Source organism: Camelus dromedarius, chromosome X, assembly GCF_036321535.1.
Source record: "Camelus dromedarius isolate mCamDro1 chromosome X, mCamDro1.pat, whole genome shotgun sequence".
In the NCBI taxonomy this organism is placed as follows: domain Eukaryota; kingdom Metazoa; phylum Chordata; class Mammalia; order Artiodactyla; family Camelidae; genus Camelus; species Camelus dromedarius.
The window spans coordinates 77,841,382-77,897,552 of NC_087472.1; the positions used below are offsets into that span (position 1 = coordinate 77,841,382).

Genomic DNA, 56,171 nt, shown 5'->3' on the forward strand with positions numbered 1-56,171 from the left:
CATCATTCAAAAGTCCATGAATGATAAATGCTGGAGAGAGTGTGGAGCAAAGGGAACCCTCCTATACTGTTGCTGAGAATGTAGTTTGGTGCAGCCATACGGAAAACAGTATGGAGATTCCTCAAAAAACTAAAAATAAACTTACCATATGATCCAGCAATCCCACTTCTGGGTATGTATCTGGAGGGAACTTGAATTCAAAGAGATATATACACCCCAATGTTCACAGCAGCACTATATACAATAGGCAAGACATGGAAGCAACCTAAATGTCCATTACAAATGACTGGATAAAAAAACTGTGGTATATTTATACAATGGAATACTACTCAGTCATAAAAAATAAAATGCCATTTGCAGCAACATGGGTGGACTTAGAGATCATCATTCTAAGTGAAGTAAGCCTGAAAGAGAAAGACCACATGATATCACTCATATGTGGAATCTAAATAAAAAAGAAAGAAAAAAAAGGACACTATGAACTCACCTACAAAACTGAAACACTCGCAGACATAGTAAACAATCTTACAGTTACTGGGGAAAGGGGGTGGGAAGGGATAAATTTGGGAGTTTGAGATTTACAAATGTTAGCCACTATATACAAAAATAGACTTAAAAAGTTTCTTCTGTATAGCACAGGGAACTATGTTCAACATCTTGTAATAATCTTTAATGAAAAAGAATATGAAAATATATGTATGTATATGCATGACTAGGATATTGTGCTGTACACCAGACTGACACATTGCAACTGACTGTACTTAAATTATTAAAAAGTTCCCATCACAAGAAAAAAAATTGTAACTATGGGAGGTGACAGATGTTAACTAAACTTGGGGTAATCATTTTGCAATATGCACACACATTAAATCATTACTGTTGTACACTTTCAACTGACACAATGTTTGATATCAATTATACCTCAAAAATTGCAAAAATCTTACCATATTAAAATGAAATGATACTGGGGTACTGTATTATATATGAACTTTTTTATTAGTACATCAAATTATAACATCTTATTCAAAGTAGTGACCCATGTGAACAATACTTTAAGCTGCCCGCAACAACTGTAATGTAACATAAAAAAGTAACTGTGATCTGCATTGCTGGGAAAGTTGCAGTCACTGCTTTCAGTATTGTAATTTGCTGCCAGCATTCAGATTTGGGAGTAACACAAAATTTGTTATATTAGTGAAAGTAAAGATATCATATTTCCCTGCATCAAAGTCACAGGTAACCCTGACTTCTATCCAGATTAAAACCCCCTGCTTTTGGGGTAAATTCTGGACATAAATCAGGACACTGCTGGAAAGACTTAGAGAAGAAGCAAGACCTCATTCAAGAATCCCTCTGCATGACTGGATAAAGAAGATGTGGTACATATATACGATGGAACACTACTCAGCCATAAAAAAGAATAAAATAATGCCATTTGCAGCAATATGGATGGACCTGAAGATTGTCATTCTAAGTGAAGTGGGCTGGAAAGAGAAAGAAAAATGCCATATTGACATAATTTATATGAGGAATCTAAAAAACAACAACAATAAGGACACAAATGAACTAATTATTTTGCTTTCTTGAATATGTGTAAGCACATTTGACTGTCCTTTATGATTGGATTACCGTATTTTGTTGATTCTTATCTTGTAGTTGGCTTTATTCCTTTGATAACTATGTAAGTTTAAAAAGCTAAAGATCTAATCTGTTCTTAGAAACCATGATCAGTACATATATGAAAACTAAAAAAAAGGTGCAGTATATTGTATATATGTATTTACATGCAGTATAATGTGTATGTGCAGTCAAACTGTAATAAAAAAAAATCCCTCTGCAGTGCAGATGGACATGCCGTGAAGTTTCTCTCCTCCCTGTGTTCGTGGTGATTGTTCCAGGTTCCCACTCGGGGCTTGTATGTTCAGGATCCGATGATGAGATATTTCAAAACAAGTTCATCAACTCAAGTTCTGGTTTTCCTGACAGCAAACAGCTTCCGAGTCCTTATCAGATTGCCAGCTAACTGAAGGTCAAAGTAAAAGGAAGTTTTAAACCAAAAGGTATTTTCCCACTGTCTTCTACTAGAATCTTTGCTCAGCTACTAACATTTTTGTGAAGCTTTGTTTCCCCTTCTATTGTCAACCATAATCCACAGAAAAATGCACAGAACATGTAATAATGTTCATTCTCTTTGATGTGTAGTTTCTCCATTGTGAATATACCAGGATTTAATGATCCATTCTGCAGCTGATGGGTGTCTGGGCTGCATCTAATCTGGGGGTACTACAAATAGTGCTGGCTAGGAGCATTCCAGTACTCATTTCTTAGGAGTGGAATTGGCACACATGCAGCTTAAGCAAATACTGCCTAACAATCTTTCCACAGTGGCCGCACCACTTTATGCCGCCATTGGCGTATATGAGGGTCCCAACTGTTGCATGTCTTTCCAGACACTGGGTCTTGTTAATCTTTTTAGCCGTAGCTTGCATTTCCCCAAGGAGCAGCTTTTCATGTACTTATTGACCATTCTCATATTTTCTTTTCCTTCTTGATTTTTAGGAGCTTTTTAATATCAAGGATAACTATCTATAGGGATTATAAATATCTTTTCCCATTGTGATTTGCCATTTCATTTTTTTTAAAGGGGTCTTTTTTACTTCTTATTTTAATGTAACACTTGGTCTGAATAACCTGCTAAGCCATTGTCAGAAAGGGACATCCTTGGGGGGAGGGCATTGCTCAAGTGGTAGAGCGCATGCTTAGCATGAACGAGGTCCTGGGTTCAATCCCCAGTACCTCCCCTAAAAATAAATAAGTAACCTAATTACCTCCCTCCCCCCGGCCAAAAAAAGAAAAAGAAAGGGATGTCCTCTAATGTGGTGTCCTGAGGATGAGAAGCCCTCCAGCACTGACAGCCCAGGCTGTTCCAGGCAAACTGGTCCCTCGCTGCTCCCTCACACACCAGGCACAGTTCTACCTCAGGGCCTTTGCACCTGCTATTTCCTCTTCCTGGAATGCCCTTCCCCTAGATAAATACAAGGATCCCCTCCCTCAACTTATTCAGGTCTCTGCTCAACATGACCTCAGTGAGACCATCCCTGATAACCCTCTTAAAACCTGCAAACTGCCACTCCCTAGAATTTTTGATCTCTTTATCCTGCTTTAAAAATTTTTCATATCCCATATTATTACTTTTACATATTACATATTACACATGTATATAGAGATAGTGTGTGTGGGTGGGTGGAAACTCCTGCATTCAGACTATGTTATCGTTTATGACCTTTCCCCCAAACTAGGAGCTCTGAGGGCTGGGATATTTGCCTGTTTTGTTCCTGCTCTATCTCCAAACCTAGAACAATGCCCGCACATAGCACATGCTCAATAAATGTTTACCAAATGCCTCAGTGTGTAAGATGTAAAATGCTTAAAGCAGTTCCTGGCATATAACATCAGGTGTTTTAGTAAAGGTTTGCTGAAAGAAACCTTACCTGTTGACATAAAAATTGCAAAAGTGAAATTTTACTCAGTTTTTTCTTCAAGGTGCCCTTTACTCAAACCCTTAGATAAAAAAGCAAATTTACCTGAACGTGTTAAGGTGAACAATTCATTTCACTGTCTTCCACCTACCCAAGAAAAAGAAAAGGGGCTCAGACACTTGGCTAAATTTTTCCATTCATTATACTTGGTTTTACCCATTGATTTTTATAGGTATTGGGAGGCAAGGAAGAGACTTGCCCCAGAAACCATGAGATCTGGGGCAGAAAGAGGCACACGGGGAGGGGGTCACTATGGGCAGAGAGGAAGGGCACCCAGGGCCCTGGGCCCAATTTCCAGACCTCAGAGGCCAGCATGGTGTGGCGCTGTGGGGCGGTGAGGGGCTGGGGCAACGTGTCCACTGTGCCAATGGGACAGTCCTGGGGGCGGATCTCCTTGGCCAGCCGCCCCTTCTTCTTCAGCGTGCAGGCCTCCTGGTATGGCGGTGAGATGGGGGGCTGCGTGGGTGGAGTGTACTTGTACTCTGAGCCGTCCTCTAGCTGCAGGGACACGTTGTGGGGGATGGTGAGGACCTGGGAACCTAGGACAGCACTCCTCCACCCACCCACTGTTGGCTGGGCACTTACGTCCAGTGGGTAACTGCGGTCTGAATCGTAGGCACTCAGGTCCCCACAGGTCACAAATGGCACAATGATCCGGGTGGGACCATCTAATTGGTTGAAATCTGGATCTGACAAGCAGGGAGCAATGAGAGAGGACAGGGCTGGGGTGTCTGGGACCAGTCATGACTCAGGCCACATGCAGCATGGGTACTGAGGCCTCCCCATGTATCTACCAGCTACTCTTATACTCCACTGGAAATCCTTCATTTGGCTCAGATCACCTCCTCAGGGAAGCCCTTCATGATCACCCATCCTAAAGCATATCCTCCCTGCCCCCACTTTTCTCTCATTGCACTTTATGTCCACTTGCCAACCTAACATATGCCACCTGGACTCTGTCTCACTTAAGTGTGTTCGCCACAGGAGCAGCTCCATGCCTTTTCCCTCTAAGGGCCAGGTTGAAGAGCCTTACGGGACAAAATTTCCAAACAGGGGTGGGGCTTCCACCTGGGGGCGTGACTGAGTCTCCCCAGGCTAGAAACTCCTTAGGCTGTAGTCTCCACTGGGGCAGGACTCAGGATCCTCCCAGGACAGAATCTTTTTTTTAATCAGTTCTAAGAGTTACCACCAGGGGACTGGGCTGAAGATCCTCTTGGGACAAAATATCCATACAGGGGTGGAATTTCCACCAGAGGGTGGGGCTGAGGATCCTCCAGGGACAGAATTCCCCTAAGGGGCAGAGCTTCCACCGGGGGTGGGGCTAAGGGCCCTCCCGAGATGTAAATTCCACAAGCCGACAGCATCTCCCCAGGGATGGGGCCCAGGGCTCTGGCTCTCACCGTAAGAGTGGTCCAGCAGGGGTTTGGTCAGGTCCGGTAGGAAGCCCTCAGGGGGGTCATAACCCTGACAGACAGCGAAGGCCTCTGTGGGTAGAAGGTAGAGTGAGGGGCGCCTGCTACTTCCACCCTGTGTGGGAAGCGTCCCTGAGATTCGCACCCACCTGCCCGGCCCCCCAACCCACTGACCGATGCTGGAGTTCCGGCTGCTCCGGGGCTTGGCGCAGAGTACGCTGGAGAAGAAGACCCGCAGCTGGCTATAGATCAGTGTCACATCCCGGCCCCGGAAGATCTGCAAAGTGGGGAGGTAGACAGGGAAGCGTGAGGCTGGCCCCTTCGGGAGCCCTCTCTACTCCCTACCAAGTTCCCCAAGGCTTACCTTGGCCACAAAGCAGCCCCCTGGCTTCAAGACGTGGGTAGCGATGTTCAGAGCCTGTGGGCAGGACAGATGGCTAAGGCTGCCATGGAGACAGCCAGGAGGGGGCCAAACCGAGGCAGGGGCGGCCAGGGTTACTCACGGCTAGGAGGAGCTGGGCCTGCATATACTCATCAACATCATGGAGACCGGTTACTGCGGCAAGAGGAATAGCATTAGGGGGCCATCCAGTTCTAGCTACCTTCCTGTCCCAGACAGATCAGAATGCTAAGAACATATCCCAGGCTCTCTTACTGCCAAGGTTCTGCGTGCAAATTAGTATCTGCCAACTAGATGCACATTCTGAGCTCCTAACCCTTAGGTGCTCAGTTTAATTCTCAAGACAAACTTTACACGCAAGGATCATTATCACCATTTCGACTTCCACTCCCAGGCCATTCCTCTTACCTCCAGACTCAGATCAGAATCAGCATCTCAGACTCAACACGTCCAAAAACAAACTCCCGACCTTCCTGCCCAAACCTGCTCCTCCCGCCATCTTCCCCATCTCATCTGATCTTTCCAGTTGTTCAAGCCAAAAACTTTCGAGCTACCTTTGACCCACATTCTCCACTGTCCTCACACCCACGTTCCAGCCATTAGCAAATCCTCTCAACTCTACTTTCGAAACGTCTCTCTACTCATTCCTGCCACCACTCATACCTCCTCCCCTCAGAGGAGGCCTGATTCTATGCTCACGCCTCACACTGCTCACGGCCCAAGTGGGGTACAGCCCTCCTCTGCTCACAACCCTCTCATGGTTGTTCTCCATGCTTTCATCTCAGTGAAGAAGCCAAGGTCCTCAGTGTGGCCCACAAAGATCCACATGAGGATCTGGTCCCCATCACCTCACTGACCTCACCGCCTACCACTCTCCCCCTCACTCACTCTGATCCAACCACACTGATTTCAGTGTTCCTCGTACAGACCAAGCACCCTCCTACTGCAGGGCCTTTGCCTGGGCTGGTCCCTTTGCCTGGACTGCTCTTCCTCTAGGTGTCCTCCTGGCCCACTCCGCACCTCCTTGAGGTCTTTATGCTAAAGCCAGCGAGGCCTTCCCTGGCCACTTTATTTACAATTCCTACAGGTGATCCCCATCCCCCTCTCCTTTTCATTGATTCCCCCAGTACCTGTCACCTTCTGACATGCTACCAAGCTCAATCATTTGCCTCTTTTCTGTCTGCTCCCACTAAAACACCAACTCTATGAGGTCAGAGATTAGCAGAATTTTATTCACAAATGTTTTCCCAACATGCAGAACAGTGACACACAAGAAGGGCTCAGTCCATGTGCTGAATGGCTGGCTGGCTGACTGAGAGAAAAGAAGAGTGAACAGTAAGATGGAATTGGACAGTTGCAGAGAGACAAGCAGTAAGAAGACGAAAGGGGACAAAACTGAAATGGTAGAGTGTGGGGAGGGAGAAGACAGAGGCCCAGACCGAGGAACAGAGGGAGGGAAATGCCAGGCAGGGGCACGGCTGACAGCGGAGGGGAGAGGCAGGGAGTAGTAGAAGCGGTGAAAGAAGCCAACAGAGGGGGGAGATACAGAGAAGGACACACACAGGCCCCCCGCCTGGCCTCCCAATCCCTGCTGGTTACCATCGGGCGCCCCGTCGCACACCACGAGGTCTGCGGGGCAGCCCTCAAAGTGCTGGATGATCTCCTTGGCAGTGGACAGCTGTGGAAGAGAGGGAGGATGAGTGGCGCCAAGCCCTCCTCCACAGCCCTCGAACCCCGCCTGCCCTTGGCCCTGGCCCAGCCAAATTCCCAGGCTCCGCCTAAGACCCAGTCCCATCTCCAGGGACCCAGTCTTAGCACTTTTTGTCATCTCCCCATGATGGTGACCTGCTGGCTCTATTATTCTGCTATTACTCTCTCGGGTTCTCTCAGTTACTCTATCTCTGTCTGTCTTTCTCGGTCTATTTCTCTGTCTCTCTCTTCCACCTTCCGTAGCTCCCAGGTTGGGGGACCTTTGCCCAGATATACCCCGACACCCCTGGCCATGCTCTCACCTGGGTGATATCCCCCTGGATCTGTAACACACCTGGTAGTGGAGCCATAGCCTGAAGGTCCACGGCCACCACGTGGCCAGACCCCTGGCCCCTGTGGACAACACAGTCCATGTCAGCCCAGTTTTCACTCCTGGCCCACCCTCCACCTAACCTGCCCTCCTGATCCCACTTCTGGGACTCCAGACTCACCCAATCTTCTGGCTCAGCACCTGGCTCCAGCTGCCCGGGGCTGCACACAGGTCAACTGCCCGAGTCACGCCTAAGCACACGCAAGAAGGTATAGTGGTCAGTCGCACCCATCTCTCCAACCTGGTACCCTGAAAAGTTCCTTCATTTCCCCTGGGGAGCACCCATATTTATCTGCTGCCCAGATATTCAGCTTCTTCCGAGTACCTGCCCATCTTCCTGCCTGGGCCCTGCCCCAGAGACCCTCCAAGTCAGCCCCTCTACCATAGGGAGCTCTGCAGACCTAGCCCAATTATCTACTCCCTTCACCCACCCCATCCCCCAGTGACTCGCCCACCAAGTGGGGACCTTGGAAGAGCTGGAATTCCTCGTCAAGTTGTAGCAGCTTGAAGGCACTGCGGGCACGCCAGCCATTCTCCTTGGCTAGGCGGTAGTAGACATCCCGCTTGTCCTTTGACGTCCGTCCCATCTCACACACTGTTTGCCCAGGGACCTGCCAACAGTAAGCTGATACCGCTCTGTATCAGTAACTGGGTGAGTGGGCCATCACCTACCTCTGCAGGGCAGCGAGAACCACACAAACTGAACTGGACTTCTCTAACCCGTGTGACAGCTCACTCAGCAGATGGGAAGGCTGGAGCCTGGTCACTGACCCTAAGGACCTCACAGAGTCTGAAAGACCCCAGCACTGAGCTCTCAGGCTCCATCACGCACCCCACAGAACCCCCCACTGCTCACTCCGTCACTAATCCCACAGATCCCACAAACCCAACACTTATCTCATAAATGACCTACTACTGACCTGGTCAAGCTCCCACTGCTGTCACCCACACTCTACGTATTAAATCTTGTGGCTCTCGCTACCAACGTTTCTCTGCCCACCTTATCCCGCTGTCTCTCCAGCCGTCCTCATTGCCCCTAGAGTCATGTAGCCTGACCAGTCCCCCATGAATTCCTTGCTTTCATCCCCATTATCCTCATCCCAACTCACTGCACTCACCACCTCCTTAATCTCTCTCCTCTGAAATGATTAGGCCCCCGATAATTCCTTTATTAATACATCCCTGTCAACCCCCACTAATGCCTGGAGAATTATGACCTATTAGTTCCCCATCAAGCTCTCAATTACTATGATTTATCAGCCCCCATTAACTCAGCCCTCCAATTGATCCCTCATAGATCACACCATCAGTCCCCAGTAACCCTTCATTATCACACACTTGTGTTAATCCCTGAAGATCAGACATCAGTTCCCCATTCTCCCCTCACTGCCCACCTTCTCTCCCCAATGATCACACCCAACAGCTTACTATTACCCTGTCTTTGCTCACTTTGTTCCCATTAATTCCTCAGTGATCATGCCATGATCACCCACTAAAATCCTTTGATTACAACACCCCTTCAGCCTCTCATTCTCTCTTCTTTGATCACTGCCCCCATTAGTTCCTTGATCATGACCCTCCTTCCAATTACTATGCCCCACCACTCTTCATTAACCTGTTGAGTATCATGCCTCCATCAGTCCCTCAGGGATCACACTCCTACCTGCCCACTCTACCATCACCTCATTAACTAATGAACACATCCCCGCTGGCCCCCATGAACACTTCGACTAAAACAAGCCTATTAGCCCCAACTGATTCCCCAATAACACTCTCACCAGACCTCTATTACACCCACGCGGCCACCAAACCCCCACAGCCCTCTGGCTACACCCCCTGTCCCTCCTCCTCATTACTTCAAAGCCCAAATCCCCACTGGGACCACCAGATTCCTCTCAAGGCGGCTCTGCCGGTATCTGGACCCCTGCGCTCCCCGACCCCAGTCCACCCCACGAGTGATCCCCTTCTCCGAACAAACCTTGGGTCTGGCGCCTAACCGGTGTCAGCTGCCCAGACCACGCAGCTGCTGCGCTGAGGACGAACTTCCCTCCTTCCCTCGCTGGCGGGACAGCGCAGGCGTGCCTCAACAGTCTCGGCCCGGACCCAAGTCCTCCGTGCCCCAGGGCCTACCTTAAACTTTCGGAGTGGGGAGAAACCGGACGAAGGAGGCCAGTTCGCGAGCAGCCCGAGCCTCGGCGAGGGTGCAGACCGGTGAGAAATCGTAGGGTTTCAGTTTGTGTTCTTAGTTGATCCGAGTGTCTGTTGCGCATGCCTAAGGGCGACCGCAGCGTGGCCAGCCTGTCATCGTGGGACGCAGAAGCTCGCGCGGAGCCGGGACCCGGCCGGAACACACCACATGAGTTCCGTCATTTCGCGCCGACGTAGCGGGTCTGGCGAACTGCCGTTCCCAGCATGCAACGGGCGCGAGCGAAGTCGCGCATGGAGCGGCCGAAATGTCGCGAGGCACGAGAACTGACTTTGTTCTTTTGTTCCAAGGCGAAAATCGAAGTACTCTCCGCCCCTCCCTTCTGAGACAATGGCATTCTTTGAGCCTGCGGACTACATTTCCCAAGATACAACGAGCACGCCGACAGCTATTCATTTTTCGAGCGCAGCAAAGGGCGATTATACCGCTGGGGTCGCGAACGAGTGAGGAAGGAAAGTGCATTAAGTGCGCGAGCGCGCTGAAGCTGCTCAGCAGCAATTTCAAATCTCATTTCCGCTAGTTGATAGTGCCTTCTGGCTGTTACCATCTCAGAACTTTGGTTTCTCCATCTGTAAAATGGGAATAATAAATAGTACAGACTCTGCAGAGTTATTAGGATTAAATAGGAGTAGTTAAGCACACTGTAATTATGTGTTCTTCAAACATTTTTAACTCGGACCTAGAAAAAAAAGACTGCATCGCGACCCAGTGCACAAGCAAATACAGTAATGGAAACATTTAGTATAGCGTTTACCATGTGCCAGGCACTCTTTTGAGTGCTCTCAGGGATGTGCTGGTAAATGGTTAACAATTAGCTCTTTAGGTGGAGAGGGAGAGGAAGCCCTGATTTCTAACATTTATCAGTTTCCATGGTTTGCATACTATCATCTTGTCACATTTCAACTTACCAACGTGTAGTCACGGAACACAGAGTTTGAAAGAGATGCAGTAGTGCACCATTGTGTGTTATTTCTACCATACAGTTAAAATTAGGGGTAAATGACCTCAGGAGCACAGAAATAATGAAATGTAGTAAAATAATAACTAGAAAGTGATAAGTTTTGAGTATCACCTTTTAAAATCGAATTTATTTAATTGTAAGTCTATGCCATTTTATTTTTAATAATAGCTGTGTTTAACAACCAGTTTGCAAAATTTCTGAAAATTGACCCAGCAGCTCTGCAAACGTATACATACATTTAGGCTACAGCTCATAACTGAACCCTTTCCTTTAACTCATTTTAATGCTTGCAACCATCATATGAGGTGATTACTGTAATTATCACAGTTTATATGAGGAAAAGGAGACAAAGGAGGACACATATATATATATACATAATTATATTAGATATATAAACATGATATAGAAATATATAGTGATGTATATTATTGACTAGTATATAAATTATATATTAGTAAGCAAATATAAGTATAAATATGCCATTATATGTAAATGTAAGAAAAAATATATATTTAAGCATTTTGTATAGTGTATATATAAAGTATACAAATCATGTAAATGTATGTGCTGATATATATGTAAATCTGCTAGTATCTATATACATCTACTTACTAAAGTAATTGTACTAAATGTAAATATACTATTAAGAGTATAAATATAGAATGTTGTGTCAGGTGGTGATAAAAGCTGTGAAGAATAATAAAGTAGGGTGAAAGGAATGGAGAGTAAGCCAGGTCGAATTGCTGTTGTAGACAGCGCGGTCAGGGAAGGCTTTCTGAGGAGCTGAAGGGGAGCACACCCTAGGAGTATTTGGAGGAAGAGCATTCCAGGCAGAGGGAACACCAAGTGCAAAGACCCTGAAGCGGGAACAAGCTTGGCGAGTAGTCAAAGAACTGAACAATCGATTCATCACTCCTTAGAAATGTGAGCTTCGCTAGGCAGGGGTTTCTGTTGTTTTGTTCACTGCTGCCTCCCAGGCGCCTAGAATAGGGGCCCGGCCCACGGTTGGTGTTCCGGGGATGTTTGCTGAATTCACCCTTTTGTTGCTTTTTTCCTTCACTCTCTCCTTAGCGGTGTGCTTTGCGTTTCTGCTGGACCCTGGGAGGAGGCGTGGACCGACGAGCAGAGACGCGGAAAGCACCTCCTGGAGAGCCAGGGAGGAAGCCAGAGCTTGTCAGCGGAGTTCAAGGGCGTTGCGGGGGGCGGTGGGAACATGGCTCCCCTGCGGAGGTGAGCAAGTGTGAGAAAGCAAGGATTCAAGCCACCAGGCCGCTGCCCTACGGAGAGGAGGGGGTGCCAGGGTATGGGGGCCCGTGTTCATCCTGTGGGACGCTTCCCACGTCCTGTTTTCTTGCCTCTCCCAAAGAGGATGTTTAATTTTTCGCAAAGAAACTTGCTTCCTCCAGCAGGGCCAGGGGATTGGGGGACAGCCGCCAGGCTCTGAACTCCCCAGGCTCTTCCCGAAGTAGAGTGTCGACCTGCAGCTCCCACCCGGCACCCCACTGAGTGTAAAGGTGTCCTCCCTTCAGCCTCCTGAAGAGGTCAAGGATAGGGGAGCTGCCAGGCCCGCTCTGTGCCGAAGGGCATCTTACCACGTGAAGGAAAGGGAGAGCCGGAGGTGGTCCAGGCGCGGGGGATCAGACACTGACTCAGAAGGCCTTGCAATCTGGGGCTACTTTGAGGGACGGAAGAGTGATCCGTGGGGAGCCTGCATGAAAGGAGAGATTAGAATCCTAAATGCAGCCCAGTGGGGGGCTGCTTTCACTGGCAGGGAAGATTTCATTAATTCCTTCCACAAATACGGTTCTTTAAAAAAGTTTTTTTAAAATTTTTATTTATTTTTTGGGGGGTAATTAGATTATTTATTTATTTAACTTTATTTATTTATGTATTTATTTTACAATAACGTATTTTTTAAACTGAAGTATAGTTGATGTACAATAGTATATGTTACAGATATACAATATAGTGATTTACAGTTTTTAAAGGTTAGGGTATAGTTATTAAAAAATAGTGGCTCTATTCCCCATGTTGTACAGTACATCCTTGTAGCTTACTTTATACCTGCTAGTTTGTACCGCTTAATCCTCCACCTCCATCTTGCCCCTCCCCCTTCCTTTTCCCCACTGGTAACCACTAGTTCCTTCTCTACATCTGTGAGTCTGTTTCTTCTCTGTTATATTCACTAGTTTGTTGTATTTTTTTAGATTCCACATGTAAGTGATATCTTACAGTTTTTGTCTTTCTCTGTCTGACTCATTTAACTTAGCATAATGCCCTCCAAGTCCATCCATGCTGTACACCAGAAACTAATAAAACATTTAAAATCAGCTGTACTTCAGTTAAAAAGCAAGCAAGCAAACAAACAACCCATTTAAAATATGGGCAGAGGAACTGAAAAAACATTTTTCCAAAAGAGGAAATGCAGATGTCCAACAGGAGCATCAAAAGCTGCTCAGCATCACCAACATCAGGGAAATGCAAATCCAAATCACAATTAGATATCACCTCACACCTGTCAGAATGGCCATCATCAAGCAGAACACAAATAACAAATGTTGGCAAGGATGTGGAGAAAAGGGAACCCCCTGTACACTGTTGGTGGGAATGTAAACGGGTGCAGCCACCATGGAAAACAATATGGAGATTCCTCAAAAACCCAAAAACCGAACCACCACATGGCCCAGAAATTCCACTCCCGGGCATACACCCAAGAAAAACAAAAACATTAATTCAAAAAGATACACACACCCCGCTATTAACAGCAGCATTGTTGACAATCACCAAGACATGGAAGCATCCCAAGTGCACATCAATAGATGCATGGATAAAGATGTAGCATATATATGAAATGGAATACAACTCACCCACAAAAAAGGATATGTTGCCATTTGTGGCGCTTCATTCACTGTTTTTTTTCCACTTCAAAAACCAGAATTTTATAAGTGGCATAAACATTTCCATTACATCAAAAACAACCAAATACCTAGAAATAAACCTAACCAAGAAGGTTACTTATACTCTGAAAACTATAAAACACAGATGAAGGAAATTGAAGGTGATACAAAGAAATGGAAAGATACCTTATGTTCTTGGATTGAAAGAATTAACATTGTCAAAATGGCTATACTACCCAAAGTAATCTACAGATCCAAAGCAACCCCTGTCAAAATGCCCATGACATTTTTCACAGAACTAGAACAAACAATTCCAAAATGTATATGGAACCACAAAAGACCCCGAACTGCCAAAGCAATCCTTTGTAGGTCTTTTATTCTCTTCTTTTTGTCCTCTTTTCTTGTGATTTGATGACAAGAGAAGTTCCTTTAACATTTGTTGTAAAGCTGGTTTGGTGGTGCTGAAATCTTTTAGCTTTTGTTTATTTGTGAAGCTTTTGATTTCTCCACCAAATCTGAACGAGAGCCTTGCTTGATAGAGTATTCTTGGCTGTAAGTTTCCCCCTTGCATCACTTTAAATATATTATGCCATTCCCTTCTGGCCTCTGGAGTTTCTGCTGAAAAGTCAGCTGATAACCTTATGGGAGTTCCCTGATATGTTATTTGTTGCTTTTCTCTTGCTGATTTTAGTATTTTCTCCGTATCCTTAATTGTTGTCAATTTGATTACTGTGTGCCTTGGTGTGTTCCTCTTTGGGTCGATCCTGTGCAGAACTGTTTCCACTTCCTGGACCTGGGTGACTGTTTACTTTCTCAAGTTGGGGAAGTTTTCAGTTATCTCTTCAAAAATTTTCTCAGATCCTTTCTCTCTCTTTTCTCTTTCTGGGACCCCATGTTGTCCCAGAGTTCTCTTAAACTATCCTTATCTCTTTTTTTTTTTTTTTTAAAGACGTTTATATTTTATTTTAAGGGCATTTCTAAAAAGTATTCTGTTCCATCTAGAAAATTAGCACCCCAAATCCTTTTTATTTTAAAATTGTATATTGTTATTTCAAAAGTAATTGTTAACTTCAAACAAGTCCAGACTTCTATAACGTAAAACACGAGAGACGGCCCCTCATGCCTCCTGAATTTCTTCTTCGCAAGGATGTTTACATATTCTGTCAGGGCTTTCTGTACATCCCTGCAACGTGTACATCACATACACAGTTCACCTTTAAGTAAAAGATAAACTATTCCCATTTCTGTTCATTCTTTTTTTCTTTTCTCTGTTCTGCAGTAGTGATTTCCACTAATCTGTCTTCTAGCTGACTGATCCGTTCTTCTGCCTCATTTAGTCTATTCTTGGTTCCATCTAGTGTGTTAGTCATTTCAGTAATTTTATTCTTCAACTCTGTTTGGGTATTCTTTATATTTTCCAACTCTTTGCTAAAAACTCTGCTCTGTGCACCTATACTCCTCTTGAGTTCTCTGAACATCTTTACCATCATTACTTTAAACTCTTTCTCAGATGAATTGCCTGTCTCCTCATCATTTATTTCTTCTTCTGGGACTTTATCTTGTGCCTTGGCCTGGGAGATATTCCTCTGCTGCCTCATGTTGTCTGTCTTTCTATTTGTATTTTTAGGTAGTTTAGTTACGTTTCTCGACCTTGGAGAAGTGGCCCTCAGTGGGAGATGTCCTATGCGTTCCAGCAGTGCACTCCTCTCTTGTCACCCAAGGGCCAGGGTCCAGCCGGTCCCAGTGTAGAGTCTGGCCTGTTTGTGGCTTCCTTCCACAGGCTTTGGGATTGTTGTTTTCTTATTTCTGGTATCTGCCCCCTGGTGGCTTATGCAGGTCTCCTGGTGGCTGCCCACTGCGGAGTGAAGCTTGGTCCTGGTCCTCTGGTGGGTAGGTCCGTGTCTGGAGGAGTTTGTGGCTCAGGAAGTCTGCTGATGGGTGGGGCTATGTTCCCACCCAGTATGTTGTTTGGCCTCAGGCTTCCCAGCGCTTAAGCCTACAGGCTGTTGGGTGGGGCTAGGTCTTGGTGCTAATGATCCAGTCAAGATGCCAGCCTTCAGGAAAGCTCATGTGGATGAACACCCTCAGATTGTCTGCCACCAGCTTTTATGTCCCCTGGGTGAGCCGCAGCCTTCCCCTACCACCCCAGGAGACCTTCCAAAACCAGCAGGCAGGCCTGGCCCAGGTTCCTATGAAATCACTGCCTCTGCCCTTGGACCCGGGGCACGCCAGATTCTGTGTTCGTTTCCCTAAAGAATGAAGTCTCTGTCCCATGGGGCTCCTGGAGTCAGTTAAGCCCCGCTGGCCTTCAAAACCAGATGTCCTGGGGTCTCCTCCTCCTCCCATTGCCAGAACCCCAAGCTGGGGAGCCTGACGTGGGGCTCAGAACTCTCACTCCTGTGGGAGGGCCTCCACGATTTAATTATTCTTCAGCTTGTGGGTGGCCTACCCAGCAGGTAATGTGACCCGATTATATCGCGAGCATGCCCCTCCTACCGTCCTGCTGTGGTTCCCTCTTTATGTTTCCAGCTGAAGAAGATCTTTTTTGCTAGGTTTCAGTCTTTTTTTTTTTCTTGATGGCTGTTTAGCAGTCAGTTGTAGTTTTGTTGTAGTCATGAGAATAGGCGAGCTCGTGGTCCTACCACTCTGCCATCTTGATTGGAAATCCTCTATTTATTTATTTTTAGTGGAGGTACTGGAGATTGAGCCTAGGCCCTCATGCGTGCTAAGCATGTGCTCTACCACTGAGCTACACCCTCCCCACCCCAAATACATTCTTGAGCTATTACTGAATGCCAAGCGTTGTTCTTAGCGCTTTACCTGTATTAATTCATTCATTCTTCCCAAGGGCCCTGAGTTAGGCAGTAGTCCGCCCGCCCGAGGGAAGCTGAGACAGTGAGGGATTTCCAAACTCGCTCCTGGCCGCAGGGCTCCTAAGTGGCAGGGCTGGGAAAGCTCGCGCTGTGAACGGCTCTGCTCTGAGGCTCCCTCCCCTGAAGGCTGCTGAGCACTGACCTGTTTTAATGAAAAGCAGGAGTCTGCTTAGAAGAACTGACAACCTAAGCTGACTTTTAACAGACTCGATAGTAATCCCAAAGGTCACACGAGGGATTGCTTTACTGAACCAACAAAAGCTTTAAATGACCCGGAGAAAGGGCCCTACTTTGATGAACTAACAAAGCAGTCTTATTCCTGGCACAGCCTCAAGGCCTCTGTCAAGCTTAAAGACATCTGTTCCTTCTAAGCAGGCTGCCTCTGCAGCCAGATTTCACTTTCCCTTTGTTTTTCCTTCTACCAGCATATGTTGAACACCTGCTATTTGCAATGCCCTGAAACTTAGCTGAGTTCTGGGGAGCGGAGCTGGATGAAGGTTCGTCCCACCTCTAGAAGAGTTCATTTGGCAGAAATAAAAATAATAATAATGAGCATATGACACCTGATGAGTGGCATTTATTGAGCACCCGCTGTGTGCCAGGTGGCCCTGGGCTTGGTCAGAGTTGGAGGGTCTTGGGTGGCCCTGGGAGGGGAGGAAAATGATCAAAGCAGGCAGCTGCTGCTGGGAGGTGGGTGCATTTGTTTTTGGGGGGTGCACTAGTTCTTTGGATGGGACACTTCAAACTTTTCTTGAAATCTAGACACCTGCCTAGATCCCCCCTCCTTCTTCCTTAGCCATTTGGATCAAGGTCTCTGCTGGCAGGTGTCTCTTTCCCTGGCCGGCCTGGAGCACAGATGTGTAATGTTCATGTGTGAACACCCTAAGTGTATCTCATCTGCCTGTACCTGTTCTCAGCCACAACGACATGTATGTGAGCCCTACGTGTGTCTGACTATGTAACATGCCTGGCTGTGTCTTGTGTCTACGGCTTTCTTTCCAACTCGTGTGTTTCCTCTTGGGTGGCTGTGTGTTGGTCCCGTCTGCTTGTGTTTATCTGTCTCCCCGCTGTGTGTGTGTCTCCAGTGTCTGTGTGTCTTTCTTTGCCACCACGTTTGAGTCTCTCCTTGGTGAGCGGCTGGAATTACGTGTGCCCTAGGGGTATTTCTTTTGGTGCCATTGTATGTGTACTATCTGGTTCCTGTATTTCCTCTTCATGCAGCTTTAGGGTTATTTTCTGGATTTCCTCTTTGTCATGGTAGTAAGTATACTCTCCGCATCCCTGCTTTTCCAGTTCATGCACCTGCGCATGCGTTCCGTGGGCACTTCTCCTCTGACTTGACTTGTGAATAGCTGTGCCTGTCCCCGGCTGTGTGCACCTGTCTGCGTGAAAGCATTTGTGCTTGTGTCTGTGACCGTGGCTTCTCCGTCTGTACAGTCGTCTCTGTCTGTGACCAGCACTGTCTGTGGTCACCAGTCCACACACAAGTTCACATGCACAGAGGTGTCATTCTAGAGGCTGAGTCCGGACATTGACCTCCAGGGCTGCCTGAACTGTGTGTGTGTGTGCAGGAGACACTGGGCCTGTGTATGATGTTGTTAGCTGTGTGGAATCATATTTGTCTGTGTGGGTGTGAGTCTGTGTGTGATTTGCCTGTTGCGGTTCTCCTTCGTGTGGCTGTGAGTCCACGGGCAATGAGTCTGTGGTGGCTGTGAAACGGTGTGAGTGCATCCCTGTATCTGTCAGTGATCGCTGGGTGCGTCTGGGTGATGATACCCGTGAGACTAAGTCACTCTTTGTGGCTGTCTGTGGCTGTCCCATGACCTGGGTTCTCCGCGTGCGGTCTGAGTGTGTTCACACCCGTCAGCCTGTATTCTCTGTGCATGGCTGTGAGTCTGAATGAGAGTTGGTACCTCTGTGGGTAATGTTGAGTTCACCTCCGTCTCTAAGCTCCTGGATGGGGCTGTGATCCCTGAGTGTGTGGGAGTTCTCCTGCTGTGGGGAAGTAACCGCCCCATCCCTTGCCCTCCTCCAGCTGCAGGGGGGCGGGTGGTGGTGGGAGCCTCTGGGCTAGCTTTGAAGCCCCAGCCAGCCCCTGGCCTTTCCGGGAATTCTGTGCTCCCGGTCGGGGGTGGGCAGGTGGGTGGAGAGGCCCAGACAGAGGCCTCTTGTCCACCTGGCCCTCAAGCAGCCCAGACCCCATGTCCACCCGGCCTGACTTCCTGCAAGAGACACATGCCTTGCCTGAGATAGACATGCCTGTCACATGTCTGAATGGAGTCGACAGACCCCTATATAAGAGAGACAGCCAGCCAGCCAGCCAGTGGGGCTCCTCAGTGAGGGTGTGGATGGGCTCCACCCAACGCCTGGGCTGGGGTCCAGGACTTCAGGGTGTGCCTAATTTGCAGGCAATGTGTATGCACACTCTCCACCCAACTACAAATGCCCTCCCTGCCTCCCTCTGGGGACCTCCAAGGTCTAGGGTCCTGTCTCAGCTGGGCCTGGCCGTGTCTATCCCTGTACCTGTCCCACTGCTGTCCCCAGGTCTGTCTGCTCCTCCTCTGCCTGGATCTGACTTTCTTTGCCTGTTACCATCGGCCCCTCCATGGGTCTCTCTGCCTCAACCACTCCCTCTATCCCCTTGGCTCTCTGGGCCTGTGTGTCTGTTCCTAACCTCTGTTTGGGGATGTGTCTGGCTGTGTCCACCTGTCCATCTGCCAGTGTGTCTCCTGTCTATTACTGGGCCTGACCGCCTGCTGCATTCATCCAGGTGCTCATGGGAGCCCCTCCGTGCCCACTGTTTCTGAGTCTGTACATCTCTTTCTCCCCCGACTGCCCCTCTGCCTGTCTACCGCTCCCCGTCTTTGTCTCCTCTTCGTCTGCCTGCCTGTTTCTATTCGTGGTGGGGTCTCTCACTATCTGTCTCTCTTTTCTGCCGCTTCCCGCCATCCACCCCATCTCGCTGTGTGTCTGACCCTGAGTCAGTTCCGTATGTCTGTCCGTTCCTCTCTCTAGGTGTGGATCTACACCCTCGATATTTCAGTCCATCTCCCCCAGTGGGTCCAAATGAGGGGAGGCACCCTCCTCCCACCCTCCCCTTCCCCTGCCCAGAACCAGAAGAGGGAAAGTGAATTAAAGTTAAAACTTTACAGGAAAAAAAAAATCCTCGGGCCAAATGGGGCTCGGGCAGTGCTGATTAGCCACAGAGCAAGTCGGCACTGCTGATTGGTCACAGGGCGGGCGAAGGCAGGGGCTGGCTGAGCGCGAGCCGCGCCGGCGGTGGGGTCCCAGATCCCTAGTCTGAGTTGCTGCCGCTTCAGGAGCTGAGAGGAACAGGGAGGTGAGGAGAGGGCGCTGGTCATCGAGGGGGGCTCCTGAGACCCCTGAGGCACGAATGGGGATCCTGGGAGGGGACTCGGGGATTCCCCGGAGACATTTTTAGTACTAGTGCGAAATTGAATGGGAGGGGGAGTCCTTTTGGTACCCTGATCCCAGGAAGTGAATTCAGGAGTGGGTGGGAGTCTCCAGAGGGTGCTCCTGGCTGACGATGGGGCTCCTTGAGAGCCTTCCCTGACCCAGGAAGGGGATTCGTGTCTTGGGTAGGGGGGTTTCTGGAGGCAGTTTTAGCTATGATGGGGACCTCAAATGGGGGTTTCTGAGATAAGGCATTGCCTGGAAGTGAGTTCAGGGCCGGGGGTGGGGGGAGATTTCAGAGATACTCCATTCCAGAAGACAAGGGCTCCAGGCTGGCATGGGGATTGCAGGGACACCTCATCCCAAGAAACATCAGGCCCTGGGAAGGGGCTTTCGATGATTATCTCAGAGATGGCCCATCCTTACCAGGGGAAATGAGGGCTCTAGCCAGGTCTCTGAGACATTCCAAGTCCAGAAAGGATCTCAAGTCTCGCAGTGTCTCCAAAGTGACTTCTACTAAAATAGGAGTGTGGAAGGCTTTACAAGGGTCCTAGAAAATACCTCTCTCTAAGAGAGAAGGAGGATTAAATTCGGGCCCTTGGGTCACTTCTGTCCCTGGCAGACGGCTCAGTTTAGGGAATTGCCTTTGGCCTCCAGTGAGAATATTCAGAGCTGTGGCAGACAGCAGCCTGCCACGTCCCGGGGCTGGGGTCTCCAATCCCTCCCCCCAGCCCCAACCTCTTCAACAGGTTGCATCAGCTCTGGGCTCAGGCTCCCGGCCCAGGCGGGGAGGAGGGGGGGTAGGGGGCGTTAGGAGGGGTGGGGCGGCCAGGCCGACACGTGTCCCTGTAAGGAGTGAGAGGCCCGACCACGCGGTGAGGGTGGAGGGAAGGAGGGGGTGCGCGGGGGAGCGGGGACGGAAAGAGACGGACAGCAAGAGAGAGTGAGTCTGGGGTCTGGGAGGAGAGGTGATCCCAGCTCCAAATGGCCATCCCTTCTGCTGCGGGGTCAGTCTCTCTCTCTCTGTCTCTCTCTCACTGCCTTCTTTTTCTCTGTGTCTCTCTGAGTAACTGTTGGCGTCTCTCCCCCTCTGATTCCCTTCTCCCTCCCATCTCTGTTGACCTCTCCCACTTGTCGTCTCCCTTCTCTCCCTTTATCTCCCATCGCTGTCATCCCTCTGTTCCGGTTCCCCTCTCCTCATCTCTGTGTCTCTGTTTCTGTATCTGTCTGTCTCTCTTTGACCCCCGACCCCCTGCATCTCGCTCTCTCCACTTTCTAGGTCCCCTGCTCCATCTCTGACCGCTCTCCCCCCCACTTCTCTGCCCACAGGATGGAACTGCAGGATCCCAAGATGAATGGAGCCCTCCCTGGGGGTGCTGTGGAGTGAGTCGGGGACCCAAGGGGTTGAGGTCAGGGGTCAGGATTACCTTCTCATCAGCCTCAATTTCGCTGCCTTATCTAGCTACAGGCAGGAACGCGAGGGCTTCCTCCCCAGCCAGAGTCCTGCTCCTGGGAGGAAGCCGACCCAGTTCATGGATGTGAGTGACCCCACAGCTGCACCTTGCCCAGCTCAGCTCTTCCCCAGACTGCTCTCTCTTCCCGGTTTCTCCCTTTAGCTGTTTTGCCTTTGGTCGCTGCCCCACCCTCCCCATTCTTCTCCACTTCCAGCTGCTTCCCTCTTAAACCTCTTCTAGTTTTTCCCTTCCCAGCTCTCCCATTCCCAGCTTCTTCCCATCTTCAAGTCCTTTTCCTTCTTCTGATGGTCCCTCCTGGACTTCTCCCTGCCCCAGTCACTTCTTCCTAGTCTTTCCAAGACCCTGGCCCTGGTCTCCTTCCTTGGTCTCCTTACCTGGTTCCCCTCCCCCTGTGTGCCCGGGGCCTCGCTCCTTACCCGCAGTTCGAGGGGAAGACATCGTTCGGAATGTCAGTGTTCAACCTCAGCAACGCCATCATGGGCAGCGGCATCCTGGGGCTGGCCTATGCCATGGCCCACACGGGGGTCCTCTTCTTCTTGTGAGTCCTAGGCAGTCTGGGGTGGGGGAGGGGTGTCGTGGTGCAGGCGGGAGGCCAGGGGGCCAAGTGTGAGCTGTGCCATCTGCCACAGGGCCCTGCTGCTCTGCATCGCTCTTCTGTCTTCGTACTCCATCCATCTCCTGCTGACCTGTGCTGGTGTTGTAGGTGAGACCCAGAGCTCTACCCAGACCCCACACCACACTCAACTCTCTGGACTCCAGACCTTCAGACCTTATCTGGGCTCCCAGATTCCCACCCTTCAGCCCTCAGTCTGGTCATCAGACCCCATTGCTCAGAACCTCCCTACCCCCAGACCACTACACTCCATCTCTAAGCCCCACCCCTCATTCTCCTGGACACCTAACCACGGAAGCCAGCCCCACGACCCCAAGACCCCCTGCTCCTCAGCCCCCAGCTCCCCAGCTCCCACTGCCTCAGATCTCAGACTTTACTCCCACATGGCCTCAGTCCATCTCCTGCCTCCAAAACCCCTGCTACCCATATCCGGTCCCTGACCTTCTCCTTGGCCATAGATTCCACCTCCGAGATTCCAACCCCAAGCCCAACCCTAACTGCTTAACCCGCACCTCCACCTCCCAGCAATCAGACCCAAGTACCCTAAGCCCAAGCTCCCCAGCTCCCCAGCTCCCAGGCCCTCTGACCCACAATTCACCCTTGGCCTGGCCTCCTGGACCCACAACCCATTCTTTCCTGTTCTCCTCCCCACCAGGCATCCGAGCCTATGAACAGCTGGGCCAGAGGGCGCTGGGACCTGCGGGGAAGGTAGTGGTGGCCGCAGTCATCTGCCTGCACAATGTTGGGGGTGAGGACTCTATGAGATGGGGGTCAGCTTGGGGAAAGAGGGTGGGATGAGGTGGGCCTCCCCAGGCGGGGATGGGTGGGAGATGAGGGGAACCCTTCTGCTTACACCTGCCCCCACCTGCACCAGCCATGTCCAGTTACCTGTTCATCATCAAATCCGAACTCCCCCTGGTTATCGGCACTTTCCTGGACATGGACCCTGAGGGGTGAGTGTGCAACACCCCTTGGCTCTGGCCCACAGACCCCTGATTCTGCCTGTGAGGTCCAGCTGCTACCTTCAACTCTCCCAGGTCTTCTATTTGGAGACCTGTTGGGCAGGCCAGTTTGGTCAGACTGTGGTTCCTGTTCATTGTGATGCCAGCAGGATGTGTGACTGTTGCTTTGACTGTAGGAGTCCAGTCCACATGTTGCTTTTTGTGACTGTTCTGGCTGATTCCATCTGGTGGGCCGATTCCATGTGTCCCAGTGTCCTCTGATTTTGACCAGGGGGCTGTGCATAATCCAGGAGACCTAAACACTGGGGTTTGCTTCTGTGGCTGTTGTACTGGTAGATTCTCTGGGCCTCTGTATGACAGCTGACTACAGCTTTGTCCTGTATAGTGTGATTCCAACCATGTGTGTTTGACATTTGCTTACTCTGACTTTCTCTGTCCAGTGGATTTCTGTTTGATTCTGAGTCCATTAGGCCGGCTGCATCTGTCTAGCGAGAAGTGTTTGGTCACTGACTCCAACAGTGTCTGTGCACGTGTGTGTGCAGTGTACCATGGTGCCAGCTGTGTCTGTGATTCGTTCCAACTCTGTGTGCCTGTAGACTTGAACTCTGTGTTTAATTTGCTGACCATTGTTCTGGCAAATTCTTTCTGGCTGTTTGTGTGTGATCCTCCAACTGTGACTGTGTACGTCCTCTGTATTATGGTTCTAACCATGTGCGTTTGACTGTTGTTTTGAGTTTGCATCCAGCTGACTGTGTGTTTGATTCTGGATCCATCTGTTAGCTGAATCTGGTTAGTGGGTTGTACATGATAGCTGAGTCTGTGTATCCTGTTAGATTTTTGGTTTGAACCTGAAACCATCCAGGTAGCTGACAGTCTACATGACTAGGTGTGTCTGATTGTTATAGTTAGTTCCCACTGTGCTCTGTTGGTTTATGTCTGTGTAACTGTGGAGAAGGTAGAAAGAGAATATGTGGATGCTTGGAACATAGGAAGCACTCTTCACAATTCTTTTGAATAAATAAGCAGTTATTTGGCCAATTCTGTCTCAACAGACTCTCCTGCCTGGGCACCTCCCCCCAATATCTGTCCAGATCCAGCTTTTTCTATGAGCTGGGTTCCAAGAGTGTGGTCAGCTGGCTGATTCTGTCTCTATTTCCATCTTTGACTCTGGCCAAATCAGCCCAGCAACTTTCAAGGCATCAACAAACCTTGAGCTGTTCATACAACCACACGTGTGTGTTTCTGACTTTTTGTCCGACTCTGCATCGTTGCCTGCTGACCAGATCATCCGACTGCCGTTCTACCTGTCAGACAAACCAGGGTCATGACTCACTCTGTCTGGCACCTTGTGTTGGACTATGTGAGTCTGGCTGATTTGGGGTTTTGTTTGCCCATCTGGCTGTATGTCTTCTTGAGAGACTGACTGATGGCACGGTTTTGTCCAGCTGTGCATGCATCCTCAGCTCTATCCCTCTGACAGTGTGTGACTGGCAGTCTGATAATTTGTCTGGCTGTTTCTGTCAATCCTTTTGTGCTGTTTGTCACTGTAACCCCCTGGATGACCCCTCACAGCTGAGGTGTCAGCTCATCTCTCCTGACTGCGTGCAGAGAAATCTCTCTGTCCGGCTGTCTTCTCTGCATGCCTGCCTGAGTTCTTTTTGGTAAGCAGCTAGTCACTATGTCTGCCTGTCTCCTTAGGGACTGGTACTTGAAGGGAAACCTCCTCATCATCATTGTCAGTGTGCTCATCATCCTGCCACTGGCCCTCATGAGACACTTGGGTAAGGGGCTTCCTGTGTTGATCATTAGATGGTAGAATCAGGGAAGGGGAACAAGATCCAAAGAATAGGAGCCATTTTTCAAGGATAGTGGAATACCAGGGGAGAGATGGTTTGATGTGGATTTTAACCGATGAATAGGAGTTTGCTATAGAGGGGGTGGGCTGGTCCAGGCAGAAGTTAAGTTTGTGCAAAGTGTGGCAAAATTAGGGAGAGGGGGCTTTGAAGGCCAGACTTGGGGGTTGATATTTGCTGTAGGAGGAGTCCCTTGATTTCTGAGGCTCCATATATTACCCCTTGTAGGCTACCTGGGGTATACCAGTGGTCTCTCTCTGACTTGTATGCTGTTTTTCCTCATTTCGGTGAGTCTGAGGGAGAAGGACATGAAAAAGTGGGGAGAGAGTTTGGGACATTGGGACATACACAGCATTCCTCGTGACCTCACTTCCCCACCCTCCCTCCCCCAAGGTCATCTATAAGAAGTTCCAGCTTGGCTGTGCTATGGGCCGCAATGAGACAGCAGCGGAGAACAAGAGTGCCCCAAGCCTTCTCACCCAGGGGCTCAACACGAGCTGCGAGGCCCAGATGTTCACAGCTGACTCACAGGTGGGTGTGCAGGCAGATGTCGATGCCTTGCGCTGCACTCCAGTCCTCTGGTTCTGTCACACGCTGCACTCTGCTCAGAGTGGAGCCAGGGATCGGACATCGGGGGCTTCCAGGTGTCTGATAGGGAGGGCAATGATGGGGCCAGGGGAATGAGGAGGAGAGGATGAAACCCTGTAGGCTCTGATCTCTTGTACTTGGGCCATTCCCCCAGATGTTCTACACAGTGCCCATTATGGCTTTTGCCTTCGTCTGCCACCCAGAGGTGCTGCCCATCTACACAGAACTCTACCGGTGAGTGGGAGTGCATGACAGGGCAGCAGGTGGGGTGATAGTCATAATGTCTGAGAATCCTTACAGCAGTCCTGGTACTGCAGCTTTTTTTTTTTTTTTAATTGAAGTACAGTCAGTTACAATGTGTCAATTTCTGGTGTACAGCACAATGTCCCAGTCATGCATATACATACTTATATTCGTTTTCACATTCTTTTTCATTAAAGGTTACTACAAGATATTGCATATAACTCCTTGTGCTATACAGAAGAAATTTGTTCCTTATCTATTTTTATATATGCTGGTACTGTAGCTTGATTGTGTCTAGATTGTGCCAAGGGAAGGGCTTAAGGTGGCCAGGAAACCTTGAGGGATGTAGGGCAGTGACTGTTTACTACTTGGGGCTTGAGTATTCTACTCTTTTATCATCCAGTACAAGTGCGAATGGGCAGAGTGGGGAGGCAGAGATGATCAAGTGGAGGGGTGGCATGCGTGGATGGGGATGGGGAGACGGGGATGGTCAGATGGAGTAAGGTATGGATGGACAAAGAGGGGGCTGGGATGATATGATAGAGGGATGTGTAGATGATCAGTCAAGGGGATGGTGTGGATGATCGGATGGAAGGGAGAGGCAGTGGCAGTCAAATGGAAGGGAGAGGAAGAGATGGTCAGACAGAGAGGCAAAGATGGTCATATGGGATGAAATATAGTTGGACAGAGAGGGGAGGCTTGGCTATTCACACAGGGGAGGCAGAGATGGGTCTCTCAGTGTGTACTAGCTGAGCGTCAGCTCTGGGAGGAGGGGACTCTGGATGGTGGGGGCTGGTTTTGAGGGGCCTGGACCAAGTCCAGGGGTCAGGGCATGACAGATCCATGACCTCTATACCTCAGGCCCTCCAAGCGCAGAATGCAGGCTGTGGCCAACGTGTCCATTGGGGCCATGTTCTGCATGTATGGGCTGACAGCGACCTTTGGATACCTCACCTTCTACAGTAAGTGGGGCGGGGGCCAGGGTTGGGTGGCAGCTGGGGTGGGGACTGGGCAGGAGCCTGAGAGCTTTCCTGCCATGCCCTCAGACCCATCAGTTTCCAAAGGGAGGGTACACATCACACATGTAGATTTTGTCACCATTTGTGTTATGTGCATGTGCACATGTGTGTTTCTGGGACACTGGTCCCAGTGCTCCGACTACATCCTGTATCCCACGTCCCATGTCTCGTGGCCCAGGCAGCGTGGAGGCGGAGATGCTGCACATGTACAGCCAGCAGGACCTGCTCATCCTCTGTGTGCGCCTAGCCGTGCTGCTCGCGGTGACTCTCACTGTGCCAGTTGTGCTGTTCCCTGTGCGTTGGCGGCGAGGGTGGGCCCATGGAAAGGAGGGACATGGATGGACGGGTAGAGGGCATAGGCATGGATGTTTGGATGGAGGGTGGAGATGGGAATGGATGGATGGCTGAATGAATTGAGGAGGCTGGGATGCACAGACAGGGAAGGCAGAGTTGTCAGATGGACAGAGAAGTCAAAAATAGATGGTCAAAATGGGGAGGTTATAGTTCAGTGGTAGAGTGCATGCCTAGCATGCACAAGGTCCTGGGTTCAATCCCTAGTACTTGCATTAAAAAAATAAGTAAATAAACCTAATTACCTCCCTCCACACAAAAAAAAGGTCAGACAGAAGGGGGATATAGATGGCAGAACAGTCAAGGGGAGAGGGTAGTCGGAGAGAAGAGGCCCAGATGTCTGGCTAGACAGAAGAGGGAGGGAGGGATGGTCAGGCAGATAGTAGAGGCATAGATAGATGGACATAGAGGATGAAGAAACAGGGATGGACAGAAAAAGGGTGAGGTGTAGGAGGGACATGGCTCTCAGGTGGAGAGGTGAGATGACAAGACAGAGGAAGGAGATGGAGATAGTCAGATGGAAAGAGAGGCAGCGATCTCAGGGTGGAAGGACAAGTGGGTGGTCAGATGGAAGAGGCAGAGATAGTTGGATGGAGGAGGAGGAAGAGATTTCAGACAGTGGGCAGAGGCATAGATGGATGATCAGACAGAGGGAAGAGTCATGGATTGTCAAAAGGGAGGCAGGATGCTCATTCAGAAGGTGGAGGCATAGATGGGTCGTCAGACAGCGTGGAGGTAAAGTCAGATGGAGGGGAAATCAGGGATCTCAGACAGAGGGTGGAGTCAGACAGATGACTACATGGAAGGGGAGGCAGCCCTTGAGCCCTGACCGTGTCCTACCCTACCCTGGTGACAGATCCGCCGGGCCCTGCAGCAGCTGCTCTTCCCAAGCAAGGCTTTCAGCTGGCCACGCCACGTGGCCATAGCCCTGATCCTGCTTGTCTTGGTCAATGTCCTTGTCATCTGCGTGCCGACCATCCGGGATATCTTTGGGGTTATCGGTCAGTACCCCCAGCTCCAGTCCTGGATCCCACCTAGTATGGACCTGGTACCCCAGACTTACATAGACTCTGTCCCTCCTGCTTGTCCTCCAGGCTCCACCTCAGCCCCCAGCCTCATTTTCATCCTTCCCAGCATCTTCTACCTCCGCATCATACCCTCTGATGTGGAGCCTCTCTACTCCTGGCCCAAGATCCAGGTGAGCATTCTAGGGGAAGACTGAGCCTCCTGAGGAGGGGACACTCCAGGATGGCTAGGGATTGAAGGAACATTTTCAAGAGAGGGCTGGGGGAAGAGGGAACATCTATCCAGGGAGGGGGCAGATGGTGTGAAAGAATGAAGCTGACTGTCTTAGCAAGGGGCTGAGCAGACAGAGCATCAGGAGGGTCTGAGGAGGCAGGACTATTCAAAAAGGGGCTGGCTTCAAGGAAGCCTTCAATAGACGGACAGAAGGAGCACTGTTAGAAGAGTGTTGGAACGTTTCCAAGGAGGATGGAGGAGAGTACTCCCTGAAGGCTTCTAGGAAGATGGAGGGAGGATTCACAGGAAGGGGCTGGTTTTAAGGAAGGAGAGGGAACAGAAAAGGAGGGTCAGGGTTGAATGGGGCTTGAGGTATATTTCTCTGGAGGAGCTCAGGTGTAGAGACCCAGTCAGCCCCATCTTTTCTCTCTCTCATCCACAGGCTCTGTGTTTTGGTGTCCTGGGTGTCCTCTTCATGGCGATCAGTCTAGGTTTCATGTTTGCCAACTGGGCCACGGGCCAGAGCCATGTATCGGGACATTGACCAAGCCCTGCTCCACCTGGGCCCCCATGCGCATGCACCTTTGCATGTGGAGGAAGATGGGGCCGCTCTCCTGGGTCCCTCCTGCCTGAGGTGTGGAGGTGGCTGGTTCCCATCAACATGGCTGTCGGAGGTAGGGGGCTGCAGAGGCTGCAGAGTGGTCCGCTTCCCTCCTCCCCAGGGATGCCGAGCTTGGATCATGGCCCAAACCCCAACCCCAACCCCATGGGAGGAGGGGGAGTCCAGGTCCTCGGGGAGCCCCTGCCCAGACCAGTCTTTTCTGCCTCTATTGGGCAGAAGCTGTTTGTCAGGATCACCCTAAAGGGGGAGAATAAAGATGCTGAATTGCAACTTTGGCCTCAGCCTTCTGATCTCTTTCTAGGACTTCTTAGGGGAGCCTCCCTACCTTCAGACAGGGGTGAACTGAAGCCCTAAGAGTAGGACTGTGCTGAACTCATCTGTTCACTCATTTCTCCACACTTCACTAACTTGCTACACAATTCAGATCGGTTCACTTGCTCACTCAGGAAACATCTATTGAGAGCCCACTGGCTGCCGGGCACTGTTCTACATGCTAGAGATACAGTAGTGGGTCAAGCAGACAACAGTCCCTGGAATTGGTAATGTTCTAGCATAAGAAAGGGCAAACTGGCCTTCAGACTGTATTTAGCCCCACTGCCTATTTTTGTAGATCCACCGAGCTAAGAATGGCTTGCACATTTCTCAATAACTGGAAAAAAAATCAAAAGAAGAATCATTTGTAGGGGAGGGTGTGGCTCAGTGGTAAAGCCCATGCTTAGCCTGCATGAGGTCCTGGGTTCAATCTCCAGTACTTCCATTTAAAAGAAATTAAAATAAACAAACAAATAAATAGACCCAATTACCTCCCCCCCAAAATTAAAAAAAGAATCATTTGTGACACTTGAACAACCATATGAAATTCCAATTTCAGTGTCTGCCAATAACATTTTATTAAAACACAGTCACACTCGTTCACTGACACCTTGTTGATGGTTCCTTAGTGCTACAACCGCAGAGCTGAGGAGTTGCGACACAGACCATCTGGCTCCCAAAGCCTAAGCTATTTATTATCTGGCCCTTTTCAGGAAAAAAAAAAAAAAATCGCTGATCCCTGATCTAGCAGAAGAGAGGAAAAGAGATAATCATTTCTGATAAAGATGAGCACTAGGAGGAAAATGAGTGATGTGAGTGTGACGCCGGAGGCAGTAAGGGGCCATTCAGGGAGACCTTACCAGGAGCTGGGTCCTTGATTGGCTGGAAAGAGCAAGTCTCGTGGTTATTTAGGCACAGTTCCAGGCAGAGGCAGCAGCAGCAGCAAGTGCAGAGGCCTGAGGTAGGAAGAAGCACGGCAGGTCCAAAGGAAGAGCAAGGAGGAGCCAGGGTGGCCATTTTGCTCTCCCACCAGCCAATTGCACCACAGCCTTGCCAACAGCCTAAGTTATGAAACATGGACTTTTGCCTCCCTAATAAAATAAAATAGTAAAAGTGGTATTGCAAAGTTTTCAGATGTTTCAGACACATTCATTGGTCTTTTTTGGATCATTTTTATGCCTAGACAAGCCACTAGAGTTATATAACCTTTTTTCCTCTGCTCCATATTTAGAAATAGGGGCAGTTGACTAAAGTCGATCTGTTCTGTATGCTCCTTATTTCACTGTTGCTCCCTTAACTCGTTCCTTACTAACACCAAATTTAAACTCAACAGGCTTGTTTTTGATTTTTTTATTTTTTTGTGGGGGGAGGTAATTAAGTTTATTTATTTACTTATGTATTTATTTATTTAATGGAGGTACTGGGGATTGAACCCAGAACCCCGTGCATGCTAGACATGCACTCTACCACTGAGCTATACCCTCCCACTACGTTTGCTTTTTGATAATAATGCTAACTTGAAATTCCAGAGCCTGACCTTAAAAATGCAAATCTTCATCTTGAACACCACCCAAAGATATCATCCCCTCAATAGGGTCTCCTGCAGAGCAAAACTTAAATTTTCATGAAGTCTAATTTATCTTTTTTTTTTTTAATGGATTGTGCTTTTGGGATCCTGTTTAAGAACTCTTCACAGTACCCAAGTTTTAAATGTTTGTTTTCCATTTAAAATCTATGACACATTTGAGTTAAATTTTGCATTAGGTATGAGGTTTAGGTCAATGTTCTTTTGGGGGAGCCTATGGATAGGCAATTGCTCCAGCAGCATTTCTTAAGAAGACAATCCTTGTTCCACTAAATTACTTTTGTAATTTTGGAAAAAAAATAATCAATTTGGGACTCTTTTGGAGTTTTCTATTTTGTTCCATGGATCTATGTGTTTATTTTCTCCCCAATATCACAGTTGTTTTTTGATTGAAGTATAATCAGTTTCCAATGTTGTGTCACTTTCCAGTGTCCAGCATAATGTTTCAGTCATACATATACATACATATATTCCTTCTCATATTCTTTTTCATTATAGGTTACTACAAGATACTGAATATAGTTCCCTGTGCTATACAGAAGAAACTTGTTTATCTGCTTTTTATATATAGTATTTAGTGTCTGCAAATCTCGAACTCCCAATTTGTCCCTTCCCACCCCCTTTACACCCTGGTAGTCATAAGTTTGTTTGTTGTCTGTGAGTCTGGTTCTGTTTTGTAAATAAGTTCATTTTGTCATTTTCTTTAGATTCCACATATGAGTGATATCATATGGCATTTTTCTTTCTCTTTCTGGCTTACTTCACTTAGAATGATGATCTCCAGGTCCATCCATGTTGCTGCAAATGGCATTATTTTATTTTTTATGGCTGAGTAGTATTCCATTGTGTACACATACCACAACTTCTTTATCCAGTCATCTGTCGATGGACATTTACAGTTTTGATTCCTATAGCTATATAATAATTATTAAAATTTGACAGAGTCAGTCCTCTCACTTGCTTCTTCTTTTTCAAAATTGTTTCCGGTATTCTAGTTCCTTTGATTTTCCATATAAATTTTAGAATAATTTTATCTGTACAATATTGCTGGGATTTTGATAAGAATTGCATTAAATCTGTATATCAAAGTGTGGAAAACTGACACCTTTACTATGTTGAGTCTTCTCTGTTTCTTTTCCTCAGTGTTTTGAAGTTTTCAGCATACAAGTTCTATACATGTTTTACTAGATTTATACCTAGGTATTTCATTTTCTTTGCAGCAAGTATAAATAGCATTGTTTTTCTAACCTCAGTTCCCATGTTTTCATTGCCCACTATTCCCACTATTAATCAATATTGATATCGACATGATGCCCAATGCAGTAGAAGGGATAAGTATTTTTAAATGATGGTAAACATTATATTTTTTCAGACTATGGGATTATCTACTTAGGAGGTTCAAGAAAATCAACAAAAAGTATCAGAATTAGAAAGAGAATTCAGTAGTTGGCATGGACACAAAATAAATATCCAAAAAGCAATTTTAACTCCTACATCTTGGCAATAATTAGATAGAAATTATAATGAGGGAAAATATCCCATTTATGACAACAATAAAATTGTAAAAAAAACACACGCTAAGAATAAACTGAACCAGAAATATACATGACTACAGTATCAACACTTATAAAACTGAACTCTAGAAAGAAAAATGGGAGTAAATTTGCAGAAGCATTTTATTCCTAGATGAGAAGACTTAATATTTTTACAGATGTCATTTCTGCAAATCTTTTTTATACAATTTCTATGTACTGCAATTTCCTACTTAATGCAATTTCTAAACAAAATCCAGGTGAGATTTTTCTTTGGATTATGACACATTGATTCTAAAGTTTGCCAGTGGAAAACTAAGTGGCAGCAAAATAAATATATGAAAATAGCCAAATTATTTTTAGTTTCATGCATCATTTGAAGTTTAGACAATTATCAAACATTTTATTCTTTTGAGAGAATACTCAGATGTACAAGCCTGAATCCTTTTTAAATTATAATTGACATAGAACATTAGTTTCAGGTGTACAACATAATGATTCAATGTTTGTTTATATTGTGAGATGATCACTACAGTCACCACACATATTTACACATCTTTTTCTTATGATGAGAACTTTTAAGATCAATTCTCCTAACAATGTTCAAATATGCAATACAGTATTGTTACCTAGAGTCACTATAGCATACATTACATCACTGGGATATTTATTTATTTATTTATTTATTTATTTATTTATAATGGAGGCACTGGGGATTGAACCCAGGATCTTGTGCATGCTAAACACGTACTCTACCACTAAGCTATTCCCCACCCCAGAGGATTTATTTATTTTATAACTAAGATTTTTTTGAAAACTAAAGAATAGGGTGGCTTTGCTCTAACAAATGCTGATATGTACTCAGTAAAGGGGCTGGAATAGTGTGTCCATATCCCTGTCCCCTGAACCTGTGACTATGTTGTTATATATGTTATAGGGGAATTAAAATTGCAGATGGAATTAAGGTTGCTAAGCTTTAGAATAGATTATTCTGGATTATCTGAGTGGGTCCAAAGTAATTACAAGGGCCTTTATAAGTAAAAGAAGGAAGCAGAAGGAGTCAAAGAGATGTGACAACAGAAGCAGGGTCAGAAAGTTGTTGAGTGTTAGCTTTGAGGAGTGAGGAAAAGGGGCCATGAGCCCAGGAATGTGGGCGCCTCTAGAAGCTGGGAAATGGTTTCTCCTCTGGAGACTCCAAGAAGGAAAATAGCCCTGGGAACATCTTGATTTTTAGTCTAGTGAAACTCGTTTTGGATTTCCGACCCACAGAGCTATAAGATAATAAATTTGTGTTGTTTTAAGCCACTAAGTATATGGTAATTTGTTATAACAGCAATAGAAAACTAATACACACAGAAATAGTCAATTAGTGAAACAAAACAGAAAGATGAGAAACAAGCTGACTTATACACAAAACTTTAGCATCCATTTCCAAACAGTGGGCAAAAGATGGATTGTAGAGTAAATGATAGTTTGACAAGTGTCCATCCATTTGGAAAACATAAGGATTAAAATTCTTACCTTTACCACATAAAATAATACATTCAAGAAAAATGAGAGGTTGAAATGTGAGATTTGAAGTCATAAAGAACTAGAAGAGTAGAAAACAAACTGGTTACCAGGGAGGAAAGGAGGGGAGGGATAGTAGGAATTTGAAATTAATAAATACACACTACTGTATATAAAATAGATAAACAGCAATGGCCTACTGTATAGCATGGAGAATTATATTCAATTTCTTGTAATAAGCTGTAATGGAAAAGAATCTGAAAAAATATGTATATATATGTATAACTGATTCACTTTGCTGCACACATGAAACTAACACTGTAAATCGACTACACTTCAATACAAAATAAGAATAAACAAAGGAACTAGAAGAAAATTTAGGAAAATAGTAGATGGTGTGGCATTTCTTGGCATTACACCAAGGTTAAGAGCAATAAATCTGATCTATTTAAGACATAAAAATTAAAATGTTATCCAAGTCAAAAGACATCACTGACAACCATTTGAAAGGGCAAATTTGAGGGAAAATGTTGAAATATGCTGTAGGGAAGGAAAAAAATATTTTCTTTCTACCATTCTAGGTTCTTGGCTGGGGTTCTGTAACAAAAGACAGATTAATAAGAGAAGAACAAACAGAAGTTTATTAATATGTGTATCTCATATACAGATGGGAGAGACTTAGGGGTGATAAGTCAAAGGGATGGCCAGAGCACAAATTTATATAGCAATTTGGGCTAAAACAAAGGAAAAAGGAGTTTTGGGCTTCTGATTGGGAGGCAAGGTACGGGAAGGTGACCAGGGCAAGTTTGGTAAACAAGGATAAGGTTTGTTATGCAGATTTAAGTCTGGGCTTTCTCCATTGATCAGAGTTTCTTGTGATTTAGAGTCATCCTTCTCTTCCGAGTACAGAGAGAGTGATAGTCTGACACTCTTACAAATGGAGATTTCCTTTATAAATGTAAATTTCCCTTACAAAACAGTAGCTTTTACTCTTTTTCCAGAGCTTCTCCTGTGTCTGCTGTTTCTCAGAATAATCAGCTTCAAGTAATCTTTATGCCAAAGAAGCATATTTGGTGGTTGCATATTCTGGTCTCCTACCACATGCAACAAATTAAAAGTAACTATCCTTTAATATATAACAAAGCTTTTGCAAATCAGTAAGAGAAGCTGGAGCGACTCAATAAAAAAAAAATGTGTTCAGGCAATGGCATTACTTCACAGTATAGCACAAAGGGATCAAGAAGTAGAAAGTCTGAAAGGAAAACAAAAATAAAGGAAATGGAGAATAGATCCCAGAATTTTCAGCGCTCATCTAATAGGAGTTCCAGGCAGAGAATAGAAAGATTGGAAAGAAGGCAATATGTGAAGAAATAATGTTCTAGAATTTTCTGAGCTAAAGAGAGACATGAATCTTCAAACTGAAATAAGACACTAAGTTCTGGACATGATTCAAACACACACACATATCCTAGAAATAAAATTTTTATGTTAAAGATAAAATCTTAAAGGATAAAGAGAAAATCTTGAGTAGTTCCAGAGTGAAAAGAGAGCAGAAAGAATACAATGGAGAAGATCTTCGAAGAGCTGATGAGAAATTACTTTGAACCTAGATTCCTAGATTTCTGTATATTTCAGAAAGTTCATCATACATGTACACTTTCTGAAAGGATGATAAGGGAGTGTGATCCAGCAAGAAGGGGAAAAATGGATTTAGGAGGAAGGATGGAGTTCCAACAAAGCAGTGGTGAGTGGAAGAACAGTAAAATTTAAAATCTAAATAAGTTTGATCATAAATTTTAAAAATTACAATCTTGATCTAAAATTTCAGGTAATATCAACAGGGAAGATGAGGGAAGGGACAGAAAAGAGAAGAGAAGTTTTTGTGATGTTTAAGGGATGGATATAGATGCTAATTAATGGTAGATTATAGAGTAATTAAGAGCACTCGATTTTAGAGTGCAAATTCTGGAGTCAGAAGGCATGGGTTCAAATTCCGGCTTCTCAATTTATTGGCTGTGTGGCCTTATATAAGTCACATAACCTTTCTGTGCCTGTCTACCCAACAGTAAACTGGGGATAACTAGGGTATCTAACTCATTGGATTGCTATGATGATTAAATGGGTTAGTATATTAGAAACAGTTGGAACAGCACCTGTCATGTGGTAAGTGCTGTATTTATTTTAGTTATTATTGCTGTTGTTAGTCATGATTTAAAATGTCTGCTAAAGTGCAAAGGCATATCTGCTTCTAGATGAAGACGGTGAACCAGCACTAGCTGTTGGCTTCCTTCCCCCAACCTAACCCTGCAGACTCCACAGAAGAGGTGAGAAGGGGACTGGACCTCAGAATAATTCCCAGCAATAAAACTCTTCATCTTTCTAATTGCATCTCTTTCTCTCCTCTGATTTTCTAGAAGGCTCATTACCTGTCCTGTAGACACCACAGAGCAGAAAAGTGGCAGGGCTGACCCAGTACCAGTCTGAAGTGGCCTGGTCACATCAAGGCATAGTGAGGTTGGAAAGCTCATCTAAAAAGTGCAATCAGAGATGAATGGATAAAGAAGCTGTGGTATATTTATGTAATGGAATCCTACTCAGCCATAAAAAAGAATGAAATAATGCCACTTGCAGCAACATGGATGGAACTGGAGATCATAATTCTAAATGAAGTAAGCCAGAAAGAGAAAGAAAAATGCCATATGATATCACTTATATGTAGAATCTAAAAAAAAAAAAAGACACAAATGAACTTATTTACAAAACAGAGACAGACTCAAGCATAGAACATAGACATAGACTCAGACATAGACAGACACAGAAAACAAATTTATGGTTGCCAGGGGCATGGTGGGTGGGAAGATATAAACTGGGAGTTTGAGATTTGCAGATACTAACTATTATATATAAAATAAACAACAAGGTCCTACTGTATGGCACAGGGAACTATATTCAATATCTTATAGTAAACTATAATGAAAAAGAATATGAGTGTATGTATGTTCATGTATGACTGAAACATTATATTGTATACCAGAAATTGACACAACATTGTAAACTGACTACACTTCAATAAAAAAATATATATATACCAAAAAAAGGAAGAAGAAATAAACAACAACAACAACAACAACAACAACAACAAAAAACCCATGAAATAAAAAACCAAAAACAACAAAAAAAGAAAAAGTGCGGTCAGGCTGGCTAGTAACTATCCATTCCTCCTAGCCCTCCCCTCCACCTGCTGGGCTAGGCAATTACAACAAATTGCATCTCCGATCCCTCTACCCTCCTCTACACAACCTCTAGACACAGTGAAATATAAGATTATGAAAGATAAGCAAAAATCATGTTGAAGATGTCCAGAGAGAAATAGCAGTTTACCTACAAAGGAAGAATAATTAAACTGACATCAGATCTCTCAAACACCACCATAGAGGCAAGGGGACAGTGGTGTCACATCTCCAAAGCGTTGAAAGAAAGGGCCTTTTCTAGGGTGGAATAAAGATAGTCTCAGGCAAGCAGGGTCTCAGAAGGTTTAAGACAGAAAAAAACACAAACATTAAAAGACGGGACAGCAGCACAATTAATAAATGATGAAGGAGAATTTGGGGGCACTTGCTCAATGAATCAAGACTAAGTTTTAACCATTCACTATTGGTATGACATTTAAGGTTTTTTTTTTCTCCCCAGGTGAGTATTATATTAAATTTTAAAATTCATTTTATTCTAATTCTGGTGATTGCTTTACTATGGACTTACCTGGATGTTTAGACAGCTACAAACTACCCAGAGAAAGGCAGAAATGGCAGTGGAGATAATTAAAGAATGGGAATATAACTATAAAAGAGTAACCAAAGGGGAAAATTGTCAGGGCAAATAGACACAAAATTGCATTTTCCCTGTTGTCAAAAGGGAAAGAGACTTCCGCTCCTTCACTTCTTTTCCCAAGCATTTCCTTGAGAAACCTAGGCTTTCTTCGTCCTCTTTGATATGTATGTACATATTTTAAAAAGCTAAATAAGCCTCTTGCCAGCCCTTAAACCCAGGAATGTCTTTCTTTAAGAGCCTTGGAGCCATCTCTTTGAAATGTGGATGGCAAGGAAGATAAGCACCTTGTCTCCCTGTTACCTGGGAGCTTAGCCTAGGCGCCTGGCTCCAGGCTGTAAGCACCTGCTAGTCATAGAGATAGTCGCTTAAGCTTTCCTCCGGATAAAGGCAATTAGCTCACACAGGTGGCTACTCCAACTAGCAGGTGAATTTAGGACTTGCCCGGGGGTGCTTAGCTCTCACCCTTGGATGCCACTGTAAAGCCAGGCCAATGAACTGCACACCTGGACTTTCTGGCCCCTCCCACCATTTCTGGATCGTATGAAACACTACACCTCAAAGTGTGGAATCTGGCTTCCCAACAGCTGCCCAAGGGGCCAGATGATGCAGTGTAGAAGCTGTGGGGGTGTTAATGCCTGTGGGGGTACATTTTGATCTATAAGAAGAGAAACAGAGTAAGCCAGGCAGTCACATTCTTCCTTCTTCCCTCTCATGCACTGTTCCAAGGATGGTTTCCCTGTGTAGTCTGTCTGGAGATATCCTATATGGTCCAAAGGCTGTTTCCTTGGGAACCTGAGCTAAAACAAGGGCAGTTAAACCCTTTAAGATGATGTTAAGTGTTGACTGTGGAGGACCTAGGTCTGGGCAGAGGAAAATTGTCCCAATAAGAAAATGGAAAATTTGAGGACTGGGGATAGAGGGAAGCAATATACACGCCCTTCACTTAAAACCAGTCTCCCCTAGGAGGTGAAGGAAGCATATATTTTTCAGAGCTAAGCAGTTCACTGCAAAAATCACCCAAACTGCCTTTTTATCCTCCAAAAATATCACCCTTAATCTATTCTACTTCTGGTTCTTCTATTGCTTCCCTCTATCCCCAAGCCTCAAATATAATGAGGGAGAGAAACACATTTGTAGAGAGGGGACCACTTCCAGCATGCCTGCTCCATGGGCAAAGCAAACAGGATACTCAGATGTCCTACCCACTTATGGAGAGTCTGAACCAGTGATACCTTGATTCATGCATTTTGTGAGTACAATATTCAGATAAAACCATAAACCACACAAAATGTTGTTTGAAGCATCATTGGTCTATTTCACAGACTCAAAAGCTGTGTTCCCATAGCACACGTGTCTCCCTAAGGGAGAATAAATCTTAATAGAGCCAACAGAGGAAAGTGAGCTGGACTAAATCCAAGCAATACTGGGGAGCCAGTGTAGTTTTCTCACTGTCACCCAGTCTTCTTTTTGCCTTGGTCCTCTACCAGCGCCTTCCTGATTTCTAAAGTCTAAAGTTCCCATCAAAAGTAGAAATGTTATGATGACTGTGGCTCCCATATAATTTCTTCTACAGTGTGGTTGATTGGCTGACTTTCAGTGCAAATAGCATTTGCCCCCAGCATTGCACCTCAAACTCTCTGTCTCTAATGGATGAGTAAATTTGCCCCCTTTTCCAGTTGCCTTAGGTGTGAACTGAAAAGTGGGTCTGGCCACCTCTCTGAGCCTCAAGCCCCCACCACACTCACAGGTTCTTGTGAGAAATAGAGGCAATAACAGACACATAAAATAAACCTAACAAAAGGGTGCGAACTGTGGATTCAATAAATTATAAAGCTTGATAGAAGACATAAAAAAGATCTTAAGGGAGGAGGGTAGAGCTCAAGTGGTAGAGCACATGCTTAGCATACATGAGGTCCTGGGTTCAATCCCCAGTGCCTCCTCTAAGAATAAATATAAATAAACCTAATTACCTCCCCTTACCAAAAATTTTTTTTTAAAAAATCTTAAAAATGGAGACATAGCCCAAGTTCTTAGATAGGAAGACTCCACAGCATAAAGATGTCATTACCGGCTCCCCCCTCAACTGATCTATGAATTCAATGAAATTCCAATCAGAATCCCAACAGAGACCTTTTTTTTTTTTTTTAAATCATGGAACTTGACAAGCAGATTCTAAAATGTATCTGGATGTGCAAAGGATGTAAAGAAAGACACAGAGGGAGGACTTGCCTTCTGGAAAGCCAGTCATATTGTGGAGCTATGGCACAGGGATCTGCAGATTAACCATGGGATGAGGAGAAAACCAGGACATTAAGTTGAGGTGGTCCTCAGAGCTGTGGGGACAAGTGGGCACATTCACGGTCTACTTCCTCCCTTATGATGAAGACAGGAACCCAGTCTCTCACCCTGTCAACTTTTCCCATGGAGTGCTGTACACAGTCAAGGCTTAATAAGTGCCTTGTGATAAACTGACTGACTTAGAAACTGTACCACCCTTCTACTTGCCTGTCCTTGCTGAGAGATCGCCTCTGTCTGATGCTTGACATCTCTCTGTTTAAATACCATTCCTTTAGCCAGGGATTTCAACCTTGGCACCACTGACATCTGGGGCTGGATAATTTTTTGTTGGCGTGGGCACTGTCCTTTGCATTAGAAGGTGTTTAGCAGCATTCTTGACCTCTACCCCACTAGATGCCAGTAACCTTCCCCCCATCAAGTCATGACAACCAAAAATGTTTTCGGACATTGTCCGTTGTCCCCTGGGGGACAAAATCCACACCCTCCTCTCCTATTGAGAATCACGGGGTTGAGCAGTTCCCCCACACCATGTTCTCTTTTATGATGCCACACTCTCCTTGTGGCTGACTTTGGAATGTTCACAAATATCCTAACTCTCTCTGCTCCCAGAGGACCGCACTCTCTCACCCCTTCGAAGGTCAGACTTGGCCATTTGATGAGGCATCTCGTGCTTAGCCACACTCTTTTCTCTCTGCCAGGTCACCCGTGTGGCTGCTCTGTTGTCCCTGGGTCCTGGCAGGAGGGTGTTGATAATGGGGACAAGCAGCATGAGTTAGAAATAAGCTCTGGTTGTCTGTCATTTCTGTATAACCCAATCTACTCTGAGCTGATATCCCTCCCCACCAAAAGGATGAAGTAACAGAAAAAAAAATGTATTGGTCTTTGCTCCTGATTCCTGACACAGAGCTCCTAAAACCTGTGTAATTTCCTATGCGATGAGAGCACCAGCAGCATCTTTTGTTCTAACGAGGTGACTCTGGGTGGTTCTTGAAATGGGGATTGGTCACTAAGAAGACCAAGCCATGGTTAGAAGCTTGGAATTTTCAGCCCCACCCCCATCCTCCAGAGAAAGGAGAGGGCTGGAAATGGAGTTAATCATTGATCGTGCTTATGTGAGGAAGCCTCCATAAAATCCTGATAGCATGGGGTTCTTGGAGCTTCCGGGTGGGTGCACACATCCATGCTGGCAGAGTGGGCACCCCAATGCCACTGGAACAGATGCTTTCGTGCCCCCCACCCTTCTGGACCTCAACCCAGGCATCTCTTCATCTGGCTGTTCATCTGTATCCTTTATCATATCCTTTATTATATGATCAACCAGTAAATGTAAGTAAGTGTTTCCCTAAGCTCTGTGAGCTATTCTAACAAATGACTGAATTTGAGAAGAGGGTCATGGGAACCTCTGGTTTCCAGCCGGTTGGTCAGAGGTACAGGTGACAACTTGGGACTATCAACTGGCAGCTGAGGTGGAAGAGGCAGTCTTATGAGACTGAACCCTTAACCTGTGGGGGTCTGTGCTAACTCCCATTAGTGTCAAGCTTGAACTGAATTGTACAACGCCCAGCTGGTGATGCAGAGAATTGCTTTGGTGTGGGGGGAAAAAACTCACACATCCTAGAATTCTTGTGAGTGTGGTAGGCGTGCGAGAGTAAAGGAGAGACAAAGGAGTGCTTTTCCCAGGCATCTGGGATGGCCCAGCTGTCCATACACCCCTCCTCTGGTCAGGCCTGGGCCAGACGAGCAGAAAGCTTCCAGGTCACCATCTTCCAGAGGACCCTGGCTCAGAGAGGACATCGCAAGGCTTCCCTGAATCTTCCCTGCAGGACTCGGAACAGCAAGTCACCTGGTGGACGCACACTGGGACCCTGGAGAAGGGCTTTCCAAACTGCAGGTTGTGACTCATGGTCAATAGACTATTTTATGGATCCCGAACAGGATTGTATGTTTTTAATGAATTAGAATGAAATAACAGCACATCCCAGAACAGAATAGAAGATATCAGAGGAATATCACGTGTGTAAGGGTCAGTATTATTTTGTGAAGCATTTGTTTTATTTACTTATTTATTAACTTTTTAAGAATCTTCTTTCTTTCTTTTTTTCCCTATAAAAAAAAAAATGGAGGTACTGGGGATAGAATCCAGGACCTCCTGCATGCTAAGCATATGCTCTACCACTGAGCTATTACCCTTCCCCTAGCATTTGTTTTAGAGTCACTTGCAAAATGTGTTCTTTACCATGGATCTTGGTGAATAAAGCTCAGAACTGTTTTCTTGTGATGGATGTACTGTTCTCTCTCACATGTCCTTGCATTTTCTCTGATTCTCTGCGAGGAATAGGGATTTGCTTTATAATTGTTTTTTTAAAATATTGAAAGAGAAACAAAACAGGGACTGGAAGGTTAAAAAAATCATTTTGGATCCTCATCAGAAGAGCACGTGCATCCACGTTGAGTCCCAGGCTTGGTGGGGGGAGGACCACATACAGGCTGACTTCTAGGGTCAGGCAAAACCATACTCACCCTAAAGCTCAAAATTTGGATCTGTCACATGGAGAAGGAGGAGGAGGAAGAGAAGAAGGAGGAGGAAGAGAAGGAAGGAAGGAAGGAAGGAAGGAAGGAAGGAAGGAAGGAAGGAAGGAAGGGAGGGAGGGAGGGAAGGAAGAAAGGAGCTCTAGCTACCCAAGGAACCTAAGGGAAAATGCTGCTTGTCATGACTCCAGAGTGTTTTCAAGCCACACTTTCCTACATCTGTCTCCTGTCCTGGGGAATCCAGCCAGTGGAGCCCATCTTCCTCAGGAGAAAGAAAAATCAAATTTTGGGTGTCCTCTTCTGTATTTGCATGGAGAATAAAGGTACACAATGTCTATGAGCAGAATATTAAATTTGAGTGATGGAGTACAGTATTGGGGTAAAATAGAATTTGTTTCCTCTGAAGCACAGGTGGAGCCTCACTGACCTGGGCAGCACCCACCTCTCCCTGAAGCACCAGGCAGGGTGTGCTCACAGTTCTTGGGAATCTCTGACCCCAGACCAGCTGACCCCTCATACCCTCCTTCCTGGCACCCTGTCCCTCCGATAGCTGGGATAGCCCAAACATGGCCCAGGTCTCCCTTGCTTCCCTGCCAGTGTCTCTTCTCCCTAACCTGTCTCTCTGTCTTCTTCTTTCCCCACTACCACCAGACCCTGCTTCTCCCTCCCTGCACGCTCCTTCTCTGGGGTTCCCTGTCTTGGAAAAATGACTTCACATTGTCTACCCTGAGATTTGGGGCAGAACTCAGAGCTTATTCAAATCTCTCCTCATCCCTCCCAAATACATGCCTACCGTCCTTGGTGTCTCTGAAGACACAGTGAGTTCCAAGCCCAGCCCTTCCTGCACATGCCAGGTGCAAGAACTCTGGCGAGAAGCTTGACATCTGTCTGTGTCTCCGCCTCTCATCTATAAGACCTCTCCATAGCTATATGTAACATCTATAATAGCATAATGATGGTAGTGTCTACACTCAAAGGTTGGTTGTGAAGATAAAAGGGAGAATCCATACGAGATGCTTAGCATCAGCCCAGGCACTTGGCAAACACAAGATGAATATTAATTACACTTTCTATGGTTATTATGGAAGGTGGGCTGAGAGGGCGAGACCCCAGTGGATCAGACCTCCCTCATCCTGGTCCTGCAGACGTTCTTGGCCTGGGATGCAGACTCCTGGGCCCGGGACCTGTCTCCCACAAAGGTATGAGCTCAAGTGATAAGATGTTATTTGTCCCAGAGGATCAGGTGAGGGCTCAGGTAAATTGGGGATGCCTTTGCTCCACAGTCCCTTAGGAACTGGCTGTGGAGGGAGGGTCACCCCTATGAGGAAGGCTCTGCTTCAGGGAACATACCAGTGAGAGAGGGTTTAGGTGGGTGTGCACATCTGTCCGTACGCCCGGCCATGCCGCCTTCCCCACCTGTCTGTCATTGCCCGCGTCAATTCCCAGGTCTAGAGTTCCACAGAGCGGTGATTCTCTCAGGCATTACTCATCATCCTCCCATAGCAAAGTCCTCTTTAAAAAATTTTTTTTTATTGAAGTAGAGTTGATACACAAGGGTGTGTTAGTCTCTGGTGTACAGTATAGTGATTCAGTTTTTTATATATATATATGTGTGTATTATTTTTCATAATAGATTATTATGAGCTATTAAATATAGTCCCCTATGCTATACAGTAGACTTTGTTGTTTATTTTATATATAGTAGTTAGTATTTGCAAATCCCCAACTCTCAATTTATCCCTCCCCCTCCTTTCCCACCCTGGTAACCATAAGTTTGTTTTCTATGTTTGCGGGTCTGTCTCTATTTTGTAAATAAGTTCATTTGTGTCTTTTTTTTTTTTTTAAAGATTTCACATATAAGTGATATCATATGGTACCATAGCAAGGTCCTCTTTGGTGGGGTCTCCTGCCCCCGAGGGCTTTAGGGGACCCGAGCCCAGGCCAGGCCCCAGGGCTGCCGTGTGGACAGTGATCCTACGACCCTGCAGCTGTCATTGGGTGTCCGTGGGAGGGGGTAGACCCAATTCTGGCCCAGGAACCGCAGCTCCAGGCTGGAGCCACAGTGACTGGTCAGAGTCTAAGGAAAGACTTGATTCTCGCCCTTCACCAGGAACCAATCATCTGCTGGTTTATGGTTCCTCCTGCCTTTGATTCAAATCTACTGGAGTGAGGGGACAGGTCCAGAGGTGGGATGAAGACAGAGGTAGGGGAGTTGGAGGCTTTGGCAGGAGAGTGGAGCCCTTCCAAGGCTGGAGGAGAGAGCCTGGAGGTGAAAGAAATGGGCTGTGGATGGTCAAAACAGTGCAATACTGCCTCCATCTGGGGCTGGTGTTTGACGTCCCATGCAAGTCACCTTGAATCTCCATGGGCGGCCTTAACGTTCCCCAACACACACGGTGGTTTGTTCTAGAAGAGATTCCTCTCTTCCCTTCCCCAGAGCTGACTGTTCCATCCTGTGGCCCGCAATGGGATGTCTGGGAGAGGACTGTCCCATTCTTAACACCTCATCCCCACCCAGCCCCCAAGCCCTTGGTTGTGAGACCCTTGATGGGAAATTTCATGCCTCTGTCCAGGAGACTTTTCCATCTGTTGCTCCCTTGCATCATGGCTAAGTGGACTCTTCCATTCCTGTCCACCATGTGCCCCACAGCAGACCTCTCCTTCCCTAGTCCTCCACGTTCTCCGATTGACAGTTTCATCTCTGTCTTCTCCTGCAGACTCCCAAATGGACTGTCCCAGCCCCTGACCCTGGAAGCTTATGGAGAACAAAGGCCAAGGCATCCATCCACCTGCAGAATCCTGCCCCGGGATCGGGGTGTACAGTATCCATCAAAATAAAAACTAGAAACAACCCCCACCTAGAATGTCAGCTCCACGTGTGTGGAGAGTTTTTTATCTTGTTCCGTGATGTCTCTCTAGCACCTAGAACGGGACTCAGCACACAGTACAAACCCATCAGGTGTTGGATGAATGAACCCTTTGACACAGCAATTCTCCATCGAAAAATGTGTGCATTAAAGAAACACTCACACACGTGCACAGGGTTGCGTGCACAAGAACGAGAGGAACAAACAGCCAGGGAAATTTTGTAAATGTTTATTCTTTGTCAATGACTGATGCAGGGTAAATGAACAGCAAAAGTTTGTAGCCTGGAGCATCCACTGAACAGTGAGAGAGACTTGTTCAGGACACACTGCTAATGGGGAAAAGCAGGTAGGAGATGCTCACTGTGGTACCGTGTGTGTGTGTGAATGTAGAGAAAAACATTTGGAATCAAACACCCAGAACTGTCCTCAGTAACTGTCGCAGCTGGAGAGTGAGAGGTTAATGCTGTTCTGTGCAAAGACTACTTAACAATACTTGCTTTTTTTTTTAAAGGTATAGATGCATGAATACACAGAAATAGGCATTAGGTATTAGGTATTTATCTTGCTTATCAACGAAATTTTAACATCTAACAGAATGCTTAACATAGTAATAAAAAATCAGGTTTAACTTGTCATTGTTGTGAACTCCTTCTTTCACTTTCTAGACCTGATGGCCAGGAGTTCACAGCCATGCCCATGTTCATGAAAGGCCACCAGGTTCTGCTTCTTATCATGGGCACTTGTCACATCCCTGGGGCTGAGGCAAGGAAAGAAAAGGAAAGTAAGTGGCGGTGAGCTCCAATTGACTGAGAAATTACTACTCATCTTCTCCTTGGGAACTACATGGCCCTGCGCACTCTGATGCTACCCTCCCTCATGATCCACATGCATCCCCCACTGCTCCTGGGGGCAAACCTTCTGTTCAGTGACTCCCTTACCTGTTCTCCGAGTTTCTAGGCTAGAGGAAGGCATGGCTTACACATCAGGAGCTGACCTGGGCTTTGGGAGCCCACAGCCTCCTGGGCAGGGAAGATCTCTGGCAATTCAGAGCAAGGGGGTAGAAAAAGCCTGGGAAACCTCCTCATTTAGCCTCAGAGCTACAACACAAGGGACCAGGAGAGAGGAATGATGTGTGGAGCCAGCGACAAGATGGGCTATCGGTACAGGACATTTTGCAGGGATACGAGGATGGACTGGAGGGTAACTTACAGAATTAGTCATCTTCCTCGGGGTCGCTGATCTCCTCATAGATCACGCGGTGCTTTCTTTCACGCAGTCTGTTGGCCCAGACTTTAACTCTCTCTATCTTGGGTCCTATGGTGAAGAAGAACTGGTAAACGAGGGTCGGGTGAGTGGGGGAGGGTTGGGCCCTGTTCTGTCAGATAAGGAGATGCCTCCTCCCGCCCAAGTGGCCACAGGCTTTCTCCATAGTCTGTTTTCTATACCTTCTGGCTCAGGGAGGCTGAGATGTTAGACCCGCACCAACACACACCCGATACACACCGTTCGCCAGTCAGGGTTTTCGCTTCCAGCTCCTCCCATTGTCAGGTTTAGGTTCTCAACCGCTTTATTTACCAGAACATTCACTCAGACCTTCTTTTATTCTGCATTTATTTGTTAAGGGCATATTGAGTGTCAGGCATTGAGCTGAGGGTAGGCATAAAATTCTGAGTAAGATATGTTCCCAGGGTATCCCAGACGGAATGACCTGAGCACCGAGCCTTCTAGATGTAATTGGACACCTCTGAACAATCTGTGAACTATGATGCTTTACTTTCGTTTTATGGACTGGGAATTTGGAGCTCAGAGAATTTGGAAGACTTCCCCCTCGGTTACCTGATTTCATGTTGATGACAACTCAAGTCTCTGACTCTGGAAGTCATGTTCTAATGTCTCAGCGGGAGCTGGGCGAGCTTGCCAGTCCAGCCTGGACCCAAGCCTGTCCAGGATCCATCTCCCACACCTACACCACACACTTGAACATGGCCAGGGAAGCCAGGGGAGGTGTTTCCAAACAGTTTCCTCTTACCTGGTATCTCCTTAATCTGCTGATCAGAGCTAACTTCTTTTTGCAGGGGGCACAGCTGTTTCGGAGCCTGTTCTGAGCCAGATGTTTCCTTTTCACGCTTCTCAGGTATCACCTTATTAATGCGAAGGTCACATATAAACAGTATCAATGGCATTTCTCTAGCGCTTTAGAGCTTACAAAATGTCTTCACATTCAGTGCTTTAATTAAAATTCTCAGCAACTCTGGAAGATCGTTCTATTATCTGTACCTACATTATGAGGAACTGGGAAGTTAGAAGGAAAGGGAAAGGTCTAAATGAAGGGGGTTTCTAGGACTAGAAATCTTGTCTTCCAGCTCTTTCCAGACTGACTCTCTCGCAAACAGCAGAAGTCTCCACATAAGCAAGAGTGTGGTATACGGAAGATTTGGGGAAGTAGACCATTTTAAGAACCCACGAGGTCTGCGAAAGCAAGACGAGGCTTCTATAAAATATAAGGGATCGAATATAAGCTAGTGAACAGTTGAGAGTAAATGAAAAATGTACAGAGGGGACAAAAGACTGCTGGAAAATGGTGTGGGGGAGATGAATATAGGGAAAGGAGAAGAAAGGAATGGTTTACAGGAATCAGTGCAGACAGCAGGGAAAGTAGTGCCAGATGTGACCTAGCGTCCTACCCCGGCAAGCACACTTAATGTGGAATTAGGCGAGGTGGGGGAGGGTATAGCTCAGTGGTAGAGCGAATGCTTAACATGCATGAGGTCCTGGATTCAATCCCTAGTACCGCCATTAAAAGTAAATATATAAATACATAAACCTAGTTATCCCCCCCAAACCCCCCAAAAACAAAGAAAAAAAAGGGAGAGAGAATTAGGAGAGGTGGTTCCTGTATCAACTCTACTTGTGTCAGGGTTTGTCATCGACCAACAGTCTTAAGCCATCTTTCATTCAGCGCCTTCGTTTTCATGAAACAGTAAACACAAAATGTAAAACGAGCTACAGGAAAGCACTTTCTGAGCTTGTAAAGACTTTAAATGTGGTAATAAGAACAATGAATGCCTCCTTTTACGATCCTTTGAATTCTCTCGACTGTGTCCATCCTGGAAATCCCACCCCAGATCCCTTCATTAAGCTAGAGTTTAATCTGCAATCATGAAATAACTTATTCAATAAACCTCTGAGAGTCCCCCTGGGCTGGGACTGAGGCTTCAGAGATGCCTTAGGTACAGATAAGGCCCCAAAGGAGTTGACGGCAGGGAAGGGCCGGCAGTCCCAGCGATCCAAAAGGGGCCCTTTGACTGAGCAGAGGGGAGCTGGTACCTCCTGTAGTGACAGTGGGAGTCTTAACAGAAGTGACGGTAGCAACTGCGGAGTAAAACCCTAAGCCAAACGCCTGAGTTTCATAAACATAAGGAAAAGCTCATGAAATTGGAAATGGCTTGGAGGATTAGACTACTACCACTGCCACTGTGGTCTCAAGCAAATTATTTAACGTCTCTGTACCACAATATCTGCATCTTTATTATTATTAAATTTATAATTATAACCATAAATTATAAATTATATATGGTAATAATAAAAATTAAATTAACTCAATAATAATAAATTAAATAATACATACTTATTTAATATTATTTAATAACAATAATAATTATCATAAAAGAAAGTAAGTAAATATTAAATACAATTATAATAACATCCTCATTATTTGGGGACAATAATAGTAGCAACATCCTAGAGGTTTTTCCTTAAGGACAAAATTAATCCATGTGAATTGCCTAAAATAATATCTGGCATCACTATGAAAACAAAAGAATTATCAGCTATCATAATTGTTGTTGATTACTACTAAGCTATTGCTACTACATCAGGCATTGTGATAAAGTGATCAGGACAGGGAGGCAGTGAGGACCAGGTCATTTTCAGTGTTTTCCCACTTTTACTAATATTCACATCCACGGAGAGAGAAATGGTCTCCGGTCCTTTCTACTCGGGAGGTACTCACCTTCAGTTGTTTTCTCTCTTGCATGTTGAAAACCTCCTGAGGAAACTCTTCTGAAAGGAGGCGACAAATTAGAATTTTTCTTTGTTGGTAAATATTCCCAAACTGCAGAGAGACTCTTGTAGTATCAAGGTATTCTGCAGCAGAGGGCTTTGAATCCACTCGCTGTCAAGGAGTTATTTGGAGACTGGCCTCTGGATTATCTTTAATAACAGTTTATGCATTTATGTGTGGCATCAATTCACAGTTTTCCTTCTAAAAAAGGATGGTTTATAAAATGCGAACTAAACACCATCATTGTCTCGTCCTATTTCATTACATATTTCTTATTTTTGTCCCCAAAGAATTAAATTGATTGGTTGGGTATCTGAACTGTGTAAAGATGTGTGGCATCCGTAACTAAAAATCACTGTATAATTAAAATGGTGAATTTTACAGTATGTCAATTACACCTCAATGAAGCTATTAAGTGTATGATGAACTATGGATGATTTAGTCCAGCGGTTCTGGAATGTTTCCAGCATAAAGACTGCCCTTTCATATCAAAAGCTTTGTAGATAATCAAGCACTGGATTTTCAGCCCTCTTGCAGTAATTTTGGGAGCTTGTGGAATCTGGCCTGTTTAGCTGGAGAGTCATATAGGTCTATTGGAGACAGTTTGAACATTCTGACCCTGTCTTCTTACAACTGTGCTGTCGGAGCTGAAGACCAAGTGAACGCATCCCACCCCCCTTTTTAAGTGAGTGTACATACACTGCTGAAATGAACAAAGATTTCTAGAATCTGTCACGTATTTTTACCCTGCATTGCCTCTGCTCACTGACAAGTAGGGAAACTCAACGTGTGGAGGACTGCTTTCTCAAACACTCTCCTAAGCTCAACAAAGAGAGTCAGGTTCAATTAGGAGTGACACAGCTATTTGGTTTTGGTAAAACAAAGGGAAATAACCATACATACCATTACAATGCATTGATCACTTTCTCTCAAGATATTTATCCAATACCTATGCACTATGAAATTCACTCTGGGAGTTTTGGGTGGATTTACACTTTACATTTTTCTTAATCATCCTATGATTCATTAATGGTGTTTAATAAGAACAATAATTCCTTTTAAAAAGAGAAATGTTTCAAACATACAGAAAATCATGGAGAAAAATATTGGAAACGTATGCATCTACCACTGAGTCTAGTTGGATTTCAACATTACCTCGTAGCTACTTCGGATCACTCTGAGTTCTTTATCCAAAATATAACAAAACACTATGAACAAGTCACAGCTAAAGCCATCTGTGTAGCCCTCACTGATCCCTGCCCTCCCTCCTTTTTTACTTCTTCATTCAAGAATTTGATGGGTTTTATTCTAACTCAGGCTTTTTAAAAAAATACATTTACTATGTACTTACTATCCATAAAATTCTTGTTTTCAATGTTTTAAGATTTTATATGAATGGCCTCTGATTGTACTTAACCTTCTGCATCCAACTTTTCCCATTCAACCATGATGCTTATGAGGAAACAAACTCCTAAGAATATTTCCCCAGCTGCACCCCAAAGTAGGTGGGCTTCAGGAGACCCTTGTCACTTACTCTGATTCCCAGGGTTCTTATCCTCAGAATCATGCTCACGGAATTTTATGGTTGGCCTTCTAGGACACATGAAATTTGGCATGCTGGCCTTGAGACCTAGAAAGATACAAAATATTTGTTCCTTAAGAGACAGCCTGAAAGGAGGGTGGAATGCTGGGATACACCCCTAACAGTAAAGCTCAGCAGTTGGGAAGGGGATCTGAACCAGGGCCAGCGGGAGAGAAAATGCGTGGGATCCAGGTCTGAGCATCTCTGTGGTCACTCCCAGTCCTTAGCCCTGCACTATAAGAGCATAACTCCTGAAAGCTGCCTTGGGATTTCTTCCCTCACAAAAGGGAAGTGTAGGCCACTTGCTGCAGTTTGAGAAGAAGCCACGGCGTGTAAAGAGGGATGGTCATTTGTTTCCAGCCTTGTCTGGACCCAGAACTTTGTTACCTAGACCAGTCATGGTTTCATAGTTTCTCTTCATATACACGTAGGTGATTTTCTGTGAGTATGCCAGATTTGCCCACTCTTCCTTAGAGAAGTACTTGGAAATATCCTTGAAAGCCTAGAAAAAAAAAAGAAAAAGAAAAAGAAAAAGAAATCCCGGCAGCAAATCAGCTACACATGTCTGACGTTCAGCCAGGTACTCCTCCTTGGCTGCAGGACCTCCACATTGGATCTGTAAACTGGAGATAATAACCCTCCTGGTTGATGTCATGGCTAACTGAGAGAACATGAGTAACATTCCCCGGCCTCTCCCCTGGTGTGCAGTAGGTGCTTAATGTGCTGTGCTCACCTTCCAGAATGGACTGAGAGCCACCCAGAGCGGTGCAAGGACACAGATCTCGTATCCAGAGATGCTAGGCAAGGACAGAGTGACAGTGGGAAGCTATGGATCTCCCTCTGACACCCTGCTCCTTTTTTCCCAGTGCCTCTTACCCCACCTTTTCAGACATCTAGTCACCCTACACTGTCCCCTGGGCCACTCCTCTGCCCCCTCCAGATCACCTCACCTTGGATTTCTTCTCTAATTTCTGGGTATCATCACAGGAGTTCTTTACAAAGGAGCTGCCTCTATTCATGGTGCTGGGATTGGTCTGATCTCGAAGGAACACAACCTGAATCTCTCTGTCCACAAGGTCAAAGGTTCTGTGGGGGGAGAAAGAGCTGAGGGGAGGCCACAGTCAGTTAGTCACCCGAAATTAAAGTTCTACTTTTCTCCGTCCTTGTCTTGTCTGTCCCTGAGGAAGGACACAGAGGGAAGTCAGATGAGAATAGGGGGCTGGAGGTCTCTGGGAGAAGTATTGGTTAGGGATGACAGGTTTTCTGTGAGCATGATCAAAGCAACATTGAGTCTCTGAGGGAGGTTGGTTACTGTTGTTAGTAGTTTCCCTAGGGTTTGGCTAGAGTTAAATAAATAAATAAACAAACAAACAAATAAATAAATAACAGAATACTACTCAGTCATGAAAAAGAATGAAATTTTGTCATTTGCTGCATGGATGGGCCTGGACTGTTTAATGCTTAGTGAAAAAAATCAGAGGAAGATAAGTATCGTATGTTATCACTTACATGTAGAATCTAAAAAATGAAACAAAGAGATGAATATAACAAAAAAGAAACAGATGTACATATATAGAGAAAAACTAATGGTTACCAGTGGGGCGAAAAAAGGGGGGAGGGGAAAGTTAGGGGTAGGCGATTAAGTAGCACAAACTAGTATGCATAAAATAAATAAGCAATAAGGATATATTGCACAGCATAGAGAAATATAGCCATTACTTTGTAATAACTTTAAATAGAGTATAATAATAAAAATATTAAATCATGATGTGGTACACCTGAAATTAATACAATATTGTAAATCAACTATACCTCAATTTTTAAAAAGGCTATTTCTAGGTTATTTGAAAATTATTAGAGGGAGGAGAGCTGGAATCTCTGATACTATCGGATTAGCCATCACTCAGGCTGAGAATGTGGGAAGTTTCAGTGAACAATCTGGTGCTCCCCAAACTGACGGCATTGGGAATCTCTGAGGGAGACGAGGGTCTGATGCAAAGAACGCCGCTTCTTTATCTCACAGGAAGAAATAAAAAAGTCCCTTAGGCAGAGGCTATATTACATCCGGTTAAGGAGATATAGGGGTATTGGGTTGATTTGGGGGTTTCTCGGGCTGAGGGGAGTTTTCCTTCCCTCAGGAAGAGCTATTAGGGAGACTCACAGACCGAAGATATTTTTGGTTTTACGACTGCCTGACGGAGATTGCCGAAAGGCTTTATAAAGTCGTCCCTCAGTCCTAACGATCTTGAGGATGTTGGGAAATACAGAAAATACCCAACCACTTAAGTTATTGACAGAAGCTCCCATTTTCTGCTTTCCTCCCTTAACCTATCCAGAGTGTCCCTGAGAGAGAACCTACCTCAGCGGTGAGCGGTGGCGAATGGCCGCTTCACGATGAGATGAAATCCCACAGTTCCGTGGCCCAAGGACAGTAAACCAATCAGAACAGGCAGTGAACTTCATCTGGCCAATCAGAGATCAGGAAAATAGGCACGCGTGGGGAGGGGGGACGCAAGTGAGTGGGTCTCTCAGTCCAGGCTCCACAGGCAGGAGGGCCTCTTCAAAGTGGGTGGAGACTTCGATTTTTCCGTTTGACGCAAGTTTGCCTTCCACCAGAATTGGCCACTCCAGGTTCCGTAGGCCCGTCTGCACGCATGCTCAGATGTTCCCTTTCCATTCAGCCTACATCTTCTTACTGTCTGGCTGTGTGTTTTTTGCTTTAGTTTTAATAAATGGTATAGCTGAGGCGAGCAGCCATCTCAAATTCTCCCCATCAGTCTCCAACTTACTCAGATATGATGTCTTTCCTAGGGCCCTGTGGGACCTCTCTAATAACTTAAGAATTACTAACTTAAAAAACCCCACAGTTTTGGATATGTGCTTTTTTGATACGTGCTTTTTCTATAAGATCCAATAACCAGAAACATGTTTTACCCCTTCATACTAATAGTTACAACGATAGTATTAAAAAGAATGGCCATGTAATTAGGGCTTGCGGTGTTCCTCAGCGGAGTCAGAAGTCACTTTTTCTAGGAAGTCTTTCCTACTCCCCCCAACCTCTTCTCCAATAGGTCCCCAGTACACAATCAGTGGGTAGCAGAGCTGGAATTTACCCTCAAGTTGAATTGAGTCCAAGGTCTGTGCTTCTAATTACTCTTCGATTTTGCCCCAAATATTTCTTGGCAGGTTGAATGAATGAATGAATGAATGAATCTTAAAGCTACAAAGGATATTTAACATATATTTACATAATCTTCTATAATCACTCATAACTTTATGTGGCTGCTGTAACAAATTATCAAAAACTTTGTGGCAGAAAACAACAGAAATTTATGTACATATGTATGTTTTTAAATGTTTAAGTGAAATATCCTGATCTTTATTTATCACAGTTCTGGAGGCCAGAAATCTGAATTAGTTTCTCTGAGCTGAAATCAAGGTGTCGGAGGGGCTGCACTCCTTCCAGAGGCTTTAGGAGAGAATCTTTTCCTTGCCTCTTCCAGTTTCTGGTGGCCGCCAGCATTCCCTGGCTTGTGGCTGCATCATTCTAATCTCTGCCTCTGTGGTCATATTGCCTTATTCTCTTCTGTCTGTCAAATCCTCCTCTGCTTCCCTCTGATAAGGACACTTGTGATACATTTAGGGCCCACCCAGATAATCCAGGATGATCTCCCTATCTCAAGATTTTTAATGTAATCACACCTGCAGAGTCTCTTTTGTTGTTGTTAAAAGGTAATACTTATAGGTTCCAGGAACTGGGAAGTGGTTATCTTTTGGAAGGCTGTTATTCCGTCTGCTCTCTGGTCCTCAAAAATTCACGTCCATCCTGCATGTAAAATACACGCACTCCATCGCCAAATCCCCAAATTTCTCAATCCACTGCAGTATCAATCAACTCAAGCCCCAAACCTCATTTAAATATCATTAGCTTAAGAGTACCAAATCTCATCAACTAAGTATCTTAGGTATGGGTGGAACTCTGGGTGTGATCTCTCTTGCGGCAAAATTTGGACTTGGACACTAGAAAACAATTTATCTGTTCCCAAAATACAGTTGTGGGACAGGCATAGGATAGTAACTATAGATAGGAGAAAATGGAAGAAAGGAAGGAGTCGCTGGTCCTAAGCAATTTTGAAATCTAGCAGGGCAAATTCCACTGGTTTTCAAGTCCTGGGAATAATCCTCTGTGGCTTGAGGCTCTGCCCTTTGGCCTACACCTCTGCCCTCAGAGTCATTCTTCCTTTCTCTCTTCTTTTTTTAAATTGAAGTATAGTTGATCTACAATGTTGTGTTAGTTTCAGGTTCCTTTCTCTTGAAGTGCGGCATATGTTTGCAATTGAGGAGTTTTATCAGGAGTTTACCTTTTTCATGCCTATAGTATTTTGGGAGTCTGGCAACCTTCTCCAATTTTGTCTTGCCTCTGTATTGTTCAGTTCAATCTGGCAATGTTTCTGATGATATAACATTCTCAAAAGCTGTGTGGGCCTCCCAAGTGTGTCTAGAGATTCATGCCATTAGACCAGAGGGTCCTCCACGTATCTTTCCTATATTATCTCATCTCTATTTCCGGGCATGGCTGAGATGGTTGAAGGGATTCATGAGTCACATATCTAATCTCTTCAGTACCAGCAAACAGAGCCATACTCTTGACTTTCTCTCCAGAGCACATCTTCCTGAGAGTGAATCTCTTTACTTAATCTCTTTTGCAACCTAATAGACTGAGAATTCCCCAAATTAAGTCCTGGATCCCTTTGCTTAATAGCCTTTTCCTCAATTTATATTATTCCTTTGACATTTTACTATATGCAGCAAGAATAAATCAGACCATACCTTCAACAGTTTGCTTGGAAAGCTGATTAGCTAAATATATAAGTTCATTGCTTGTGAGCTCTGCTGTCCACATTACTGTAGGAAACAATTCAGCTAAGTTTTCTGCCAGTATATAACAAGGATTGTCTTTCCTCTAGTTTCCAATAACATGTTCCTTATTTCCTTCAGAGCCCATATCAACAGCACCTTTAATATTCATATTTCTACCAACATTTTGCTTGTGACAACGTGTATATCCTCTAAGATGATACAGGTTTTCTCTTCCGTGCTTCTTACTTCCTTCTGAGGTCTCATCAGAATCACCGTTAATGTTTTAATTTCTACTGACAGTCTTTTCAATTCAGTCTAGGGCTTTTCCATCAAGCTTCTCAACATTCTTTCAGCTTCTGTCCATTATCCATTTCCAAAGTCACTTTCATATTTTTAGATATTTGTGAAAGCAGAATTCAACTTCTAGGTACAAAAATCTGTATTAGTTTCTTGTGGCTG

The 56,171-nt window shown here is 45.7% G+C and overlaps 3 protein-coding genes across 12 annotated transcripts; 1 reads left to right on the forward strand and 2 right to left on the reverse strand.

Annotated features, from left to right (window-relative positions):
* Positions 1-973: 973 nt before the first annotated feature.
* FTSJ1 (FtsJ RNA 2'-O-methyltransferase 1) lies at positions 974-9,812 on the reverse strand. 7 transcript variants are annotated; one of them, XM_031445309.2, is made up of 13 exons: positions 9,562-9,812; positions 7,898-8,042; positions 7,553-7,622; positions 7,364-7,454; positions 6,951-7,029; positions 5,455-5,507; positions 5,316-5,369; positions 5,126-5,228; positions 4,940-5,023; positions 4,125-4,228; positions 3,840-4,037; positions 3,585-3,626; positions 974-2,023 (listed from the first exon to the last, which is right to left on the reverse strand). In XM_031445309.2, exons 2-12 carry the CDS (start codon positions 8,016-8,018, stop codon positions 3,594-3,596), a joined length of 990 nt encoding a protein of 329 aa, XP_031301169.1. In that variant the 5' UTR covers positions 8,019-8,042; positions 9,562-9,812; the 3' UTR covers positions 974-2,023; positions 3,585-3,593. The 7 variants fall into 7 exon arrangements, with proteins under 7 accessions (XP_031301169.1, XP_031301170.1, XP_031301167.1 ...); XM_031445310.2 differs by having other exon boundaries at positions 4,125-4,222; positions 7,898-8,056; XM_031445307.2 differs by having other exon boundaries at positions 7,898-8,056.
* Positions 9,813-19,602: 9,790 nt separating this feature from the next.
* Positions 19,603-29,017, forward strand: SLC38A5 (solute carrier family 38 member 5). Of its 4 annotated transcripts, none has more exons than XM_010999290.3 (16): positions 19,603-19,708; positions 21,112-21,165; positions 21,245-21,320; positions 21,680-21,795; positions 21,887-21,960; positions 22,526-22,618; positions 22,745-22,823; positions 24,531-24,613; positions 24,914-24,972; positions 25,079-25,216; positions 25,428-25,507; positions 26,378-26,478; positions 26,714-26,829; positions 27,743-27,887; positions 27,981-28,084; positions 28,568-29,017. In XM_010999290.3, exons 2-16 carry the CDS (start codon positions 21,113-21,115, stop codon positions 28,667-28,669), a joined length of 1,419 nt encoding a protein of 472 aa, XP_010997592.2. In that variant the 5' UTR covers positions 19,603-19,708; position 21,112; the 3' UTR covers positions 28,670-29,017. The 4 variants fall into 4 exon arrangements, with proteins under 4 accessions (XP_010997592.2, XP_010997593.2, XP_010997591.2 ...); XM_010999291.3 differs by lacking the exon at positions 19,603-19,708 and adding an exon at positions 20,705-20,725; XM_010999289.3 differs by lacking the exon at positions 19,603-19,708 and adding an exon at positions 20,726-20,789.
* A 16,813-nt stretch (positions 29,018-45,830) lies between these two features.
* LOC105105502 (putative protein SSX6) lies at positions 45,831-53,315 on the reverse strand. The gene is made up of 8 exons (XM_010999294.3): positions 53,212-53,315; positions 51,803-51,938; positions 51,240-51,354; positions 50,805-50,900; positions 49,220-49,269; positions 47,237-47,348; positions 46,417-46,521; positions 45,831-45,964 (listed from the first exon to the last, which is right to left on the reverse strand). The coding sequence occupies exons 1-7, from the start codon at positions 53,313-53,315 to the stop codon at positions 46,421-46,423; spliced, it is 714 nt and encodes a 237-aa protein (XP_010997596.1). The 3' UTR covers positions 45,831-45,964; positions 46,417-46,420.
* Positions 53,316-56,171: the final 2,856 nt, after the last annotated feature.

What these genes read in the sequence shown, in the direction of transcription:
- FTSJ1 (XM_031445309.2), bottom strand. Translation starts at nt 8,018, where the DNA reads ATGGGACGGACGTCAAAGGACAAGCGGGATGTCTACTACCGCCTAGCC. An exon ending in GGAATTCCAGCTCTTCCAAG is followed by an intron (nt 7,623 to 7,897) that starts GTCCCCACTTGG and finishes GCGTGTGCTTAG; the next exon opens with GCGTGACTCGGGCAGTTGAC. An exon ending in ACCGCAGTTACCCACTGGAC is followed by an intron (nt 4,038 to 4,124) that starts GTAAGTGCCCAG and finishes GTGTCCCTGCAG; the next exon opens with CTAGAGGACGGCTCAGAGTA.
- LOC105105502 (XM_010999294.3), bottom strand. Translation starts at nt 53,315, where the DNA reads ATGAAGTTCACTGCCTGTTCTGATTGGTTTACTGTCCTTGGGCCACGG. An exon ending in CGCCACCGCTCACCGCTGAG is followed by an intron (nt 51,939 to 53,211) that starts GTAGGTTCTCTC and finishes CTCCCCCCACAG; the next exon opens with AACCTTTGACCTTGTGGACA. An exon ending in AAGAGAGAAAACAACTGAAG is followed by an intron (nt 47,349 to 49,219) that starts GTGAGTACCTCC and finishes CGCATTAATAAG; the next exon opens with GTGATACCTGAGAAGCGTGA.
- SLC38A5 (XM_010999289.3), top strand. Translation starts at nt 20,767, where the DNA reads ATGGCCATCCCTTCTGCTGCGGG. An exon ending in AGCCGACCCAGTTCATGGAT is followed by an intron (nt 21,321 to 21,679) that starts GTGAGTGACCCC and finishes CCTTACCCGCAG; the next exon opens with TTCGAGGGGAAGACATCGTT. An exon ending in GACCTGTGCTGGTGTTGTAG is followed by an intron (nt 21,961 to 22,525) that starts GTGAGACCCAGA and finishes CCTCCCCACCAG; the next exon opens with GCATCCGAGCCTATGAACAG.